General features: G+C 39.7%; 1 protein-coding gene and 2 long non-coding RNA genes across 4 annotated transcripts in view; all 3 read left to right on the plus strand.

Moving 5' to 3' along the window:
* The first annotated feature begins 3,337 nt into the window (after nt 1-3,337).
* On the plus strand, nt 3,338-6,763 carry LOC107503300. The gene is made up of 3 exons (XR_001595205.2): nt 3,338-3,468; nt 5,415-5,529; nt 6,597-6,763. It is a non-coding gene; the product is annotated as an uncharacterized LOC107503300 (long non-coding RNA).
* Nucleotides 6,764-8,566: 1,803 nt separating this feature from the next.
* On the plus strand, nt 8,567-39,760 carry HEATR6 (HEAT repeat containing 6). The gene is made up of 20 exons (XM_016131426.2): nt 8,567-8,786; nt 11,015-11,122; nt 13,276-13,416; nt 13,878-13,993; nt 14,849-14,963; nt 16,421-16,522; nt 17,681-17,818; nt 19,762-20,060; nt 20,914-21,091; nt 25,902-26,108; nt 26,501-26,600; nt 28,478-28,833; nt 29,669-29,791; nt 30,161-30,247; nt 32,805-32,939; nt 33,663-33,785; nt 34,538-34,662; nt 35,479-35,575; nt 36,590-36,794; nt 38,428-39,760. The coding sequence occupies exons 1-20, from the start codon at nt 8,568-8,570 to the stop codon at nt 38,967-38,969; spliced, it is 3,516 nt and encodes a 1,171-aa protein (XP_015986912.2). The 5' UTR covers nt 8,567; the 3' UTR covers nt 38,970-39,760.
* A 20,835-nt stretch (nt 39,761-60,595) lies between these two features.
* The window catches only part of LOC118603966, a 15,081-nt gene continuing 3,587 nt past the window's right edge, over nt 60,596-72,089 (plus strand). For both annotated transcript variants that reach the window (XR_004951534.1, XR_004951533.1), the window contains exon 1: nt 60,596-60,914. This is a non-coding gene — a long non-coding RNA (uncharacterized LOC118603966). The remainder of the gene's footprint in view (nt 60,915-72,089) is intronic.

The following is a 72,089-nucleotide window of genomic DNA, read 5'->3' on the forward strand; positions in this document are numbered from 1 at the left end:
CTCATTTATCTGTGCCCCAGAGAGAACTCAAAATTATTTTCTAAGCATTTGGACCTAGCCTGACAGTAATGTGTACTGGTTAGGAGCTTTGTTTTTGGAGTTTGATCTTGGTTCTGTCATTTAACTATTATTTAGGGTATGTTACTAAACCTGTGACTTAGTTTTTTTCTGCTGTAAAATGGCAATAATAATGACTATCTCTATTGGAAACCATATGGGTATCTTTCTAGTTGCAATGGCTTCCTGAATGCTCCCCTAACACACACACACACACACACACACACACACACACACACACACACACACACACATCCCGTAGCAGCTTTGTTTGTATTATTAGGGGATGACATGTAGGGTGACATATGACTCAAGCCAGGCCAATCGAATTCTCTCTCTTAGTATTCTAGATTTGAGACTGAGAAAATCTTGTACATTTTGGATTGATCTTGAACTAGGGGGTGTAGAGGTGGATATAGTCCTCCAACATACAGTTTGAGAAACAGGAGGATGGTCAGCAGAGAGAGAAAGATGAAGTAGACGTGAAAGTGAAGCAGAGATAATACCCTAGCCTCTTCATACTAAATTCTCTCTTTTATCCTAACAGGCTTATTAGGATAAAATGCAAAGATGTCTTTAAAAAGCTTAGCCTGGAATAAAGCAAGCATTCAATAAATGGCATTTATGAATTGTTATACCCTTTGGCTCAGACACAGGTCCTGTTGAGCTTTCTTGTCACAAGACAAAATTAAGTTTCTTTAGACTTTATAGACAGCAAGGTTTAAATGTCCATTTAACTGGCAGCACAAAAGAGCCACATACTGTTAAATCCAGGAAGACAATCATGCCAGCAACTGGGGAACCCTTTGAGGGTTGTTGATTCTTGGGCAGATTGGAAGCCCAATAAAGTTTAAATGCAAATAAGATTCCCCTTAATAGGCTCGGGGGAGCCAGATAATATTTGGTTCCTAAAGTTTATTTGTATGAACAGAACACTGTGTTTATCTCTTACCAGGATGTGTGCTGTAGAACGTTTATTTGTTTACCTCCTCCTCCACCTGCCCTGTTCTCTCCATATCCCCAGCATTTAGCACGGGGTGTGGCACATGGTAGGAGATGAATAAGTATTTTTCCAAAACCAAAATGCATTTTTTATGCATTAATATTAATACTTTCCCACTGTCATGCACCCAGGAAGTGGCCACATGGAAGGATTCAAACTGAGGTTTATCCAGCTTGAAAGCAGTATCCCTTCTGCTAGTAGTGCATTTACGGAACTTCTACTCTGGCAACTAAAATATGCCACCATGGGTCCTATGCAGGATTCTTAACCCTGTGCTTTTAAAGTCCCTCCCGCTCTCTCTCTCTACTCATTCTCATCAACCCCCATGCTTTAATCGAAACTGCCATTCGTTTATCACTCTATCCACTGTGGTCACTGAATAATTATTAAACATAATAAATGCCCATCATTGAGCACAGAAGCCAAAAGATAAATAAGACCCTTTTCCATCCTAGCCATCAAAACATTTGCAGGAGAGAATGCAAAAATAATCATAATTGTTCATTATAATATAGTGTGCTAAGTGCTATGACCAGACAAGTACAAAAAGAAAGTTACCTCTCATGCGTGAGTGTTGAGAAAAATTTTGGAAGTGTCATTTGTGCGAGCCTTTGTAGATATGGCAGAGCAAGAAAGGGGAAAAGGAATTCTAAGTTCCAGGAACAGCCTGAAGTGGGTTAAAAAGCATAGAGTACTGGTCAAGGGGCAGCAACCAGAGCAGCTCAGAGTGCATGGGAGGTTGGGGACTGGGGGTGAGGAGCAAGGGAGGAGGCAGAGAGGCAGGCTAGGGCCCCATTGCAAAGGTGCTGAAGGCCTCAGTCAGGTCTGAATAGCCCAAAGGACAAACTAAGCAGGTGCCTAGAACACCAGGAAAACAAGACACCCAAAATGAAATCAGAAAAGAAGACATCTAAAAAGAAATGAGTTTAATTCCAACATACCTTGGAGTTTTGTGCAATTTCAGAATAATACTTTTATTTCAAGTTTTAGCATTTTTTAAAAAGAAATTTGGAATTACATATGTAGACTATTGCTATAATCTTTCAGTGTTGAAGGTCTCTAAAGGTTTCTTTCTGGCCCTGACCCTGTTACAGAAATTGGACACTAACCGATTTCAGTTTTGGGATTGTCAAGGTTGAGTTAAGACGGTTTACAGAATTACTTCCTAAGTAACTTGTAACGATTCCCTAGGACACTAATAATTTATGAGATCAATTATTTGCCCAAAAAAACTTCTAATGGGTGGTATTTTAGAAACTATGACAAACGAAGCATAACAGGAAGGACCCCTTCCTGTAGCCCCAGAGTTAGGAACCAGGGTCTTCTTAAGAGGCTGCAAACTGGTCCTGCCATTCTTAATCAGTCCAGTCACACTTATCTCACATTGAGTAAGACATTTTGCGACAGTGTTCATAGTTAAAAAGCTATATGTGTCTCCCTCCATCCCCACTGCCACTGGGAAGGGAAGAGGGCATATTCTTCCAAAACAACAAGTGTGTTTCAGAAAATCACTCATCTAGATTAGGAGTGTCTACAAGAAGTGGAGAAAATAGATCTCACTCCCCATCCCATGCCCACCCCGGTGCTGCCTGATGACAGAAATCCTGGAGGAGTTTAATATGTATTTTGGGAAGGTTCTCAGAGATGAAGGTGGACAAGATGAAGTGAAACTCTATGCCAAGAAAATTACATATATCAAATAGGCAAAGATAGCACACCTGCCTAGGTGCTCAGCAGTGGAGGGAATCGGGCCAAGCCAGAAGGAGACTAAGGTTACCTTCTTACCACATGCAGGTGACCAAGGCATGCCTCTGCTGTCTTACCTACCACTTCTCCCTGCCATCAATACCAGAAGTGCTAGGGAGAAGTGAAAGGACCTCCTGTACCCTCGATAGCTAGCACTCAGTACTTAGGTTGTAATTTCCATATTCTTCATGCCTAGCACATCCTTGGCCCAGAGAAGACATATGATACTTGTGTTGAAAAATGAATGAATGAATTTAAGTACATGATAAAAGTTAGCGACCACCTCTGCCCCCCTTTCTCAGTCATGGCTTTTCTGGTTTAGAAGTCTTATTTCTTAGAGGAGGGTGTTCCCTTGGCTCAGAGACTTGTTTAGGTAACAATGTGACATGGTCCAGGATACACTTATTGTGTGCTCTCCAAAACTATTAGTTTCTGGGCAGGGCTTAAGTTCCCACAGTTCCTAGTCCCACCCCTGGCCTTGCATTTCAGCTCAGTGGGCGGAAAGGCATAAATTGCAGCTGTTTGCAGTCCTGCTTCATTTTTACCAAAGGCTTCCAGCAGCACGATGAAGTTGGCAGGCTTTCTCCTCCTGGTGTTCCTAATCACCCTCAGCCTAGAGGTACTGGAGCTTCAGGCTGCAGTGAGACCATTGCAATTTTTGGGTGAGTCCAGACAGAAAGCAGCTCCATTCTTCTTTGGATGAGGGAGCCAGCAAGTAGAACATCAGAGGCCAGTGTGTGCAGGGGGGAGGAGGGGAAGAAATAAGAGAAGGAAAGACATTCTAGTTAAGGAGTTGTTACCGGGGACCCACCTTGACTGCAGAATCTCTTTTCTTTTGCCTCCACTTTCTCCCATCCTTACCCTGGGTCACACCTCCATCTGGACTCTCCTCCATTCCTCCCTTTCTGCTCCCTCATCGGCCAACCTCCATCTCCCCGGCATCTCTCCCTCTACCAGTTTCTTCATCTCTTGCTACAAATAGATTGGATTGTCCAGAGAAAATATTTTAATTATGTTAAACACTAATTATATCAACCTTCTCCTTTTACTATTTATAGTCTCAAAGGAGTAATCAATTCTCTGCTCTTATTGCCTCGTACTTCTTTCCTTAACCCCCTAAAGACTGAGTATAGTCTCCATTGCTGCCCCTATCACTTTGCTGAACCTTCTCTCCTTAGTCCTGCTGACGAATCTCTTGACTCTCTTCAGTAGCCAAACTCTTAACCTCTGCAGCATCTGACATTTTTTGCCACTCCATCAGTCCTCAAACTTTCTTTTCTTCACTTTATCTCTTTCTTCTTTCTAAATATTATTGGATTCAACTCTTATTCCTCTCTCTTCTTTGCTCTTTCCCCACAACATTCACCTGGTTGCTAAATAACATCATTCTTTGAAATTGTCTCTTGCACATATTTCTTCCTTTTCACCCCCTAGTTGCCACACTGTATTTCCAGCCCTGGTTACCCCATGCTTGGGCCAATGCAATAGCTTCCCAGCAACTCTCCCTGGCCCTCTCTTCCTCCTGAAAGTTGCTTGCTTGTTGAAGTGTGGTTTGTTCTGTGCTCTCACACCAGAATAACCTTTGTAAGTAAATAGTATATTCCTCTCCGGGCCTACCAAATGAAACCCAAACTCCTCAGGTCCTCAAGATATGTCCTCTGAAACTTCGTCCCTACCTACTTTTCCTGCTTAATTTCCCAACTGTTCCCTAATATTTATCCAGCCTTCCATTTGCCATTCCTTCTGTATTCCTTGTATTTCAGGGTGAGGAGTGAAGCAGGTGAGGCACCGAGGGCACAAAATTTAAGGAGGTGCTTACTCTCAAGGTTGTGCAAGGGCTTCCTTAAATTTTGTGCCCAACATACCTCACGTACCTCCCCTTGTCCAAGCCCTATTGCATTTTTCCCTTGTGAACTTTTGCTAGCAATTCTTTTCTCACAAAACTCTACTATCTCTTTCAATTTTGCTGTAAAAAGATTTCTGTACTTCAAGAATCATCTTTTCTGATTAATCTAATTGGACGTAATGTCTCTCTTTTGAGTCCCTTTAGTCTTTTGAATATAGCACTCTCAGTACACTTGTTCCACACTGCTTTGTTTTTAGTGCTTTAAACATGTCTTATTTCCATTGTTAGACTCTAAGCTGCTTGAAGGTAATGATCCTATTTTACATCTTTGTATTTCCTGAATAACTTACCTCTATGCTTTATACATAGTAAGAAATCAACAGATATAATGAGTGACCAAATGCCATGAGTGAGGACAAGAAGTCTTTAACCCTCTCATTGTAAATCAACAACAGCTAATGGAAACATGGAGCGATGATATTGATTTTATCTGAAGTGTGCAAGTACATTGTAGACATCCCACTAGGCCCCCTTCTTACACATCTTTAAAGTAGGCCTTGCTTTATTGGGATTATCTGAATGCATTGTTTTTAACTGAAAAGTATAAGATGTTAATGAGCATTATTCTTCAAGTAATCATTTAAATTACATTATGCATTGCATTAAAAGAAAAAAGTGAAACTGGCTCCTTAATCAAGGGCTGTTCTCTCTAGCACCTGTGCCTAAAGCATGGCTGTAGTCAACTGGTCTGTTTTAATGCAGGCAGCTGCATTGAGCTCTGCAGAAGTGACTGGGACTGTGATACAGGGGAGCGCTGTGTCAGCAATGGATGTGGCCACATCTGTGTTTCAGACTAAAGACAAGTAAAAAAACTCAGGTACTTTCTTGCTGCTTCAAACCTTGTCCAAGCCAGACAGGCTGTACACTTGGCTCTGATGGGACTTTCCAGATATGGGTGGGACAGAAGCCTGTCTCTCTGGGGTCCCTCCCTCTTTACTGACCCACCCCCCCAAAAGAAGCATCTATTATAGGGTTTTGGTTTCCAAACCTTTCAAATAATTTAATTACGTAGTATATCCTGGTGAGAAATCAGACTACTTGATCAAAAAGCAGATAAAAATCACTCATAACCTTCCATCCCCGAATGGCATCTGCTTAACACTTCAGTGAATATTTTAAACACACACACAAATATGTAATATAAAAATGAGATAATCTTGTGACTATTTTTATTGCTTGATTATTTCACTTAGAAATAGCTAGTGAATAATTTTTAATGCCAACGTTGATGCTTTTATATTATCAACTTTAATGGCCTTATAGAAGTCCATTATATATGCTTAAATACTTAGCAATCTCCATTAACACACATTTAATGTTTCTTATTTTTATATTATTAATATGGCTGTAATGAATATTAAATTGGTGTACATGCCCTTATTAATTCTTGTTAAGATAAATTCTAAGAAGTATAATTAATGACCAAAGAGCATGCTCATTTTTAGCCTCTGATGCACAGTGCCATATTGCCCCATGAAAGTTCCTTTCCTGTAAAATTATTTCAGGGTCCTCATATGATAATTTCTTCATTTTCAGTAACCATTAAATTTGAAAATCATAATTAAAAGCTACTGTAAAAAAAACTACTGTGATTCAGTTTTGATTATAAATTAAGTTGTATTAAACACAAGAGAATCAACATATACTTTAAAAACGACCCAGTTTTGTTCCAAATGTATTATTTGTCCAATCCACCCACAATTCTTGGGATCCTTTTGGCCTTGCTGGCTCCATGTAGGGGCTTATTGATTCTTAGAACTGGGAACTTTTGCCTCTCAATTATTTTCTGTGGATTCAGGTGTCATACAATTTTTTTGTCCATTTCCCAGATGAAAACTTATCTTAAGGGTCGTCCTTCTCTAATAATTGCTCATCCCTTCCTAGAGTGTCTTATCTTCAGAGATGTGACTGGAGAGCCTTGCTCAGGAAGACAGATGAAAATGGGGACCTGCAAATGAAGATTACAAGGGACATGGTGGGGGGAAAAAGTTTTTTTGTTTTTGTTTTTTGTTTTAATAAATCAGCATTGTTAAAAGTACCCACACTACTTGAATTATTTGGGCAAGGGTGATGAAGAGGAGGAGGAAGAGTTGGGGGATAGATGACCTTTGTTGAACACTTGCTATACAACAAGGATTGTGTTATATTTTTCACAAGCATCATCTAATTTATCCCGCCAGGAACTTTGTGACTGCTTATTACCATTACCATTGCCATTTTACATGTAAGGGCACTTACTTAATTTGGAGAAATTAAGTAATTTGCTCAAAGTCATATAGCAGCTAGGTGTCAGAGTCTTAACTATAATCCCAATGCAACCTATGATGAACCACACTAAACTCAAATCCTTTCTACACTCCCTTTCACTCCACCTCTTCTGTGGTGATGACCAGACCTCATGTCCTTCTAGCCCAGTGTGTTGGACATCTCTTATGCACTGCTTTAGATACTCTTCACCTTATACTCTTATTCTAATTCTAATCATTGCTACAGCAACCAGTTTATTTCAGGCATCGACTAACTTAGCACAAGATAACTTGTCAGAGTCTTACTGAGAACTTGTAACCTAGTTCCCACACCTCTCACTTTTGCCTCAGGGCTTCTTTGATTATACAATAAGAGACTTCTGCAGGAATCACCACATACTGATGCCTGTTCAACCCAGAAGACTGGAGAATTCATGCTTGTTGGGGCAACGCTTGACAATAGAGGTCAAAGGCTGACGGATATATGCTTCCCCCTTCTATACCTCAGGAGACAGGTTCTGAGAGCATCCAGTAAGGCTTGTCAGAAAGTCCTGAGGCGTGAGCAATCACTCACCCCTTGCAATGGCCAACTCAATAGCACACATTTGTCTTGATTCTTCTTTTTTCCTTGTTCATTCTTGAATACATCACCCACATACCAAACTCATCTGCGGCTCTGCTTTAGGAGAACTCAGACTAAAACATTAGTGACTAGGTCTCAGCTCCTGATGTCTGAGCAAAATGCTTGAATATCACAAACACACACACATATATATAACATACATATACGCACATTCCAAGAATAAACAATAATATACAATCATAGTGAAGTCTACATTCAAACAAACAAAAAAACATATTTATCCCCAAAGAAGCCCAAAGTCTTCAGAGAACTAGCTCTTCTCAAGCAAACCCTCAGTTGTCATTGCTAAACAGAAATGTTTTATTCTCAGGATCTAAAATGTACATTCAGGTGGCTACAAGGTTTTCCCTAAGAGCCATGGATGAGAACTTGCCTTATATTTGCATAACTCAAAGGTTTTCCCAGTCTGCCCGAATTTAATTTCAAGGTCACCCTTCAGCAGATTATAGTTTACATGACTCGCTTTGAACTCCAAAATTATTTTGTGTGTGTGTGATGAGGTGTCTCAAGATCCACAAGATTCACAGCCAGCTACAAAGACTACTGGAAAATTTAACTTTTATTCGGTGTGGCTTTGTGCCTGGGGAAAATATCAGGGGCTGTAATACGATGTAAGAAAAGTAGAGGAACGACATAGAACTTGCAGTTTCTGCCACTGCCATCCACAACGGCTCCTCACCAACCCCAGCCAGAATCTAAAACGCAGGTAAAACAGGAATGTCGGCCCTGATCAGGAACAAACTTTCTGAAAGGATAGTCTCCTTCAGTCAGGGATCTAGGAGAGGTGGGCGGCAAAAAAGTCTTCAAGCTAATTTCTGATGAGTATTTGTAAGGCAATAGTCTGAGGAGGTGGTAACCGTGGAATACTATTACGCCGGGTTCTGGACCAAATAAGATATTTCCGGGACTGGCGCGCGGGGAAAGGGATGCCCCGGAAGTATTTCCCTGTTGTTCTACGTAGGAAAGATGGCGGTGGTGCAAGTTGCAGGATCCCTGTTGGGTGGGTCGTCCCGGGAGGTGCCGCGGGAGCCACCCCACGACCTAGGCACTGGGTTCCGCCGCTTGTCGGCCAGGCTCTGCGCCTTGCATCCGGATGACAGCAACTCCGCACGCACCGAGATCCACCTGCTCCTAGACCAGCTCATCTCCGAGAACTACAGCGAGGGCGGCGACGTGGCCCCGGAGGTAGGCGGTGTGCGGGGCGGGGAGGACTCCGGACGCGCCTGCTGGCCCCGCCCCCACTCCTCAGGGACCCTAGCTGGTGGCTCCCGCCTGCCTCTCCCGGCTTTTCTCGCCTCCACTTGGCATTACTTGGTTCCAGGCTCGTTTGCTCCCTCCAGCCGTGGCACATTCCCTTTCTCCCTCTATCTGGAAGACCCTGCAGTTCTTTGTAAATCCGTATTTTTAAAACCCAACTTAGATGACTTACACTGTGATACCAACGCAGGTGTCATCTCTGGTACCACCTTCCCGTCCCCCTTCTCCACTCCCTTTATCCAGAATACTTTGTATATAAGATTCACTACTACAATTTATTGAGTACGTGATACACGGAGCACATACTGTACTTTCCCGTGCACTGTTCCAGGAACTTAGAATATGAGTATTATTAGGTTTATTTTACTGGGAAAAAAACAAACAAGCAAACGAACACTGAGGCTCATAAAGATCCAATGTCATGTTGCTGGCAAAAGGCAGAACTAGAATTGGAACCTAAGTCTGTCACAATGCCTGCCATTTTCTGTTTCTCTGTACTAGTTCTGCCCTCTGTACCTCTTTAGAAGTATGTGGACTCTGAGTATTGTTCACATACATCAGGCCTACGATGCTGCTTACTAAATTCCCTGAATCTCCTGACCCCATCATACCACTGCCTTCTGGTGCTCACAGGCACCTCAAACCAGACAGTTCCTAAAAATGAGTACATTATCCCTACACACACGCTGTTCCCAACCTGTTCTTTTCGCCAACATAGACAGCCTGCCAACCCACAAGGGCACAAACTGGTTCTTTCCCTTTCCTTCCTTCCAGATCCTATCCAATCTGGATTTCTTCAAATCTATCTCATAAATATTTTTCAGTCCATCCCCTCCTCTCTTATTCCCATTGCCAATCCCTTAGGCCCTCAGGCAAGATGACTCTTGGCCTATTCCTCTGGCCTCCTCTAATTTATCCTGGCTCCAGGCAAGCCCTTCTCCAGATCATTCTTTGCTCTGCTGCCAGAGTGAACTTTTCTTTAGTGGAAAAAAATGTGATTAGAAAAGTAAAACTTTGATTTGGGAAGATCTTCAACACGTATTGGTAAATGGTAAAAGTAAGTTACAGAATAGTTCATGTAGTATGATATTAATATAGGTGGGGAAGTTTAAAAATTTTTGTATACTTATACATACAGAGTTCACAACATACTAATAGTATACATCACTAGGGAGTGGAGTGGAATTAAAGGAGTAGTGGAGACTTTAATTTTTATAATTTTATAATTGTGCTCCAAAAATATGTGCCATTTCAGTTTCCTGTCCTGTCACTCCTTTCGTGCTATGTGCAGTCATTTCAAACTTGTTCCTCAAGCACCTGCTGGTGTTTCATACCTACTGGCATTCCACGTTTTTGTACCCTTCATTCCCTTTGCTTGCAGTGTCTTTCAGTGCCTTGTCTGTCTGCCGATATTTACTCATCCTTCAAATTATTCCAGATTCTACTTAAAAATCACCTTCATAAGACCTTCCTAATTACCATTTCCCCAGACTTTGTACTTAATTCTTTCAGCACTTGATTCACTTTTAAGTATTTGTGAGAATTTCTGTCTTCCTTACTAGACTGTGAGTTTTTAGAGGTTCTGAAATATGTTTGTTTACATTTGGAATGCAAAGACCTAGTGTACTACTTGACACATAGTAGGTACTGAGAGTCCTTTCATTCAATAAACATCAATGGGTGAATGAATAGTCTGATTTGCAAATAGATTCCTCTTTTGTTCTTTCAAATTTCCTAATTTTACATTAAATTCATCCAAGCATCGTTTCTGATTTTCCCATTGGCATTGAAAATCTGGTTTGCTAGTTCTTGATATTTTTAACCTAAGTATGTGCTTTTATATTGTGGAAGCCTTTCTTTAGTTATTTAATTGTACTGTCTCTACATATGTATAGTCTTTTTTTAGGAGTCTTTAGCCTGACATAAGCCATATTGATTCTTTTCCTTCTTTTTTTAGCACATCTTAGTTTTGTACTTCATTTTATTTTTACCCCCCTACTTTCTGCCTCAAGTTTCATTCTTCCCCATTTTGAGTGTGAACATTCACTTTTTATTCCCATTTGGCCGTGTTTTTTGGGGGGTGGGGGTGGGGGTGGGGGTCTTCACATGACTAATAGGTATATCACCTTTCTACTGTCCTTTTTTTTTTTTGGTAGGACGTCAGTACTCTTCTTGTCCAAGCTTGCCGACTGGTGCCTCTTAATCAGAATCATCTTGTCAGCAAAGTGTCTCAGCTTATCCACCACTTACTTAACACATTACAGGTAATCATTCATGTAACTTTAGAATTCAGATCATGAACTTCGACAATAAGTACTGTTAAAATACATTTGTGGTAGGTGTGATAGGCCAGTCTTTTGAGAAGCTATAGAAAAAGCAAATGCTCACTAAGAATGATATTAAAACAAATATAACTCAGACCAAAAAAAAAAAAAAATTCTGCACAATTCAAGAAGTTTCTCCATTAGAGATATTCCTTTTTGTTTAGTTCAAGAAACGAGAATCATTCAGGCCCCTAGGTCTTAGAATTTTTCATGAAAGATGTATTTGTCCAAGATATATCTAAGAACAAATTGAAATAATTCCCTACTTTTCCTGCCAGTATTTTTCCCTCTTTTCCAAAGTTACCATTTTTGTGGGCACTTTTGGTCTTCATAAAACAGGAGAACTAACTTGGGGGCAAAAGGGACGCTAAATAAAAAGACCCCATTTATTTATATCAAGGTCTGTACTAGCTCCCTTCTCTCTAGAACCTTTTCCAATTTGTTAAATAAATGTATTATCTTTTTAGGAATAGTTAAAAATTAAAGTTGTTACTATAAGAAACACATGAATATGCAAATGCAGTTTGAACAAAACTTATTAGTTAGCATTATGTAATCTAAGGTGCTATTGCCTGCAAGAAACAGAAAAGCCAACATCAAGAAGTCAAACAATTTTTTTTTAAAACAAATTATGTTGTGTCACAAGCCTTGAGGGAGGCTTTATCGGCATCTTTTCATTCTGCCATCTGTAGTATGTGGGTTATCCTGAGCTAGCATCTCTCACAGTAATAAGATGGCTGCTTCATTTCCAGTCATCCCATGCAAAATAAATAACACCCAGAAGAAGCAAAAGAACCATTTGTTTTGTGTCTTTTTTATTTAAGAATGAGGAAATGTGTTCTATAGACTCTCTAGCAGACCGCCCAAATATCTGGCAGTGGAGACCGAGGTCATAATGAGAGCCCCTCTAAAACAGTTTGATCAGGGGAATGGTATTATGAGTGGCTTAAACCAGAGATTTCAATCTTGACTACACGTTAAAATCACCTGGAGGGTTTCAGCTCCCTAGATGATTACTGTGTGCAGCTCCACCCTTACATCTAGCTTTCTCAACCTCAGCACTGTTGATGCTTTGGATTGGATAATTCTTTGTTGGGGGGTGGGGTGGGGAATTACCCTGTGCATTATAGGATGTTTAACAGAATCCTTGGCCTCTACCCACTAGATACCAATAGCTTCCCTCCAATTGCAACAATCAAAAATGTCTATGGACATTGCCAAATGTTCCCTGAGGGACAAGATTGCCCCTGTAGAGTACCACTGTCTTAGACTAATTAGGATTCACCCTCAGGTCTCATGGGAATGGTGGGCACCCAAATAAAATCTACTCTGCCAGCAAGAAAAGAGGAGGTGAATCCTGGTAGGTACCAGTCTGCTATACATGACTTCCTAAATGGAATAAGGCTGTTTTCAAGTTTAGAATTTTTCAAACTGATGTGATAGCTTCTGAATGTTTACTATTCTCAGTTATATTATCTCTAACACTGGCAATTGGAATAGTTTCTTATCACTTATGGCATCTACAATTCTTAACCAACTCTCTAGCATCTGATGATAGTTTATGTCAGTTGTCTGCGAATTGATACTTGGATTAGCCTACTTTGTCCCAACAAGATTATAAACAGCTTGAGGTTAGGGATATGCCATCTCTTCCTGTTATATTTGCCATATCATAGTAGAGACATAGTAATATTTAACAGACATATTTATTCACGATGTATTTGTTGAGTGTTTACTAATTCAATAAGGCAGTTTAGTTGAATTAAGAAATATCAGTGGATCGAGTCTTACATATCTGTGTATTTACAGCTGCCAGTGTCTGGTTAGTTAAAGGAAAAGTTATAAGGATTTTGCCATGTTCTACTTTGAGAGGAGGGACTAAAGGGTAACAAGTGAACAAGGCTCTAGGGCAAGGAGAAGGCTCTATCATGATAGAGCTTTCAAGGCCTGCAGAGCTGATCTTTTTGGCACAAAAAAATACGGACACACAGGTGCCCTCTCTTACACAGCTTGATTCAGATGAGCATATGTTTCTGGAAAGGAGAAAGTTTTTTAGAAGTTAGCTCATGTGTATTTCTTTTTTCTATCGATAGGTGATTGTTGATGAACAGAACCTGGATTTCCTGTTGGCGTATACGATTTCTGCTCTTCAACAGTGCAGTTCCTGGACACATGTGAAAATTCTTCAAGCTCTGGCAGCTCTGGTTTACTGCAATGGCTCAAAATGTCAGAAGGTAGTTTAAACTACATTATGTGTTTCCTTTGAAAGGTTAGGAGCACAGGCTCTGAACCAACAGAGTTGCATTGAGGTTTCTGTCCTGTCATTAATTAGGTGTGTCACCTGGAACAACTGTTCCTCAACATCTCCAAGTCTCCTTTCCTCACGTATAAAATATTTTCTCTGAGGATGAAGATAATGCTTGTGAAATGCTTGGCACTCAGTAAATAGTAACCAATATCATTACGCATTATCTTTGCAGCCAAGACTAGAGAGCTTCAGCAACTCCCTAGGCTGGGAGTGATGATCCTTCCTGATGTTTTTTGGCATATCTTTGCATGCCCATCTGAAAGATTTACCTAGCAGTTAGTCTTTGGTACTTAAACTGCGCTTTAGTTAAAAAAATGAAATCTCTCTAAAGAGTGATGTTTTCCAGAAGCTGTTCTTTGACCAACATTGGCTATTATTTTGTTTCAGTACCTCCCAGACTTGTTAGGCAAGAGTGGACTCTTGATGAAGTTGAGTGACTGGGCTCAGTCCGACCCTGAAGTTCGGCGAGCTGCAGTGCATTGTATGGCAAACTTATGTCTCAGGTATGTGGATTCAATCATATTTCCCAGTCATAATAAGATAGGGCTTCTTGTGGGCCCTTTGTAGGTGGTTCAATGTGTCTGAAGCCAGAGCCAACTTAGAAACATAACCTACTTTACATTTCCTATGTTCTTTGCTAATAAGTGCATCTTATATTGTTTATTTTTAATTTTAATATTGCTTGTACACAAAGTTTGTAAAGAAATGAGGGAAAAATAGACTAGGACCTTATCCTAAAATACAGTGAAAGTGATATAGGTGAAGTCCGGCATTCATGGTTTTGTTTTCTATCACTATAAATTCTAACCTTATTCAGTCTTTTGGAAGGATATATTCATATGAATTTGAGATTTATCTGTCAAGGCCAATTTCTTCTAAGAAAATGAAACCAATCCCAATTCTAGATTCATGCAATAGAAAATGAGCAGCACAAACTTGAACCGATGTATGATATCTTGTCTCTACATTGCAGTGTTGTTCAGTGACTAGGAAGGCAGGTTCAGCTGTGTGATTCTGGCTTGACAAATAATGCAGGACCTGTATGCATTATTTTCCTCTAAGAACTGAAAAGCAGAACTGAATAAGATTTCTCTTTCTCCATACTTATTCCATTATAAACTTCTGTACCTTTTCCCTATAGAAATCATGATTCCTTCTTCCTGTTCATTCAAGTCATGTGCCTGTCCCACAGCAGTAATTAATTAACCAAAGTGTACGATCTTCCATAACACAGTTTTATTCAAGGATATATTCCAACTCCATTAGTCTGTATTACTGCTACTTTTAATTCTTATTCTTTTGCAAGCCCATTTCAAGGGAGACTTGAGTTTGAGCTGCTTTCTCTGTATGTGTTTCAGTGTGCCAGGACAGCCGTACTTGGAGGAGCCCTACCAAAATATTTGCTTTCAAGCTTTCTTGACCACTTTACAGTCTCCAAAATCATCTGATATGGATGATATCACGTTTTGCATGGTAGGTGGGACTCACTAATCTTGTAAATGTTATAGATGTGTTAGATGCAGCAGTGAAACAGAAGCTGTAACCAAAGAGTTTAATTTGGTTGCTATATTAGTTTTATCTAAAGATAAAGGTATAAGTGTAATGTTAATAGCCTAAAAAATTAAAATCATATTTTTCAAGTTTAAATTACAAGACACTGTTTTTGTTTGTTTTGTTTTGCTGTTGTTTTTGTTTTGTAATTCTAGGTTTTTAAGGAAAACTATTTTTTCCCTCCTGACTATAAAAGCAATACAATTTCAGATTAGTGACTGTCTTTTAGGTGGAAGGGAAAGGAGTGGATTCAATAATATCTGCAATATTTTATTTCTTTTTAAAAAAATCTGTTGCAAATACGACAATTTCTTAACATGTTTTAAATTCTGAGTAGCACATTTCAAAAATTATAGATTTTAGATGGTGAAAGTTCCTTATAGCTCTTCTGCTCAGATATAACCACTGGAAACAATTTGTCCTATGAGCTCCCAGATATTTTTTTCTATATATAAATGATCATATTTATAATTTTTAAATAGATTCATGTTAAATGCTGTTTTGCCACTTTCTTTTTTAAGCTTACTATCTCTTGGACCTCTTTTCGGTACCTATTCAGGACCTCTTTTCATGTACCTCATGCTTTCTAACTCTGTAGCTGGGAGACCTAGGGCAAGTTACTTAACTTCTTGAGCCTCTATGTTCCTTATCTCAGAAATGGACAGATGATATAACTACCTTGTTAAAGGTCTTATGAGTAGTATATGAAATAAAGCATTTAAAGTGCTTGGCAAGATGTGTGCCATTATTATTGTTGAGTTTCACATTTTAGCAGAGGGTTAGCTTCTTATATATTCATTGTCATGATTGATGGAAATTGAAGTTTTTTCAGTGTTTCCACTATTTCAAACAAGGCTACAGTTCACATTCTCTTCAAGTGGGGAGTATTTTTAAAGGACAGAATCCTAGAAATGAGATTTGAGTCAAAAATCAGTCTTGATCAGAAGCGCCCTCCAGGAACCTGTCCCCACATATATTTCTTTGCTTTTAAGAGCTGCTGAAGTTGCTGCATTATAGATATTCCCTGCTTCTGATCTCTGCTGCCATTTTTTCATTCCAGTCACATTCTTCCCACCAAATATCTCTTCCCTCCCTCCTTCTCTTTTACTCATCATTTGTACATGCTGGTTTATATACTCTTATAAGGTCACTCTTATTCAATAAGAACACCCTGTTCTTCTGGAAAATAATTAGTAGAAGCTGGAAGAGATCTCTTCTTTGGATCTTCATCTCTACTTTCCCCACCACCCCACCCTTCCCATCTAAATATTTTTTCATCATCTAAAGACATTTTCTCCATTTTAAGTGGTGCTAGAAATTTGATGCCTAGACAACCAAATTTCATTTATCTTTTAACTCAGTCTCCTTTTCCCCCCTAGTTGTTACAAAATGCATTGAAAGGTATACAGTCTCTTTTAAATGGTGGGAAGATGAAATTGACACAGACCGATGACCTTGGAGCTCTTCTAGCAGTGCTAAAGGTAAGACATTATCTGTTTAAACTCCACATCTTTATTATGGTTAGTATCTTTCCTATTAAACCCCAGGAATAAAAACCACTTTACATTATCACTCCAAGGCTAGCTTTAGGGTATTTTTTTTTTTTTTAAGAGAAAAGAATAAAATGTTTATATTCAAGCATACTTAAAATTAATGGGGACTTGGTTCCATAGTGTAGCGGTTAACACATCTGCATTACACTCAGAAGGTCCTGGGTTTCACACCCCAGGGGAGCCACGGTCCATGGCTTACAGCCACACCACCCTGAACAAGCCCTAGGTCTGCTCTCGGAAGTTAAGCTTAGTACTTGGATGGGTGACCACCTAGGAAGACAAGGTGCTGTAGACATGAATAATAATAAATTAAAAACAAAAAACAAAAAACAGAAAACAATAAACCTTGCTTTAGTAAATATATTTTGACTTAGGGAATAGGTTATGAGGTATGATCTGTTGATTATTTTAGATTATTTTGAATCTCTTTGTACTCGAAAGAAGAACCAGAGTTTCTTCTTGGCCCTTGCCCCCAAGTAGTGGGCAGGCCAATCAAGAAATGAGTCAGTTGGCTGCTGTCTTTTGGCTTCTGAGCCTGTGAGTCAGCGGGCAAGCAGGTCAGCCTCTCTGGAGCTCAGCTGTCTTCTTTTGAGCCAGGAAATGGTAAGAAGCTTTGTCCCGGCTTCCGATCAAAGCCATGTGTGATAACTTAGTTTTATAATGACAAAAATTTTTATTCTTTCCCTGTGCCATCACAACTACTTCTAAATAGATAGATATCTGGATGTAGACATGGATAAGCTAAATATAAATGATAGATTGGTAAAAAAAAAAAAAATTATAGATAGATAAAATAATTGGATAAAACTGGTTGGGTAAATTTTAAAAATTAATAAATAAAAATAAGTAAATAAGTAAACTAAAATCAAACCTAACTTGATCTGAACAAACCAGACCCACCTGGAGCCTGGATGAAATTAAATTCTTCTTTAAGTCCTAAACCTTCAAGCTATCTGTTTTCTCTCATGTTTGTTTCTTGAATTAAGCTTCTAAACAATAATCTGTTTGTATGATCCAGAACACAATGAATAAGTCTGGTTTCTGATTTATGTTTTTTGTGTATGTTTCCTTCATCATCATCATTAGAAATCCATGTTTCATGGACTCCCTGGAGTAAACATAGAGATGCCCACGGTATTGTACCCCACTCCGCTACCTCAGTATGATGGGCGACCACCCGTCAAACCGCAGCAATCAGAATCCAGCACTTCTCGACCAACTGTGGTACATTTATGCCAATTTACATTTAAGTTCCAGATTGTTTTTAATTGCTTGCTCTGTGTTTTCTGTGATTTACATTACTACTGTGCCAAAGGCTCACACTGAATTTGATTCACATTAGGGGTTTTAGCGTAGTAAATTTAAATTCATCACACTGCTAAAAAATACCAGTTAAAGTATCCTATATTTTAAGCTGTCTAAGTAGTATAACAGCTATAAAAAAATAGGCATTCAGTTTACACCCAAAGCCAAGCATCTTCATCTCTCAAATGCTCAAGACCACAGGTCAACAAACTTTTTCTGTGAAAGGCTAGCAGGTACATATTTTAGGTCTCTGTTGCGACTGCCAACTCTGATGTTCTAGGGCAAAAGCAGCCATAGGCACTATGTTAATGAGAATGTGTGTGCTGTGTTCCAGTAAAACTTTATTTACTGAAACAGGCTGTGCACTGGGCTGGATTTGGTCTTTGGACTATAATTTGCCAACCCCTCTCTGGACCATTAGAGTACACTTACCAATCAGCTAACTATCTCTATGCTACTTATATTTACCAATTTCCCAGCCTTTCCAGATAGCTGGCCTCTCCCTCACGTTTCTGTTGGAGAAGCTAGAATCTACAGATACATGGCCAAGGTATTACATCTAGAAATGTAATACCTGATGAAAATGCTTATAATTAGGAATTCTTTCACTCATTCACTTAGTTTACATTTACTATACATCTGCTATATCCCAGGTATTGTGCTAAGCGTTAACGATATAGTCTGTTTTTAGGAGTTTGGAGAAAAAGTGAAGATGGATAAATAAACAATTATAATGTAATATTATGGTTTCCTTCACCAGAATATTCACAGGGTACTTTGGGAATATATTCAGTGTACCCAATCATATTAAGGAATAAGAAGGATTTTTAAAAGATGTGGTGGCTACACTGAGACTCAAGAATTAGTAGTGGTACAGAGAAGGAAGGAAAGTGTTTTCTTACCAGGGAACAAAAGATGTGTAAACATAGGGAATGAGAGTGTGTGTAGCCCATAGTTAACTAGTTGGGCAAGAGTGTCAGGTACAAGGAGGGGAGGGTTGGGGCAAGTATGAAGCAGAGGCCAAATAATAAGGGTCTTATATAGTATGCTAAAGAGTTTGGGCTTTTATCATATAGGTGGAGAGATTCACTGAAGAATATTATATAGCAGAGTGATGTGATAAGATTTGCATTTTAGAAAAATCATTGTAGTTTGAGTCTGGAGCCACATTAATAATCTAAGGTGGAAGTGATGAGGATCATTTTTCCCCAAGTTCAGAAAATTTGCACAGATTCTGGAGATATTTGAATGTTAGAAAGAAGGAAAAGAAAGAAACTAGCTTTTACTTTATATCAATACCTACAAAACCCCAGTGCCCTGAAACATGCATATATGTAATGGATTAATGTCTCTCTTATGCATCCAGAGTGGTACTAATTATGGATCTTATTTGGGAGAACTGAGAAAATAGTCACTCAGGTCATTTTCTGTAGACTTTAATTCTCTTGCAGAACACCAGTTGAGAAGGCAGAATGCTTTCACGCTATGCGATGTGTAAGGTCGGTATCATTAGCTTTATACTCACAGATGAGAAGGTCAAGCTCAGAGAGGCTCAACAATTTGCCCAGGGTTACAGGGGTGGAATGTAAACCCAGGCCACAAGTTTTGCTCTGTCCCACACTTTTCATACCTTGCTTTGTATAGTCCCATAGGGTATTCGTAAGCACTTAAGATAGTGCCTGACACTGACACTTAAGAGTGTTAAGAAAGTACTGCATTTTTTATTTTTCCTCTTTTCTCTCTTCCAATGACATATTGGGGACATATTTGGTAATTCTCAAATGAGAAAGTACTAATGATTCAGTTAAAAGCTGTTTTGAAATAGCTATCATATAAATGTTTTCATTTGCTCCTAACATCAGAATAAAAAGAAAAAATCAAAAGTAAAACCAAAGAAAATCCAGCAAGGTGAGGAGGACGAAGAAGAATCTAGTGGTGAAAAAGAAGCAGCCCCGGTCACTGGCTTGGACAGAGTAAACCTGCATGAAGGGAACACTCAGCGGCTCTCCTCCCTGGGTGTCCAGAGTTTGTCATTAGATGGAAGTGGAGCTGCAGGAAAAGATCGAGTGTCTTCACCCTTCAGCTCTCCCAGTTGGAAAAAGCTCAGCAGCAGTGAGTCAGATTATTCTGATGCTGAAGGAGGCCTGCAGAGTAAAATGAGGTAGTAGTATTTTGTTATACTTTTATGCCTTATATTTTAAGTTGTATAAAAGTTTTTATAACTTTGCTAAGTTATATGACTGGCGCATGTGATTTAACTTGATTCGCAATTACGTGGGACTTTGCATTACTCTGCATTTTGCCTTGTTCTCTTGATCAGCCTTTGTACATGTTGTACATGTAGTTCCTCTACCTGGAATATTCTTTCTTTCGTTCTTTCTTTCTTTTCTTTTCTTTTTTCTTTTTCTTTTCTTTTTTTTTTTTTTTTTTTTTTTTTTTTTTTTGCCTTTTTGTCTTGTTAACCACTACTCATCTTAAATATGAGCTTGGCAGTCAGATACTCTGAGAAGCATTTTCTGACCACCCAATTCTGGCTTAGGTAACCTTTTTACCTATCTCTGCCTTAATATTGATCATGATGTGTTGTAGTTATCTCTTCAGCTGTCTGTCTCTGGCATTAATAAGCTCATCTAGGGCAGGGACTTGGTGTATGTCAGCACAATGCCTGACACACACATGAGGATACATGTTTGTTGGATGAATGGCTCCTCCACAGTGTCTCATGTAATGCTGGTTACCTATCATCAAAATGCTGCCCTCTCATTCTCTATGTGGTTGTGTTTTATCAATTGTCAACTTTATTAACTTGTTATATAAACAAATTGCTTTAACACGTTTTAATTACATTTTGAAAATACGATTTTTTAAAATGTCATGTTGCCATCTTTAGGACTTAGTCAAGATGTTGAATTTCTCCATGTCATTTGAGTTGGCTCAAATAAATAGTATTTCATGCTTATATTTTTTTAAAAAACTATTAAAAGACTTTTTCTTTCTTCTCTTGGTTATTAAAGGTCTTACCAAGCCAAAGTTCGCCAAGGAGCATTAGCTTGTTTTCTTTCTACTATAAAATCAATAGAAAAAAAAGTTCTTTATGGCTACTGGTCAGCCTTTGTTCCTGATACACCTGAGCTGGGAAGCCCACAGTCTGTCTCCTTGATGACTCTTACATTGAAAGATCCTTCACCAAAGGTAAGGGCATTCAAATTCCAAGCATTATGCCAGGAGGAAAACTTTACAAGTCTTTATAGTTTTCTCTGCCCTATTCAATCTTAGCCGAATGCCGTACACTACCAATGGAAGTCCTGACTTGAGAACCACTGGGTAGGCGGCAAATGGGCTTATGTGGAAAACAGGTTGAGGGAGATCACACTGAGGTCACCTCCTGCCCCAGGGCCTACTTGAAGCCTGAGCACACTTAGTTATTGTCCCCTTTGAGCTGCACTGAAGCAGCTGTGCTTCCCTCTCTTTTATGGAAATATTGATTGCCATGGTACTCATAATAGGAAAAAATTAAAAATGGCTTAAATAATCAATGAACATCATGGTACAAAATGGTTATGAAGAATGTGTAAGGCTTATAAAAATGCTTGTGACGTTTCGTGAAAGTATACAATATAGAATTCCTTTCAAAGTGAATAGTTTTATTTAAGACAGTAGTATTTTTTGTAGGTTATACAAAATAACCTTGTAGGTTATTTCAAATACCCAATATCCTAAGTAGTCAAACCACTAGAAAATTTTCAGATGGATTAAATTAATAGCGAATGAGAACCTGGAAGATAAAAGGAAAATGAATGGTAGCAAGTAAATCAATAATGAAGCCATTCTAATAATCGAAAGGAAAACTGTTATAAAGGCTAAATATATATATTTAAAGACTCTCCAGCTGAGGGGAGCTGCAATGGATAGCCAAGGAGATGGTGCCGCAGAGCAGTTAGCAGGCCAAGTAAACCAGCTGCACTGCAGCTGAGGGGATGTGGGCCGTGCGAGTTTGGGATATGAGAGGTTATGAGGACATGTCCGATGAAAGTGGATTGAAATAATTTTCATGATGTTTATGTCTTTATATTCTTTAAATGTTTTACATTTGACTTAAGAGTACTATGAGAAATTGTATGTACTGCAACTTAGTTGTCCATGATTTGGGTTCCATTTAGATATGTTCTTGCTGTTTGAATTCAGTGAATACAAGAAAAGTGATGAGTAAAAAAAGTATAAAACTTCCTTCTGGGAGATGTCCTAGGTCCAGTAGTACAAAAGCCACTTGAAGGTCCTGGAGAAATGGAAAACTAGTCATCATTCTTAAAGAGGATTTTAAAAAGGTCAAAATAATGATTAAAATTTATCAGTTCAATGTAATGGGAAGTGAAATGATTATATCAGTAGATTCTTAGCAGCTATTAAGTTTAGAAGGGTGTAAATAAGTGTGATAATTATTGTGCACAAAAGGCTTGGAAGTATACCTCGGGCACAATGTCCATAGTGTAATTAATTGTGCACCAAAACACATGGTAAAAGAAAGTTTTTTTGGTAATGATGGCAGTCTGAGAGGCTTTTTATAGACTTCTAGAAAGTTATATGCAAAAACTTAGAAGTACTGGTTCATGTAATTGGAATGGAACAGCATTTTGAATTGATCAGAGCTAGATTAAGAGGTGCAGCCATGTAGAAAGGCTGAGTGGTCATCTTCTTAGGTGCTCATTGAGTATAGAGATGGCTGAATGAAGTTTCTCTTAGCCGGGATGAAACGTGACAAGACAACAGTAATAGTTCTTGTCATTGAAGTGTACAGTGATGATAGTATGAGTTCATGGCAGCTCCGATATGACCAATGGCAAATTCAACTGAAAGCACAATTTTCACTGGATACACTGAGAAATTTTCCAAAGAGAAATGGAAGGAAGGAAAGTTGATTGGACTCTTCCATTCAGAACACCAACAATGACAGATTACTATCAGGAAATTGGAATATGAAATTCTAGAATGGTTCAGTGGGAAGGAAAAAACTTAGAAATTTCATTTAGGATTTGGCAATTTGGGAAATTGTCACACGTTTACATCTTGGAAATGTGCTTCAGAAGGCACATCCTCTGCTTCCAAGTAGCATGGAGTAATCAGTAAAATAACCCAACTAATTTAAGAATTTCTTCTATACGATTTCCTCAGGTGTTACAAAGGTAGATTATATAGATATAAGTCCCACTAGGGACTTGATATAAAGAACAAACTATAAGGAACACTTTCTTCTTGGTACCTTGAGAATTATCCTGATTTTCAAATTCCATGGTGATTTATTTCTCTTTTAGAGAGTTGTGAAATATGGAAGCAAATCAAAATCCAGATAATAGATAGTATAACTAGGAAAGAGAATAAAAGGTTGGAGTTTTTAACTGTCATGGAATGGTACAGGTTTTCTCTTATGTGGCCAACCAAGGGCAAAAGACCTTTGTTTGGATTCTCCGAATCTAGAGACGCTGACACAACGTTTAAATGCCTCTATCTAAAAGGCAACCAACTTTGGAAGTGTGAATCAATGAACTTAACCCTGAACATGTGTGAAGAATAATCAGTACTTGGACAAAGCCAAAGAAGAGAATAGCCAGGTTCCCTGCTTTGAAACTTCCATGGTACTCACTCCCAGCAGTGATTTCTTCATCACCCTCAGAAATACCCTGGGACGCAACATACATAAAAGAAATAAATAACAATAGACTGAGCTATCTCAGCAGATATTTTTGCTACATTCTTAAGTAGTGAAAAAGGAAAAGTGCTTTTCTGTTTCTTTACCTTTGAACAAGCCTTCATGCCCAAGGCAGTGTAACTACCTTCTTGTGAAACTGAGCACTGGTGTTTATAAGGTTGAAGTCTTTCTTCCATCATTGTAAATATTCTGACAGTAAAAACTTATGAACAAAATAAGCTCTCTGGAGAGCTGTACCACTGATGGTTTGCTTGCACATCAGTAATTTCTGCTGAAAGTGCTGATTAGAGCTGGTAAACAGTATATTAAATATTGATATAAGAATAAATGAAGCAGAACTTGAACTGGATTCAATGACATAAATAGTTATTTTATAACAAGAAAGATATTTTAAACAGCTTAAAAGAAATTAAATCAGAACTATGAGAAGTACAATTTGATATAATATCACATTTCTATAAAGATGTTATACCTCAGTGGTGAAAAATAACTAATTTCAGTGACATTTCTTTTGTTTTTCATCTATGATAGTCATGGATGCTTTTTCTGTCTTAGGGTACCAAAGTTAATTTAACTGAATATTTTTTATTCTTGAGCGTAATTTATTTCCACAACTTGGTTTTTAATTTTACTTAGTTCGTGAGCTGTCAGAATTGTGATTTTTAAAATTTCCTTCTATAGAAATGGAAGCTTAGCTAACATCTACCTTTTCAGTTCAGACCAGCCACCTATCTAATCAGGGGTTGGCAAGCTGGCCTGTGGGCCAAATTTGGCTCGCTACCTATTTTTGTATGACCAATGAACTAAGAATGATTTTTATGCTTTAAATAGTTTTTTAAAAATCAAAAGAAGAATAATATTTCATGATGTGAAAGTTATATGAAATTCCATTTTCATCGTTCATAAGTAAAAATTTATTGGAGTATTGTCACATTTATTCCTTTATATAGTATCTGCTACCCTGGCAGAGTTGAGTGGTTGCTTGCTCTAGAGACTCTGGTCTACAAATTCTGAAATATAAAATATGCACTACTGGCCCTTTACTGTAGAAATTTTCCAGGCCCTGAGGTAAGTTCTTGGATCAGCCGACTTGAGCACTAGCCTGCTAGCACACTCTCGTGTGCACTTGCTCATGCACTCAGGTGCTCTTGTTTTCCCTCACATACAATTTCCTAATACATTGTCAACTTTCTAGCTTAAGTGATATACTTAATTCCAAAGAATCATACTGCTGTGCTATAAATTTCTTCTCAAAGCAGTAACTCTTTAGTTTTTTGTTAATGATTCCACTCTATAAAAGACATGCAGAAATGACTTATTCCTTACTTGTAGATCACATAATTGAGGATTTTCTGAAAAACCTTTTTTATACTAAATTCAGATATGCTTCATGTTGAGTAAATGTTCAAATTAGATTCTAGGATTATGTTGATTCCTGCTTTTCAAAAGTCTGGCAGTAAGTGTTTAATTGGCATTTTTGGGTGAGCTGCCCAGAGAAGGTACAGCATTTTTTCATATTATTATCACTTACACTTTATTTTAGTTAAATTGGCTTTCTTTTATTTATTTTCTTGTTTTCAATGCTGCAAAAGTATCACAGTGTCGATCGAAAGCAATCTTTTAACCGCATTGATGTGGTGACACTTTTCCTGACAAATACAACAGTCCTATGACAAAGGTGCACCTGTTTCCTTTTCATCCGTCAGGATATATTAAGGGTATTCTTTGATTATCAGAGACTCTCGCTGCAGGCAGTGCTGTTTCCTGCACCTAAGAATAAAAAATTTGGATCACTAATAGTGCCTGCCAAATCAAATTTATACAGTTCCTAATACCCTATTTAATTAACATTGAGGACTCAAAGATGCTTCAGGGTAGAATATAAAGCAGACTGTCCTCAGAAATTTTGATATGAAACAGAATCTAGACACACGTATTTTTTTCTGTCCCATTAGCTATTCTCTCTTTTCAGTTGATCTTATGCTTGAATAAACTAGGACTCTAATCTTTAAATTATTCTCATGCTCATAATTTTAGGTTTTTGTACTATGGTGTAGCTTGGACTTATTCCTTACTGTAATAAAACCTAACAGCAATGTGATTCAAGATTTTTTTCAAGTGTGAGGTACAAGTGGTCTAGTTCATGGCTACCCTTAGGGCCTGATAGGTAATCCCAGTGCCTTTATTCTCCTAATTAAAATAAGCCTAAGTTCTTTGAAAATTAAAAATGTATATAGGAAGAAGGGGATCTGGCTCCTGCTTTTTAACTAACTGATATAAATCGTCCTGACATTTCAGACGCGTGCCTGTGCTCTGCAAGTGTTATCTGCCATCTTGGAAGGCTCAAAGCAGTTTCTTTCTGTTGCCGAAGATACCAGTGACCACCGAAGGGCTTTTACTCCCTTTTCTGTAATGATTGCTTCCAGCATCAGAGAGTTGCACAGATGTCTTTTGTTGGCTTTGGTGGCCGAGTCATCCTCACAGACCCTTACTCAGATAATTAAGGTAAATATGCCAGGTTATGTATCAGTAGGTTCTAGAGGGGGTTTCTCTGTTTCCGTTTTGTATAATGTTTTACATTGCCCCAGAGTAACTTGGCTTAAGAATATAACTGTCATAATTTTTAAAAAGATATTCTATTTGGACCTACTTGTTTGATCTTAGCTATCATCTGTATGTCCAAATGAATGATTTACTAAAAATACTCCTTTATTTTTAGTTTTAAGTTGTGCCATTGAGAATACAAGTGCTATTCCTCCTAAAAAAAAAAAAAAAAAAAAAAGATTGATTTTCAAATAAATGGGAAGACTTTTCTTTTGAAATTAAATGCTATAAAATTTTGTCTTTGTGCTGTGGCTCAATCAGCCCTTTTGACAAGCTATTTTTGTATTTTGCAGTGCCTTGCAAATTTAGTATCAAATTCACCTTATAACCGTCTGAAACTCAGCCTACTGACCAAAGTCTGGAACCAAATAAAGCCTTACATCTGCCACAAAGGTTGGTGGTAGTTTAAAACTATTTGCTTCTTTATATCTATCAAATCTAGATTGTTAGTTAAAAAAAAATTCATAGTCATTGTGTAGCTCTGTGATAATCTCTACTTACCCTTCTCAAGTTTTCAAGAGAATCAACTATTGCTAGAATTTTACTTTTGACTCCTGAAAGAAATGAATTGGAGAATTAATTGTAAAGTTTAACACCTCTTCGATGCTTCAGTGCAGTAACTAGAGTATCCCTTTAGAATTAGTATTGAGTCAGGTGCAAGGGGTCCCCCTCTACTAAATAATACTCATATTATTAGGCATAAGTAGAGACTGGATGGACAGTTAGATAGACAGACATCATCTTTTTGGAAAGAAAAACCGGAATATAAAGGCTAACTTCTTTAATATTGTCTCCTCTGAATTTTAGATAAAATTCCAGAACCTGAAATCTCCTCTAACAACAGGGTCTTATATCTTGATATTTTCTGACTTTTTCTCACACATAATATATTTGTGTTATATATTCGTACTTGCTTTTAGAACATTCACTTGCAAGCTTTAGGATCAGATCATATTCTGATAAGTTGAGTTTTTCCGTCACAATTACAGGACTTGAAGGAAGTACGGATGTTTTTTGTGACGTCGTGGGTAGGGTGCTAAACCCAGAATCAGTCTGAGGACCTGCAGCTCACTCTCATTTCTGCCATCTCATACTCATGGCCCTCTCCGAACCCTAATTTCCTCCTAACAAGAAGAATTATATCTACCTTATAAGATTTTTATGAGGCTTAAATGAGATAATGATGTGTAGACTAGGTTCAGTTCACTCCTTTTACCAACACGTAAATGGGTCTCAGAGAGGTAAATTTTGCCTTAAGGCCTCTCCTCACATTAGTGGCAGAAGTAAGATTAAAACAACCTGAGTCTCCTGCTCAGTCCCCTGCTTATTCCACTGCACCAGCTTTTCTTCATCTGTAAACCGAGGGGAGTAGACCACGTCTCATGGGTCCCTTTCAAGTGTCTTTCTTTATGTTCCAGTATTTATTATTAAAATGTTCAAACCCACAGAAAATTTGAAAGGATAATACATTGAACACCTCTCTACCTCTACCTAGACTTAATAGTTAATATTTGCCATACTTGCTTTCTGTGTCTCTTTCTACATAAATGCATCCGTGTATATATGTATACATATGTGTGTGTATGTATGTATACGTATGTGTATATATGTGTATTTTTTGTATGTGTGTGTATGTATATATATACATATACATATATATTTATACATATATATACCCATATATATATATATTTAATAGGCCTTTTTTCCCTTTAACTGTTTGAAAGTAAATTACAGATATGATATTCCACCTCAGCATGCATTGCATAAGAATGAAGACAACCTCCCAAAAAACAGGAAACCATTCTTGCACCTAAGAAATTTACATTGATTTCATAATATCATCTAATATCTAGTCTACATTCAAATTTCCCCACATGTACCAAAATGTCTTTTATAGCTTAAAAAAAAAACAAACCTTAGGTTCATTCAAGGTTATTGCATTACATTTAATTTTTATGTCACTTTAGCCTTTTTAAATCCAGAGTAATATCCCGCCTTTTTTTCTTTCATGATACTGAGTTTTGGAAAAGTCCAACCCAGTTGTTTTATAGAATGTCTTACATTCTCGATTTGTCTGATTCTTTCTTTATAGTGTTGTTTAACTTATATTTCTGTCCCATATATATCCTATAAACTGGAAGTTAGGTCTAGAGGTTTAATTAGATACAGATTAAACAAGGATGCCATAATTTTTGCTGCACACAGTGATAACTATGGTCATGACAGCTGTTCCCACGGTGATAGGTTCTTACTATTTCCTTTGACAGATGTTAATGTTCGTGTGTCAAGCCTCACACTCTTAGGAGCCATAGTGTCCACTCATGCCCCTTTACCTGAAGTCCAGCTGCTTTTACAACAGCCCTGTTCTTCCGGACTCAGCAATAGCAATTCAGCAACTCCTCACCTCAGTCCTCCTGATTGGTGGAAGAAAGCCCCCTCAGGACCCTTTCTGGACGAAGCAGCAATTAGTTCACCAAAGGGGTCTTCAGAACCCTGCTGGCTCATTCGACTTTGCATTTCCACTGTTGTACTTCCCAGGGAGGATTCTTGTTTGGGTATTGATGCTGGCTCTGCAGCAGGAAGCACCTACGTACCATCCCCTATGCGATTAGAGGCCTTACAGGTAGGAAGTTTCCTTTCCTCATCTCTGAAACAGAAGCAATTATTCTTTCTTCATAGGGTGTTGGCAAACCTGAAAATAACGTAAAACCGAGCCACATGACAGTGGTGTTAGTGGGAGTTGTATTTTAGGTGTGAGTTCTTTGTTGTTGCTGTTTTGTTTTGGTGGGAGAGGGGAGCTTTGATTGTAAAATGTCAGTTTCATTCCTCTTTGTAAGCCGTATTAGTCACCTCAAGTATTACATGACAGGTGGATGTAATAATTCCGTAGTAATTCTGAAGGAAATTATATAGTTAATCTTTGATTTCTATACCTTAAGTAGATGTTTTATTCTCTATAAACTTTTCTTTGGTTTTATATTTGCTTAGAGACAACTAATTATAATTATTCTTTCAAAGGAAGAAAACCACTCTGGATTGAAGTATTTGTTTTTTTCTGTACTCAAATATAATGTAAGACATGGATCTGGTCCTGGAATCTGCTGCTAATTATGGTTAATATTAAACATGTCCTTTAACCTCCTTCATTTAACTTTTTCAGCTTAGTTTCTTCAGCAGAAATATTCAATTAACACCTACCTCAAAAAATTGTTCTCAGGCTTAAATGAGATAATATTGATAATCTTAGTGAAACACATTTTATAAATTACAAAGTGCCATAGATGTATATGATGTAATTGATTTTAGTCATAAAATAAAGATTATAGTTTTTCATTTTATTCAACATCATATTTTACCCCTTTGTTAAAGTATGAGTGATTTCTGAAATATTGAAATACTTTTTCAGATGTTGCAGCCCTGCATTCAGGTCTTGGGGTTAATGCTTGTTCTCTTTGCAGGTATTGGCTCATCTGGCAAGGGGCTACTTTTCAGTGACTCAGGTCTACTTGATGGAGCTTGGAGAGGTGATTTGCAAGTGCATGGGGGAAGCAGATCCATCCATCCAGCTTCATGGAGCAAAGGTAATTTTCATTAAAAGCCATATGCTTTTTTCTCTCTTTTCCCTTTCTCTTCTTCCCTCTGGTACATGTTCATTGCTTCTGAGGTTCCTTCAAGAGGTTTCAGGTAGAGAAGTCATCATACAATCCTCTATTTTTAGCTCTACAATAATCCCAAAAAATTGGTTTGGTAAGAAATTAACAATACTGTATATAGCTGGTGATTTTGTTCCTTGAAGAATGCCTCTGACATAGAAGTTACAGAGAAAAGAAAGAAAATCAATTGGAAATTATTTTACTCCTTGATTTGATGTAATCTCCAAACTGAAGTAGTCTTTTACCTTCATAGTTCTAACACTCTGCTTTGATAATCTATTTCTTTTATCTTGACAGCTTCTGGAAGAACTGGGTACAGGCTTAATTCAACAGTATAAACCAGATTGTACCATAGCACCTGATCAGAGAGTGCCAGTCACCTTGGTAAATAAATGTCAATTCATAGTTGTTTCTTTTCTTAGTGCTTCAGTCAGTTTTATTTCGAGGCTCAATGATTAAGTAGAGTAGACAGTATGGTTTCTTCCAATGTCAAAAATTATAGTTTCTAATCTAGGATGATATACTAGCATGAATAGGATTTATTTGCATTTGTTTATTTGCAGTTCAATATGTGTTAGGACTATATGTAACATACAGTCAGCAGTGCAAAAAACAGTATTCCTTTTGCATAAAAACCTAGTTTGGTTACTCAGCCTGCCCAACAGTCAGGCTAGAATGGTGAGAACAGCCAACGATTTAGAATCAGAAGACATGAGATCAAATCTAGCAAGCACTACTTAATGGACATGTAATTATAAGCATCGTAAAGAGGAGTAAATTCCTTAACTCATAGGGCTGTTGGAAGATTGAATGAAACATAAAGATGCTGACAAATTGTAGCTGCTGAATGAATGTCGATCCCCTTAACTCCTTCACTGTCGCAGCCTCGCCACAATTCCTGTTAGATTCATGTGATCTTAGGTTGTTTGTGGCCCCCACACTGTCCCAATTCTTCATGGGAGGAGGAACACAAGGCCTCAACAAAAAAGTCGTCTACTTTGTGCCGAAAGAAAAATCATCTCCACATTAGTGATATTTTCTCCCTGTGCCCCCCTTATCCTGCTTTTCTTTTTCTCTTCACAATTTCCATCATTATTATAGTGAATTAACAAAGTCTAGCCCTAGTTCCTCCCTTAGTGTGCTACTAAAGCTGAAATGTCATCATTTGCAGGGAAATAGGTTGAGCTTTGCCTAGCTTTGAATCCAAACTACTCCCCTTGCTTGTCAAGTGACTTTGGGCAAGACTCTTAACTGTTCACACAGGTATCCTTTCATTTGTATAAAAGGGATATACTTCCCATATTACTTTTCGTTGAGGAATAAATTATCCTAAACACTTAGCAGCTTAAAACAATATATATTTATTCTCTCACAGAGTTTCTCTGGGTCAGGAATTGAGAGCAGTTTAGCTGGGTGGTTCTGGCTCAGGTGTCTCACAACATCGTTAGTCACGATGCTGGCGGGGGCTGCAGTCAGCCAAACTTGATGGGCGTTGAAGGATCCTTTTTCAAGGTGGCTCACTCACATACCCAGCAAGTTAGTGCTGGCTGTTGGAAGAAGGCCTCACTCGCTTCCTCCCCATGAAGACCTCTCCAGAGGGCTGCTTGAGTGTTCTCTCAATATGGCAACTAGCTTCCCCCACCGCAAGTGAATCAAAGAGAGAGAGGCAAGGGGGGAAAGAGAGAGAGAGAGGGAGAGACAGAAAAATGCAGGGTTTTTATGACCAAGCTTCAGAAGTTGTTACAATGTCATTACCACACTGTGGTACACAGATCAGCTCAAGTTAGTGTGGGAGGGGACCACTTCCTAAAACATTAAGAGTCAAGAATCATTTTGGGTCATCTTGGAGGTCGGCAACCACAGCTATCCACATTCTTCTGGTTTGGGATGGGGAGGGCCCAGACTGCATTTCCAGAAGCTAGGCTTGAGGGGAAGACAGAATGGGTGCACAGAATACACGGCAAAACTCAGGACTAAATCCATGGGGCAGAGGAGACACCAAAACCCCAGAAAGATTTGCAAATGAATCTGAAATCCCAGAGATTTAATAAAGCATGGAAAGGAAACTGATAAAAGTACTCTTTGGATGCCTACCTCAGGGGCTTTGAAGTGAGGTAATTCTTCAAAGCGCTTAAAACAGAACCTACTGCTCAATTTGAGTCTCTGCTATGCACTAAGCACTCTACTAGGAACTTTACACATGGCATTACGTTTTATTATCATACAAACTCTGCCAAATGCATGTCTTTGCCTTGTTTTACTGAAGAGGAACCAAAGCTTAGACAGGTTCCATGACACCCAGGACTGCAGAGACAGGAAGCATCAGCTGAAGGACTTAACCCCAGCTCTGCCTCTGGATACCATGCTCTTTGGACATTGGTATATGGCCTTTGAACCACTCTGGGTCCCTGATCTCTATGCCCATGAGGGATCGGGTTGAAAGCGCTCCAAATGGGTGTCAGTGATCTGGATTTTAGTCCAGCTCTATTACCTACTAGCAAGTTACATTATTTCTTTGTGCCTCCATTTCCTCGTGTGAATATGGAGAAAGTGATATATACTGCAGTTAGTTGTGTGGAGGATGACGTGAGTTGATATGTGTAAAGCACTTAGAACAATATCTGGCATATTATAAGTTCCCTAAAAAATATTAGCTGCTACCGCTATTGTTGTTACTATCATCATCTTCATCCTCCTCATTATTATACCTATCACTTTTTCATGGTAGACTGTAGTTTCCCAATCAATAAAATGGAAGGATTCAGTTTGTTGTTTTTTAAAGTTCTTTTCATTACTGTAGAAGAACTAGTAAAAGCATTTACAAAAAGTTTCCACCGTGAGGAAAACCATTTCATTACTTTGGTCAACTGGGATAGTCTTAGTGTCACTTTAGGTCCACTGTTGCTTCTGGGCTGCAGTTTTAACTGTGCCCCTATTCCAGGTGGTGGTGTTCTGGACTATGATGCTGAACGGTCCTCTACCCAGAGCCCTGCAGAATTCAGAGCACCCAACTCTGCAGGCGAGTGCCTGTGATGCCCTGTCTTCCATCTTGCCAGAAGCCTTCAGCAGTCTGCCGGTAACTTTAGAAGTATTTTCTCATCTTTAAATCATGCCTGTGAGCATCAGAGCTTGAGTTTGATTCTGATTCTTTTTTGTTTGGACCAGTATTCAGCATTATTTCAGAGGAAAAGTGCTTATTCTGCTGAAGTGTGGGGTGAGGGCAATGGGAAAACTTAAAATCTTAATGTCTCAGGAGAGCTTTTCCTTCCTGTGCTTAGAAGGCAGGTGGTAGAGGCGTAGGGAGCAGAGGCTTTGAAGTCACGGAGATTTCAGAAATATTTCAAATCTAAACATTAGAAAGACCTGAGTTTTAATCCTAGCTCTTTCACTTCCTGGATCTTTGATTATCTTAACTTCCCTAAAACTGCATTTTATAATCTATAAAATGGGAATGACATGAGTAATAACATGAAGTACGTGAAAATATTTAACTAGTACCCAACACCATAATGGTATCCAACCTGTCCTTTCCTTTAGTCCTCAATGGTATTTGCATTTTTCTTATTTATATAAATGAGCTTTTATAAATAAGGCAGCTTGAATGAAGTAGAATAAAATGACCTAATTCATATAGTTGTAAAGGTTAAGTGATCACAGATGCTGTGTGTGCCCTGCACTAAATGGGTACTCATATAATAAAGAGTTGTTTCAACTTCTGAATATGGACTCAAACACAGACATGTCACAGTGCCTTGTTATTTCATTCTCACTTTTCCTTTGCCAACCTTTCTCATTGCAGAGTGACTGGCAGATCCTGTGCATCACAATGCTGCTTGGGCTGAATGACAGCAAGAACCGTTTAGTGAAAGCTGCGGCCTCACGGGCCCTTGGAGTCTATGTGCTTTTCCCCTGTCTCAGACAGGTCAGAGTGGGCCTGTATCGCTCTTCTGTGTCTCTCTTGTAGTCTCTACCAATCCTCTTTTTTTTTTTTTTTTTTTTTTTGGAAGTGTGGGATGTAGAGCTTCCGAGTTAGACAGTAAAGGAAATTAAGTTGCTTTGTAATCTAGTTTCCTTAATTGCTACTAAAATATGGTAGTACCGATAGTTAATTTATTTTTAATTAGCCCAGGACCCTAGATGCCCAGTAAATGTTTAATGAACAATTGGGAAAAAATAAGATGAGACCTTACCATGTGATAGTAATAATTTAGAAGGCTGATTGTTTTTACTTAAAAGGAAATAAATTTCTCCTTCACTCTTACTTGTGACATTTATCTCACTGAGAAGTATGTAAGTAAGTAAGATATGTTTTGGAAATGCATTTCATTGTCAACATCATTTCTCTATGAAATCGTATTGTGGAAATCGATACAGGCTGAGAATTCATAAATAACTGTCACAGGCTAGGGTATAAGATGTTTATAAAAGCAAATCCATAGGCTCCTCAGGTGTGCATGGCACATGTCAAAATCATGGGAGAACTTCCCCTCGAATTTTAATGAGTGTTCAGATTGTAATATATAAGAACAATAAATTGAGTAAATGAGTTTTGATTTCCAAATAGAAATTTGTGGTAAAGACTTATTGCTTTATCTGAAAATGAATTTGAGAATTTCCATGGTAACAGCGTAAACTCCTAAAGTAACTATAGCATTTGTTTTGTTTATCTTATAGGATGTTATATTTGTTGCAGACACAGCAAATGCAGTATTGATGTCACTTCAAGACAAGTCTCTGAATGTTCGGGCCAAAGCAGCCTGGTCTCTGGGCAACCTGACAGACACTCTGATTGTTAACATGTAGGTGATTCAGCTTATTTCCCTTGGGTGACTTCTGAGGCTGAGATCCCAAGAGAAAATCTTTGATCTCTACTATAAAAGAATTAGCAGTAATTCCCCTCATATTACGTAGTTAGTCTTCTGGCTTTGTTTTGTTTTATATTCTTTCAAGTAGTAAGATTAGTAAGCAGTTCTTAATATGTATATGTATAAAAAACTGTATGCTGATATAAGAAATACATCCACATTATAGAAAATGTGGAAAATATGAAAGTACATATCTAAAACTTTTGAAATGGTTTTCCCAACTTCTCAAATATCACATTTTAATTTTTTTAAGTAATATGTTTACAGGTTACGGAAAAAGTTCAAACAGTACAAAAGCCTTTCTCTTACCTTAATTGCCTCATTCCCCTCCCCAGAGGCAACTGTTGTTATTTATACGCAAGTAAGTGTTCAGCTTTCTCTTGCTTAACTCTAACATACAACATGAATATGCATTCTCCTGACTTTTTAAAAATCATTATTTATTTTACACAGTCATCACTTTGCGGTGATTATTTAACCATTTTTCTCTTATTGAACATTTACGTTGTTTTAGGTTTTGATATGCAGTAAATATTTTTGTGCATGAAATCTCCATTTGAGATATTTCTTTTGGTTATATTCCTAAATGTGGTCAAAGGGTATAAAATATAAGTTCTTGGTATAAACTGAACAGATTTGTTAAGCTGTTTTCCTAAAGTTTTTATAGTTATACTAAGTGAATATATTTGTGTATATATACATTTAAATGGGTTTTACCTTTTAACATTTTGCCTGCTTTGGGTGGAACAGGGAAACACCAGACCCAAGTTTCCAGGAAGAGTTCTCTGGGCTCCTGCTCTTGAAGATGTTGCGATCGGCTATAGAGGCGTCCAAGGATAAAGACAAGGTAAACCCACAACAAAATCTAGTATTTGTCAGGTAGATACTTAGTGTATTATAGTTTTATTCCATCAGATCTATCCCTGTTTAAAGGAGATCGAGAGTGTACTCAGGGTAGAAAGTGGCCCACTCTGCACTTGTACAGTTTCTTTGCTATCTATTATCTTATGAAAAATATCAGTGCCATTTGTAATACTACTCCATGATAAGTCCATATTGTTTTAATATTAATCTGATTTTTTCAAAAAAATCTTTAAGTAGAATTGACAAGTCAGAAAGATGAACAGTCCTTTATTTTGACTATCCCGTCAGGCAGACATAGTTCAAATCTTGGCATACCCTATAGTAGCCGGTGCATTATTTAACTTCTCTGAAGATCAGTATCTGTAGTTATAACATGGAAGTTGTTACATATACCTCTTTGGACTCTGAGATATCTTATGTTAAGGCACCTAGCACAGTACCTGGCATAGCACCTGACCCATACGAAATGCTTAATTTAGCACAGTGGTTCTAAAAACCTGGGAAGCTCTACCTCAGACTAATTCAATCAGAATTTCTGGAGTTAGGGCCTGGGCATTGTTTTTTTTTTCAATAAAAGAAAGCTCCTCAGATGATTCTAGTATACTACAAAGAAAAAGATGCTTTTCTCTAGTACAGAAGTATTGGACTGGAATTACGAAACCTAGCTTCTCCTCCTAGCCTTGCTGCAAACCAGCAGTGTCTCCCTGGGCTTTACATGCTATCTCGAAATCAAGGAAGATGGGTCTCTCTGAAGTCCAGTCTAACACAAAACATATCAGGGTGAGGAGCTCTATAGAACCTCATCTTTCCAATGACTCAGAGTGTTAACCACACAAGACCTTGTAGAGGTCTGAGAACTGGCACCTTTACAGGCTGCAGTTTTCATTAACTCTTGCTTCAAGGCATCTAGGACCTTCTGGGTTTTTTTAAGCTGAAATAATTTCTGAAACATCCTTTTGACAAAACAGATTTCTAATGCTTTTACGTTTTATTCTAGGTGAAAAGTAATGCAGTCCGGGCCCTTGGAAATTTGCTTCATTTTCTGCAACCGTCTCATATAGAAAAACCCAGATTTGCTGAAATTATTGAAGAGTCTATCCAGGCCTTAATTTCTACTGTTCTAATTGACGCTGCCATGAAAGTCCGATGGAATGCTTGTTATGCAATGGGAAATGTATTTAAAAATCCTTCTCTTCCATTAGGTAAGAAATTTTCCTCTTCCCTCTAGTGGAAGGCTTCTTTGGACAAGACACCCCAGTCTACACTGTTATTAAAGATGTTTATCACAATATTATTTATCACAGTAATAATAAAAAGAAAAGGAAAGATACTGACCATGGTACATATATTCAATGAGATACTGAGGCATTTTGTTGCCTTTAAAATTATGTTTACAAGAAGTTTTTGATAATCTGGGAAAATACTTAAATGAACTAGAACAAGATATGAAATTGTTTCTATAGCATGATCTCTATAAATGGCTTAGATAAAAGACTGAAAGGAAATTTGCCTAATTATTAACAGTGGTTGCCTCTGGGCGAGATGATGAGTAGGATTATTTTCTTACTTCATTTTTTAAATTTTCTACAGTGAGCATATATTGTTTTAAAAATCAGGAAAAAAAATAAAGGATGAGAGAAATAGGGTACAAATTGGAAATCCCATGGTACTAAAGTAGAATGCTGCATGTAAGGAGGACATCTGTCTCTAAGCTATGATGTGCCATGCATCTCGATATATCATCAATAGCTAATAGCTGCTTAGGCATATGGATCATAGCCTCCAAATCCCATTCACTTTAATTGTCAGCATTTGCCTTATACATTTGTCTTTGTGACAAGATTTGAAACATAGTATATGTTCCTAGAGAGGAAAAACCATTCTGGTCCAGCAGAGCAAGCATCAAGTTAGGGGAATCTGGCTTTGCTTTCCTTTATCGCCAAGAGCATTCAGGCAGACCAGTCAGCTGGGAGCTAGTGGATAAATGGCCTCATGTCTTTTTCCATTAAGGAAAGTGCCAAAAGTGGCTTTTAGAGTTGGCATTCATTGAGGGTGGGTGTTGGCTTGGCTGTCTGCAGAGGCAACAAAGAAGTTGGAAGGGCCAGGGAAGTTAGGAAAGCTCAATTCTACTCTGCTGCTGATCTTGAGGAATAAGAACCCCCCACCAAAATGGAATGGGTAGTGGGAGTGGTATCTCTGACAAGGAGGAAAGCAAGCCGATTTTCTGGGACCACTAAGAAGGGAAAGAAGACAAAAATCTGGGCATCATCTTCTCTAAATTAGAGACTTGAGTCTTTCCTTAACCTGAGTACTGATTCCTAGTTACTGCCTAGACAGTATTTTTTTCTCTGCAATAAAATGCATGACTTATTATAGCCAGATCAGTGTCTGGATGCTAATCAGAGTAAAAAAAATATTCTTTTGCCAGCACTAACAGGGCTGGGCAAACAAACAGTTGTGGTGTGCACACTGCTCAGATGTACCCAGCTTAGGGAACAGTTTAGTCCATGCTCCTCCCTCTAAGCCATACCCTCTCAGGACAGCATCTTCCCAGAGAAGTCTCCTTCAAAGTCACCAAAGTCCCTATTTCGGGTTGCAAAGGCCCTCAGCGTGTGGCAGACTTATGTAGGAGAAGAAAGAAGTTTGAGAGTCAGTACTTGGCCACTTACCTAGGATCCCACAGTTAATCACTCACCACTCTGATTCTATAGAATTATTGTGAGAATTAAAACATAAGCTAACTTGAGCACTAGTGTCTGTGTGTTTTCTTCTGCCCTTCTCCCTCTCACTGTACTCACATCTAATCCTTCATAAATGACTGTGGATTCTTTCTAGGAACAGCCCCATGGACCTCCCAGGCCTACAACGCCCTGACATCAGTTGTGACATCGTGCAAGAACTTCAAAGTGCGCATCAGATCTGCCACTGCCCTTTCCGTCCCGTGCAAGAGAGAGCACTACGGGTCCGTTGACCAGTACGCTCAGATCTGGAATGCACTAGTCACTGCCTTACAGAAAAGCGAAGACACCACAGACTTTTTGGAATTCAAGTACTGTGCTAGCCTACGGACCCAAATCTGCCAGGCGCTGATTCACCTCTTGAGCTTGGCCAGTGCCTTAGACCTGCCCTGCATCCAGAAAACCCTTGAAGTGAATGGAGACATGGTCCAGTCCTATATCCTACAGTTTTTAAAATCAGGAGCAGAGGGAGATGACACTGGAGCACCCCACAGCCCACAGGAAAGAGACCAGATGGTTAAAACGGCCCTGGAACACATAAGCAGCGTCCAGGCACTGGCCGGTGACACAGCCAAAAGGGCCATCATGGACTTTTTAGAAGATATCCTGACCGTTTATTTTGATTCATCTGGATCATAAATAGCACTCCTAGGATTAAGAAATCGGTGGATATTCCACCACACTTTCCAGGGGTCAAGTGATAACAGGAAGATGGGAGCTTTTGAGCATCTGAGGTGTGGGATTTAATCTTTGGGACAGAAGTAATCCATCCATTATTTATTTAGAATGGGCTACCAGCTTTGTAAGTTTTTCAAAAAGTACTCAACCACTTCAGAGGTGGTTCTGCTGCATTGGCCATGATCAGATTGTTGGACCCTTTGACCCATGCAATCAAGAGCTAAGGAGTTGGGTTGTGGTGTGGGCTGAGCAGACTGGGGGGTTGTGAAGAGTGTTTAGTCTCAGAAGATTTTTTAAAAAGCAGCAAAAGGATTTAGGAATTAGAATGTTGTATATTGTGTCTGTGAGAATTGTTTTTCTTTTATAATAAACAAATGAAAAATCGTCTGCCCAAAATCTTCTTTTATAAAGAGATGTGAGCCATGCTGATGTTCAGCCAGTATGCACTGGTAACAGCTGCACTGGTTGCTAAAATACTGAAACTTTTCCTTGTAGGTTGGTAAATAGCTGCTGTGCTGAACTCCCCAAATACCCATTCTGATGCCCCTCCACATCTCTTGAAGGAAGCGGCTTATTTATTTGTCATTTTCATAAAAGAAAAAATGTGGCATATATAGTTTATTTCTGGTACTTTGGGCTTTCACCAGTGGGTTTCCTGATAAAATATTCATGAAATGACTTCGAATGGTTTCCTTTGATAAATCACTCTTACCCTTTGCTCATCTTGAATAAAGTCCTATTTTTTTCTTTTTGAACCTTTTGTTTCTGTGAAGCTTTCCAGGTCTCTGAAACAGATGTTAATGTTCATACGCAGGGGAAGGCCAAGGGTAAGCAATTACAGAAATTCTAGTAGAATTCCATGAGTCTGGGCTACGGCTTCTGTCCCGATGGAATGTTGGCGATCTCCTTACTGTGGCATTGTGGGTATACACCATGAGAAGGTCCCTCAGTAAAGCTGTCATCATGAAAGGCAACCATGCAGAGAATAGAGTTTGAACTTATTTGATGTAGAAATGGGAATGTCTGACTGTGACTCAGAATTCTAATTAAGAATGCCAAATTCTGAACCGTCTTTTGATATTTAAAAAAGAAAAAAATTGACGGGTCATCCTGGCACAGATGGCTAGCGCTTTTTATTTATTAAACTGACAATATTATGAATTATCACTTATCTTTCTTTTTGAATCTTTCCCATGACCATTAAAGGAAATACACTAATTCCTAACTAATCACTTTAAACTCATGGAAGGCATACATCATAACCTTTTTGTGATAATAGTGAAGCGGATGTCTTAAGGTGATTACAGGGCAGACAGAACCCTCCTATAGAACATGGTCAATGACTTCCTGGATTTTGATCTTTGTACATGAATCCAAACCAGGAGCAGAACCTCACCATCTTTCCACCATAAAAGAAATAAGTGAGCAGTAGTTACAGTATAGTGATTAAGAGCCTAGGCTTAAATCCTGGCTCTGCTGCTGTATGTGAACATTACTAACCCTCTTGTGCCTTAGTTTTCTCATCTAAATGGGGATAATAGTACCTACCTCATAAGATGTTATAACAGTTAAATTTGTTAATACATAGAAAGTTCTTAGGATAGCTTCCAGTACTCAATAAATGTTAGATATTTATTTTCCTTGAATTTTTAGAACACTAGGCAGAAATACTGTCAACACTCCATGAGCTTTCATGATGACAAACAGCTAGATTCCCTGACTGCGCTTATGAGATGTTAGCTCAGATGCCTCAGGAACCTGGATCCAGCAGTGTGGAGAGGCACTACCCCAAGACCTCCGTAGCCAGAAACGGCCCTCCATCTTGGCCCCACAGATCCCTCATGGGCAAGGGAAAGGACTACAAGTAAGAGAGGCCACACGCTTAACAGGGGTGTAGTATCTGCTGTCCTAGTTCTGCCTCGTCCCTGAATGCTAGTCTTTAGAAATTATAGACCAAGTTTCCACAAGCTTTGGAATTACACCTGGTTTTTAAAGGATGATTCTGCTACTTAGTAACAAAGTCCTTGGGCAAGTTACCTGACCTTCTACCTGTAAAATTGGATAACAATACCTCATAGAGTTTCTGGAGTAGGTCACATGTGGAAAGCATCTGGCCAGGAGCTGGCACAGAGCAGGTGTTCAATAATAAGGGGTGCCCTTGTTACACTTTTCTTTGGCGTCCTCCTTGGGCTTGAATGTCTGTCTCATTAGATCATTGGAGTGGGATCTTGGGGAAGGAGCATCTGCTTTCTAGTATAGATTTTGAGTCCTCAGGTCTAAACTAAAGGGATCCTTGACACTCCAGTGGACAAGGACCTTATATTAGAGTTGGGGCCAAGATATCAAATACTGAGCTTTCTGTCCAACACATCTGAGGACTATAATACTGTTATCGGTAACAGTAGCTCACTGGACTAAAGGGGACCAGGAGGGAGGTGGTGATGGTACAACTTCTCTGGGGACATAATTCAAACCAGGAGCAGCTTGTATCATTTTCAAAGGCCCTTTCTTGGGAATTACTGCTCTACAATCTATCCCACGACTAATGTGGATTTACTGTAGGTATGCAGGCATTTTCTTGAATGAGAAGTTCTGTGAACAAAATGTTACCCCATTAATAGGTCAAATAAGAAAACCCAAATGGTCATTTTTGTGGATGCTGAAAGAGAATTCGATAAAACTCATTCTCCTCGTTTGATCAAAATTGTTTTTAAAAGGAATTTAAAAAGCTACTTCATTAACATCGTAAGACATATCTATCTTAATAGTGATTTTTCTAAAAAAGTCAGAACCAAGACGAGCAAGCCTGTCATCACCACCGTTACCTAACATTGTTTAGGTTCTAATAGCCAAAGTGATTAAATAAAACAGAAGTAAAATTTTTCAAAAAATTTTTTGAAAGAGAGGTTCTAAATTATCATGGAGCACCAGTCTGTGAGACTGAATTCTCAAGTCATTATTTGCAGAAAATCAAGAAAATCAACTCAGAAAGTAATAGAACTAATGAGAGTTCTGTAAGGTAGCTGGTTACAAAATAAATATACCAAAATTAGTAGCTTTTCTTTGTATCGACAAAAGCCAACTCAAATTTTTTGATGTTAAAAATCCCATTCACGAGAGTAACAAAAATAATAAAATACCGAGGAACAAATTTGACCTAAGCTCCTGTGAGAATTTTGTGAAAAATAAGAATTTTTGAAGGTCATAAAAGAAGACCCGGGAGGAGGGGGAAGGAGGGAGGCTCAACCATGTTCCTAGATAGGACTAAAGGTTATAAAAAGACCACTTTTATATATATATATATATTTGTAAATTCTTGCCAAAATCAAAATAAGATTTTTTTAAATGACAATAATTCTAAGGTTCACCTGAAATATGAATGCAAAAATTCAAACAAAGGAATCAGACTTTTAGCCACAATACATACTGTGGGAAAAGAGAATTTCTCCCTAAATTACTGTGCCCTGAGAGAGCATTTTTCAGCCTTCGTAAATCTGTGCTCCTGATTATTACATAAAAATCTATCTCATTCTCTGTTCTGTCCTAACCCCACCCTGTCTCTCCTACTGACAGAAGCTACTGGGCCAGACTAAATGCATGGAGTAGCGATCTCAGAAAGGAAACGAAACAGAAAGATCAGGGATAGAAAAGAGAACTCAGAGCACCACCAAACAGGAAGTAAGTTTACCTTTTTAACCCTCTGGTATCTTCAGGACTGGACTCTAAGACAACCAGGAAACCTAGACCTGCACACCAGATGCGAACAGAAAGAATTCCTAGAGAAGTTATCTACTTCTGGTCCTAGGGAGGAGCGAAAAGCCCTGTACAGGTCAGGAAGGGTGGGGAAAATCTCTATTTGTTGCTTCTCTCCTCCTCCATACCAGCTCCGTGGCAATCTCATTGGAGCAGTGGCTGTCATTGCCTAAAATTTCAGGGAGGGGCACTCTTGTCTCTGACCAGAGAACATGTGGTCCCAACAGCAGGGGAATAGGGAATGATGCTTATGGCTTTATCTCCCCCACCTCCCACTTCTTATTTGACCTCTTAAATGTAGTAACATTTTCTCAATAGAACTCTGAAACCAGAGGGAAATTTGAAACTCTGGGAATGAAGGAAGAGCAACAGAGATGGGAAATATCCGTGTGAATATAATAGACTGCTTCCCCCATCTTAAGCTCTTCATAACATGTATAATCAGTGAGAGCAAAACTTGCAACATTGTCTGATGGAATTTTCAGTGGATGCAGATATCGTATACGAAGATTACAAATGTTGTAATTACATATGTCAAAGTGTAAAGGGATCTATGTGGTAGTAAGATTTCTACATTTCATGCGAAGTGATAAAATATTAATCCTATGAAATATTAAGACTATGAAAAGTTAAGTATTTTGTAATTCCTAGAGTGATCACATTAAAAAATTGCACAAAAAGATTTAGTAAAAAACTCAATAGATACATTAAAATGGAATGCCAAAAAAACATCCAAAGAATCCTAAAGAAGACCAGGAAAGGGAAAACAGGAATGAAAAAAATAGGGAACAAATAGAAAACAAATAATAAAATGGTAGACCTGAATCTAAACATATCAACAAGTACATTACATTTAAAAGGTGTAAATATACTAACTAAAAGACAGATTGTCAGAATGTAAAAAAAAAAAAAAAAATCCAAGACCCAACTATATGGTATTTATAAGAAACCTGTGAAATAGTATAGGTTAAAAATAAAAGGACAAAAAAGAAAACTACACCATGCAAATACTAACCACAAGAAATCTGGAGTAGCTATATTAATACCAGACAAAATAGACTTCAGAGCAAGGAAATCGCATAATGATAACAGAGATGAGTCACAAAGAAGACATAACAATCCTAAATGGCTATATACCTAATAACAGATCTTTAAAATACATGAAGCAAAAACTGATAGAACTAAAAGGTGATGATCCCTTACAGTTGGGGACTTCAATACTCACTCTTTTCTCAGTGACTGATAGAGCAAATAGATCATATTCTGGATCATGAAACAGATATCAACAAATGTAAAGGAATTGAAATAGAAAGTGCCATCTCTGACCATAATGGAACTGAACCAGAAATCAATAACTAGAAAATCTCCAAGTACGGGGAAATTTAATAACATATTTCTAAGTAATCCCTGGATTAAAGGGGAAATCTCAAGGGATATTAGAAAATTGGAAATTAGAAAATGTTTTAAACTGAACTAAAATGAAAATACAATATATCAAAATGTATAGGTACAGCTAAAAGCAAGGCCTGGATGGAAATTTACAGCATTTGGTGATTGTTTTAGAAAAGAAGGGTCTCAAGTTAACCATCTAAACTTCAGACTCAAGAAATCAGAAAAATAAAGTACACCTAAATCAAGCAGAAGGAAGAAAGTTAGGCTGAGTGAAAGAAGAAACTCTGAAAAGGTTCCCTATTGTACGATTCCCTTTACATAGCATTATGGAAAAGGCAAAATTATAGGAACAAAACAGTAGTTGCCAGGAATTGGGGTGGGGGTAGGATTTGACTACAGGAAAGCATGAAGGAGTTTTTTGAAGATGATGGAAGTGTTTGGAATCTTGACTTTGGTGGTGGTTATATAAATCTATGCGTGTGACAAAAATAGATACTATTTCTATTTTATTGAAATAATACTGTAGTAGATAATAATTTTTAAAAATCACACACAGTCTCTCAATCTCTCTCACTGTACGAACTGTGTCTTATTGCCCAATTTGGATATTCATAGTTGACAGTATGCCAGGTATAGTCATACTATATTTTTCAAATGGATGAAAGCCATTCATTCAGAATAACTCTCTGGTACTCAAAAGATGGTGTCTATCTTTTGCCTAACTATGTGGTGATAATTAACATTTATTGGCTGCTTTTTATTTACCAAGCATAGAACAGATCATAGATACATTATTATGATACATTTATAACTCTTAGGCCAGTCTATTAAATACAAGAATATATTTTGTAGCTAATTTATTACTTAAAAATTTCAACTCTTTTCAGGTCTCTGATTCTTTCGGCAAACATTCTAATTGTGTAGGTATATTATAGCAATGTAGGGCAATGGCCAGCAGATGGAGACAGAGAACACAAAATCATTTCAGACTCAGGTCATTTACCAAAGTTGTCTATAGTATCAGGAGTTGCGACACCTGGATATGAGGTTGCATTCTTTACGACACTGGTTCTCAAACCTGACTATACATTGGAATTACCTGAGGAGTTTTAAAAATACACATTCCTAGGTTAGTAGTCTGGAGTATAGTCTTGTCATTGGGATATTTAAAATCTGCACAAGTGATTGTAATTACAGCAAAGTTGGAGACTCACTACTTTAGAGCAGGCTACAGCAATGGGTCTCAAGCTGGTATGTTGAGGATCACATGGAGAACCTGTGAAAAACAGAGACTTAGACTGTTTGTAGCTGTCATCTTTTTGAGAACCAGTGCAGACTGAAATGATAATGTATTAAACTTAAGTTAGTTAAATACATAATCAGGACTAAATCTGACATGGTCTCATACTAGATTCTAATACTCCAGGCATCATATGTTTAAGAAAATTTGATAGGAAGAAAATTTAGATGAGGGAATACTAACCACGAACTTAATTATTTACCTTGGAAATGGAAGAAAAATCAGCTGGGCCACCCCTGCTGGGTGGCCCCAACAGTGGGCCCCTGGTTTTTTCCTTTCCCCAAAGGGTAGAGCCTACACGTGGTGTCAGGTTCCAGGAGTTCATAGTCATGGTTGGTCCTTCCGTGGCAGGGTGTTAGGAAAAAGTAGAGCTGCTCAGGCAACTGGACTCCCAGCCTCAATGGGGTACGCTCCCCAAGTCTGTCTTCACTTTTGTTCATGAAAGTGTTTAAATTGTTTTAATATTGGAGCCAGCGTAGATTAATTTTCTAAATAACATTTACTGGTTTTCTATATTATAAAAGTAAAGAATCTTCATTGTGGAACTTTTGGGGAAAAATAAAACAATAAGTATGTGTAAGTAAAAATGACGAGATAATTGCTATTATTGTTCTGATATGTTTCATTTCAGACTTTTTTCATGACCCATGTATATGTAAGTGTGTGTACACGTGTGCTCACATGAGCACTCTTCCATATGTAATTATGAGAAATTTGTCTATAAAATTGTGATTATAATCTATATGCATTTCGTAGATGGCTATTTTACTTAATAATATATCATGAGCACCAAAATATTCTCCTAAAACATGACTTTAATAACGATAATAATCCGTAGTATCCATATGCCATAATTTAACCAATTCTCTGTTGTTGAACATTCTCAATTGTTTGTTTATTTACATGCAAGTCTTTAATAGTTGTTAGAATTTTATTTGGATGTGTGACATGAGTTAGAGATGTAACTTTATGTCTTTCCAAGTAGTTAGCCAGTTGTCTCTGTACCACTGATTTGATAATCGGACCATCCTTTCTCTGGGTTTGATGTGCCTCTGTGCTCTGATACTACATTCTTATATTCCTGCAGAGCTGTGTGGGCTTCCTAGTCCATTCATCCCTCTGCTCATTTATCCAATGCTAGTTCCAAACGTCGTCAGTTATTGGGCTTTATAGCAGAACGTTCAGTAGCCAGATGACTAACTAGACGAAGGGGATTCGTTGGGAGATAGGGCCAGTGTGGGGGTGAAATAGGAATGGCGAAGCATACCTAGCAGAGGTAGCTACTTGGGCAAGGCTTGGGAAGGAACTGAGCGCAGAGATTTGGAGACATGGCATTTTGTTGGAACACAGTTTTTTTTTGTTTTTTGTTTTTTTAAGTGGGAAGGTATCCCAGAACAGAGCACAGGAAAGCTAGGTCATATGGTAAAGGCCAGTTTATCTCAAATATATCTTGATCCTAATTTTTGAGAACTGCTATGTCCCCTCTTACCTGCAAGGTACAAACACACTTCTTCAAATCAGGCACAGAGACACCAAGGAGAATGACCCGGTGTCAGTCAGTACATCCCAGAGGGGATTGATGCTATAGTAAAATCTGGGGACCGAGTTTTATTTCCCTAAAAGTTTTCATCAAACTATATTCACTATGTAGTAATAATCTTTGAGATCAAACCATATCCCAGAAGGCATCTGAATGTAATCATGAGGTGCTCCCTAATACATTTATAAAAATGTAAAGAACAAGTCTACATCTTCATGGAAGCCAGAACTTTAGTTTTATCTGAACTTTTATTAAAAAATCATGAACTGCTTATTGTGCTTTTTCTGAGGTTCTGCAAAGAAGTGATTGCTGTTCTGTTTCCCCAGGCAAAGTGCAGTGTGTGTGTGTGTGTGTGTGTGTGTGTGTGTGTGTGTGTGTGTGTTTGTAGGGGGGCAGCTACCACACAGGGCATTTCCCAGCCTTTTGACAGTTCAGGAGCCAGGAAGCTCTCCTTAACCTGTCTTTCACCTTGCCTCTCAAGGCCCACGTGGCACGTGGGCCTGGGATAGCTCTACCATACCAGGTCTCTCCCCTCATCTCATCCCTACACACCTAAACATGCACATGCAAGAATGTGATCCTTCCCAAGAAGACGCTAGGGCATTTTACTCACCTTCATATCCTCAGTACCTAGCACAATGTCTGGCACACAGTAGGCAATCAATCAATAAACAATTACTAGGTTGAACTAAACCTTGCAAAAGCCTCCATATGTCAGAATTATCAAGAGTTGAAAGCTCTGTTTATTCTTGCATACTCCTTCTCAGGTACTGGTGGATCACAAAGAGCATCCATCCTGCCAGTCCTTTTCCCAGTATGGTGGGACATGAAACAGAAAAGCCACCACTCCATCCACACCTGACCCCCCTAGTCACTCTAAAATGAGCTGTCCATGTTGGGTAAAGCCAGAGCTCAGTATCTGCAGGCGGCCCTGCCTCTGCTGAGGCCCACCCCGCCCTGCAGTTCTGACTGGCACAGGCCATCCCACGCTTCCCCAGGCTGGCTGAACGCTCTGCATGCACACCCTTGCCTCGCTGCAGGGTTGTAGAAGCCATCAGTTCCACCCTGGGACATGGCTTATGGCTTAGAAAGGAGGCAGTTAGTGCAGTGCTGCTCAAACTTCCACATGGACAGGATCCCCTGGGACCCTGTTACAATGCTGATTCTGATCCAGTAGGTCTGGGGTGGGGCCAAGATTCTACTCCTCCAACAAGCTCCTGGGTGATGTCCATGTTGTGATCTCTGGCCCATCCTTTGACTAGCAAGGGGTAAGAATGTTGTCAGTCTGCCCAGTTGTCCAAGATAGCAAAGCAATTCAAATATGGTAAATAACTGAGTTACTTAGTCACAGTCCCTTCTTCTTAAGTCAGCTGCTGTAATTTCACATGTGTAGGCATCCTCAACAGGCCCCTGAGTCTTCTATTTCTTTCTGTACCCCAATGAGGTACTAAGAACGGTGTCTGCGTGCATTACCATGGACAGTACATTGAAGTGGAAAGGAAACTGGAATAGGCATTAGGTGATATTCATGCCAGTCCCAGCTCTGTAGGTTCCAGAGGCTCTCTGAGCCTCTGTTTTCTTCTCTATAAAGTAGGGTGAATGGTGCTCAGCCTGGCTGATCGTTTCAGGAAGAGAGTGTGTCAGAATCAATTTCTAACTCTGGCTCTTCCATATTCTGGCTGAGTGACCTAGGAAAAATTACTCGGAGCTTGACTTTACTCATATGTAAGCTGGAAGGGAAAAGTATATATGGGATATATATGTAATGCCTGGCATCTACTAGATACACAACAAATGCTAGATCTCTTCTCTGTTAAAAGGGCTATTGTAAGGATTTAAAAGCCCCTTCTCAGGAAGGCCTTCTTGGCCATCCCTATCCAAAACGTGAGCCCCCAACATTTTATTGTCTCCTTGTCCAGGTTCCACATTTTCCCCTTCTTGCTTATCATTATCTAACATTTTACTTATCTATCTGGTTTATTGACCCTCTTCCCCACCAGAATGACTAGGCTACAAGGCAGAGGATTTGTGTCTAGGATGGTTCACTAATGTATGCCCAATACCTAAAACAGTGCCTGGAACATGAAACTCTCAAATGAGAGAAATAATCCAAACATGGCAGTGTTTTGGATATTCTGCTACTGTGTTCGCAGAGTCCATTTCTTCCACGACTTCGAAGCCAGTATAATACACGTGTAATAAGCGTGAAGCTGTTAGAAAGCAGAGCCCCAGCAGGAAACAGTCCAAGCCGAGGCCACGGGGATGACATGAGACAAGAGAATAGCTTATAGTGGGAGGCATGGAGCGATCAACATAGTCAAGAGCTGCTGGGTAAGAACGGGGAGCCTTCTGGGCGGCCCTCACATAGAATATTGTTTCTTTCTTGCTTTCCGCCTTACCCTGAGCACAGTGATTGAATCTGCCTTCCTCATAAAACACCCGAATCGTTAAGAAAGCAATTGTGTCCTCAGCTTTCCAGTTTCCTCACTTTCTTGGTTTATTAGGGCTGCATCGGCTTCCATAGGCCAAGTCTCTATGATCAGTGCTCTCTGTATGACATTCTCTCTGCCGGCTCTGATCATGATTTAATATTCACCCAACACTTGGGTTGGAGGTGTCCTGTGCTCTGAGCCCTGTCCCAGGCCTCACAGGGGATAGCGCAGGATAGTGGAACAGAGCACAGGTCAGGTGGTTCTGAGTTCAAATTCTGAATTCACGAATTCCTAGCTATGCATTTTTAGTCAATTTATTTGAGTCTCAGATTAGCAAAAGTTTTAGAGTTATTACAACATTCTGGCGCAACAGACCTCTTAAAGGAATTGGAAAGATTGCAAGATAATTGAAAATGATTTTCTCACTAGAGATTTTGATTTATTTTTAATGATTTGCTTATGTAGCCCCCATACTTCCTACCAGACCGCATGCTGAGGGAAAGTGCCATGTATTATATCTAGCCTCTGGCTCTGGGTGTCTCCCACAGTCTGTGGTCACTTGTCCAGTTGGTTTTAAACTCAAGGACAGGTGTTTCTGGGTCAATGTCTTTTCATTCCTCTTACGATTCCAAAGTCTTGCTTTGTTTAAGACCTTGGTGTTCCCATGCCATATTCCTAATGCCTTTATCATTTATTTGCATAGCATGTCTTGAGGCTAGTAAACCATAAACATGCCAATGCTGTGCCAGTTTTGATTAGAAACAGGCCAGACAAGTTAAAAACGAAAAAAAAAAAAAAAAAAAAAGATGTCACAGTGCTAGGAAATGGTGGCAGCCAGGTAAGGGCTTAGTGTACTTAAAGTCACTCATTATACAGATGAGGAAAGCGAGGCCTGAGAGGAGGGAGGGACTGATGATCAATGACGGAATTTGGTTAGAATCCAGGTCCCCAGGTCCCAAACCATTGTCATCTCTACACCATACTTTATCTGAAGTTTGCTCAGAATCAAAGTCACCATCTGCTTTTAGTGTAAGAGGTTTGCCTGCTTTGGAATCTCTTTCTAGCTGCAGGACCGAAAAAGTAACATCGGAGACCAATGAAGAAGAGAAGGGGTCCTCCTGCGTTTCTCTTTGCATGCGACCTCACTTTCTCTCCTGATTGATTGACCCAGCTGTCAATGGGCTTGCTTGGCTCAAGGAAGAATCACAGATCCGTGAACTTCAGCAGAAGGTAGGGACCTCATATCGCTCACTCGACGAACATCTGGAGGGACTCTCCATTCTCTAGCGTTCCTGGTCCAGCTGCCTAATTTTATAGAAGAACTGAGTCCCATAGAGGAAACGCGACTCGCTTAGGGTCGCCCAGCTCGTAAGCAGCAGCGCTGGAACCTGGATATAGGTCTTCTAGGGCCAAGCCCAGTACTCGTTAAACAAAAAGTTTTTAAAATAAACTTCACGTTTAAACTTGGGCAGAACTATAGCATGTGTGGGACCCTAATTAAAATGTATTTATTCAATCCATTCATCCAGCAAATATTGATTGAGTGAGATAGGCCAACGTGTATTGACTAGGGATGCACAGTATGATTGCCTAGCAGCATGAAGGAACCACTTGAGGTTTGAGGCTGTGATTTTAAAGTGTGAGCCACCAGCATGATTGTGCATTTTTCTTGAACCTCGTTTAGCTACACAGGGTCAGGCAGTAAGTGAGTGTGGGAGAGTTAGATCTAACCAGGGTTGTGGTTTTGTCAAAGAATATGAGGAAATGAAGGGGGAGAAGAGAGAGTTGAGGGTATGCCATGATTAAGATGAATACTTATAGTATTTAAAAGTGAATTTTATTTAAAAAACATTTTTTAACTTTATAAAATGAATTTTGACACTGGGTTGTGCTGCCCGTTCAGGTCGAAATGATAGTATTGGCATCTTTGTTCAGTAGCTGTCTTAAGGATGTTTGCCTGGGCTGGTTCAACTTGTAGATGGAGGAGGTTCTACTTGATTTAAATTGTTTGAGCCAGTGCTCCACCTGAGAGCCTCAGGACTTTCCTTCCTCCGGAAGGAGCCTTTTGAGACAAATCTAGGGGTCAGTCCAAAGCTCAGGAGCTGCAACTCAACTTATAAAGCCCTTTTATTGCATTGCTTGCATAAGTAAATAGTTGGCTTCCTATTTTGGGAAAGGACATATTTGTTCTCAAGGCTACCTCGTGTCTGGGCACCCACTGGGGTGCTGAAAAAGACAATCAACCTTTCCCCTCCCAACACAGTTTTGAAGTAGCCAGGGAAGTCTGGATCCTTCAACCACACACACACAAAAACAGTTGTACACTAAGGCCAAAATACAAACCACACAGCTTCGCCTCCCAGTCTTGTGTTCAGTCTGTCCCCTGCCTCATCGTAACACTTGCTAAGAATCTGGCCTCCTTTCCACGCGTTGTAGGTGCCCATGCGGACGGTACGCATTACTTGGTTTTCCCTGATGTCAGCAGTGGTAATGATTAAGTGGAAACACCCCACCCCATTCGGATGTCTCCCTTTCCCCTCCCTTTCCAGTATTTCTTTCAGAACTTGTGGCCACAGTGCAAGTGGGTGACACAGGAAAAAGTAAATCCTTTCAACTTGAATCACGCTGCCATCCTTCTAGCACTCCAAATGTCGTCCTCCGCCCCGCTCCGACGCAACAGTTCCTGGAAAAACTGGAACAGATATCCCACTGCCAACTGGCACTACATAATAACTGAAGGAATAAGCGAAGCAGAAATATATGTGTATATAAAAATTTACCAAGATGCACACTTTCAGTGTGTACTCTTTACTGTATGTGAATTATAATCCAAAAGAAAAAATTTTAATAACGCAGAATTCTAGATCATGTTCTTGCTAGCATAGGATTTAGGAGTTGCGGGCAAGCGAGAATGCTGTTGTTACCTGCTTTTAAGATCCCAGTGTTCTGGGTTGCCTTTGTTAAGAGGACACCAAAATAGTGAAGAATAATTGCCAGTTGGTGTTTCAAAAGGAACAATAAGAGGTGAGGCACCCCACCCCCTACTCTTGCCCTCACATGCTCAATCCTAACAAGAGATTTAAAAAAGAAAAGCCCGGGAAATTCCAAGCATGTCTCCCTCCCCAGATAAGACAGAAATGGAAGAAAACTAAACTTTTTAAAGTAAGCATTTTGATCTTCATGCAAACATGGAGTTAATCTTGGGACAGCTAAGCACAATTACACAGATGAATTCGTTGTGTGAAGTGGTCATTGAGCATAGAGAATGTTAGTGCCAGTTCAGAGTCCAAGCTCTGTAGGGGTCATACCTGAATATGCTGAGTTGGGCACATGGAAACCTCAGTGTGCATTCAGGCTTGACTATTCTTTTTAATTTGTTTCAGAGTTGCTCGCTGGGGTGGCTTCAGGAAATGCAAATTGAATGTCCATAGTGGTGTTTAAATATATGCAGGGTTTTGATGCGTGTTAAACTGAAAATATAAATAAAAATCTTTGGACCTTTATTGACAACTTTAAAGTTACTCTTAAGATATGGTATAATTTTTATAATCCCTTGCCCTTCAAATCAGCTTCTATACATACAGAGAGGATGCAAGAATTAGACTGGGCATGATGGCAGCCAGGTTCTAGCTCCAGTTCTATCTCAAATTATCTGAGAGTCCTGGGTTACTTCCTTCCTTGACTCTGGGCCTCCACACCTATAAGCTCAGGAATTTAGACCAAATAGTCCAGCGCTCTAGTTCTGAGGCTGCAACTCAGTGGAGTTTGGAAATATCACTTCACTTCTAGGATTTTATTTTGAGCTAATGGGAAATACTCTTACAGTGTAAAATGCATATGACTCTGTAGCCTGTTTGACCTACCAAACCCACAAACACAGGGCCACAGTTGGAAAGAACTCAAGTCTTTTTTTAACAGCTGTCCCTGTTCCAACTAAGAGAAAAGTATAAACTCACCAAGTATCATCAGCCACAGTGAAAGTGTTAAATTCAGCACTGCAAAGGAACTATGTTACAGAGAGGAGTCTCTCCGAGTTTATAACCATAAAATATTTGCACTGAAAGAGTTCTTAGCAAACAGGTAGAATCAGAGAGATTAAGCAACTTGCTCCAGATCACACAGACAGCAGGAGGGAATCAAGACCAAAATGTAGGTCTCCTCACTCCCACTCTGGTAGAACTCCTGCATGTGTCCTTCAGAGTTAGCAAAGCTCACCTTTTGAGTTTGTCTTTCCGTATTCACTTACACCCTTCACAGGGAATGGAAATGTTGAATCTTATTTTTGTAGAGCTAGATCTTGTTGAAATTCACTAGAGAAATGAATATAGATGAAAAATTCACAGTTGCCCAATCTATAGGACCATTTCACAAAGGAAATGATGAAGGTCTTTGCTCGAAGCTGTCCCTGCCTCTTCACCAGAAGCAGGGTAATCAGGAGGCAAGAGAAGGACAGGGAGTCCCCAGACTCCTCAGGAACCCAGCAGGAGCAGCCTCAGCTGGAGCCGTCTGTGCCCACCCGCTAAGTTATAATCAGAACAGGGTCCTGCCATGCTGATGGAGTTTGGGCCTATGGAAAACAATTTAGTTTTTAAGTAAAAAAAGAAACAAACCTGGGTATGTCCCACAATGTTCCCTGACCTTGCATCTTTGGAAAAGGGACTTCCATTTCTAGCATTCTCAAATATTTGAGCCTCCACACACTTGTTTTCCAACATCAGAGCTTATGTACTAGGCACCACACTTTTACCTAAATGCACTCGAATTTGAGGATCGAGTCTGCTACACGTTTTCTCTAGGGAGGGAGGGCAGGGCCTGGAAGCAAAGCAGGGAACTGTCAGCTGAAGCTAAGTGAAGCTAGCATGTCGTGGTGGAAATGGCACAGATCCCGAAGAGCCAAGTTTCGCTGCTATCAAGCTGTATGACTTGGGCAGGAAACTTATCTTTGTTTTCTCATCTGCAAGATGGGGAGAATCCCATCTCCTAAAAGCATGTTAAGGAAATTAAAGGAGAAAACACGTGTATCTTTTCTTTTCTCTGCCCTTTGTATCTCTTCCTTTTCTCTACCCCTTTCCTTAGCGGGATCTCTATTGAGAGATGCTGCCATTTCTTGAGCACCCACTAAGTGTCAGACATCTATTAGCTTATCTTATCCTCCCAACCGAAAGTGTTTTCACTAATGTCAGACATGGAAAGATATGATACCCAAGGTAGGATGTCACTTTGACATCCAACTCTTGCCCACCTCAAACCGATTGTCACAATCCCTTGTGCAGCAGTGGTATGGCATGGGGTTCACTGTATGTTCTCCAGTGTCTTCTACTGGAGACGGAAGCGCTTCCATCTTCCTTTTCTTTCATTCCCAGTTCCCACTCGACTCCTAGGGTCATCTTCTCTAGACGACGCTGATCCCTAACTCCTCTTAAGTAGGAAATGCGGCTCCTCATATCTGAAAGAGGAGGGGCCGCACTGGTCTTGGTGAGACACCATGTCTTCCATCCCTGCATGTCCCCGTCTCCCCTTCCCCCTACACAGTCACACGGTTAGCCCATACCATCCTCATACTGGACAACGTTGGCCATTAACAAGGTTCGGGTGCAGAAGAAAGCGCTTGTCAGGTGTCGTCCTGGCTTTGCCATCACTGTGTGACCTAAGCCAACCCAGTTTCTCTCTCTGAGCCTCAGTTTCCTCACTGGTAAAAAGGAAGGTTCTCGACGAGGTGCCTCTCAAGGGCCGCTCTAGCTAGGCTAGCATGTGATGAGTGTTATCATTCATTAGAAAGCGATTCTCCCAAATGTGCAAGGACTCTTCCTTCCATTCTGGATAGTTCAGACTTTCTTCAAAAAGATCTTGTTTAACCACGTTTTTGAGGCCTATTGCTACTCGGAGGCCCGGTGTCAGCAACTAAAAGCAAATCAGATGGAAAAGCATCCCCATTCCTCATCTGAACGCAGTTTCTGCTTTGAACCTTATGCCAAGTCTAGGGCTTATCAGCCAGAGTGTGTGTGAATTACCATATGAAAGAACTCTCTTGGATCCTATTTAAAAGAATCCTCTTTTCAATTTAGATAAGGAAAACACCCAGTTCTCCAGAAAATACATATAAATTCCTTTCTAAATGTCCAAAGAGATTTATGTCCATAGAAGATGTAATTATCTTCTCCTAGGATAAAGGAATCTTCCAGCTATGAGGAAGAGCCAAGAACCCAGAATGTTCTGCTTGAGACTGCAGCAGGGCCACCACAGGCTGTTGTCCAAGTTGTTCTCTGTACAAGGGTGCTCAGCTGATGGGGAGGGTGAGGGTAAGGGATTAGAGGCGGGTGGCTTAAATCCAGCCAGCACTCCACTAGCCAAGCCATGTGCTCAATGCAAGATCATGTCAGTTCAAGGGAGGTGCACCTTTCTGTCATTTAGCAAAGGCACTGTGTATGTTAGCAGGCAGCCCCCAGCAAGGAAAAACAGCTCTTTGCTTACAGATACATCATCTCCCAAAGGCTCATGGCAAGAGTGGATGGCAGAAAAGGAGACGTGAAGGCTGGGTTGTAGGCAGATATGAGGAGAAGCTCCCCTCCGAGACCATCTGGGTGTCTAGAGGGGCTTATAACCCAATGCCTCGCAGCTGGCTTCCAAAACAGCACAGTTCTGAGAAGAGCCCAGGAACAGATGGCTCCCTGCTCCTCCCCATCCTTCACTACCCCTCATTAGAGCTCAGCTCAGCCTTCCCTGGCCTCCCAGCCTGTGCCAAAGTCCGTTATTGGTTCTCAGAGCAGCTTCGTTTTTCTTTTTCAACACCCATGTTGCACACTTGTGTGTAAGTAATTTGATTTGCCTGCATCTCCCCTACTAGATTGTAAGCTGTGTAAGGGCTGTGTGAGGGCAAACAGTGTTGGGTTTAGCTCTTGTGTCTCCAGCACAGGGTCTGGGACACAAAGCGGGAGCTATGAATAGATGAAAAGGTGAAAATTAAGGGGCATGGGCCTTGCACTTCCGTCTCTCTTCCTGCCAGGCCTAGGAGGCTATTTGGGCACAGTAACACACGGTCTTCATGACCTAAGCCCTGTGCCCAAGCCCAGGGGACATAGAATAGAAAAGACTAGCTAACCTTGGCCTGGCATCCAAAACACACTAACAAAAACACAGCTTCCCAAACCTCACCCTAGGAGATTTGGACATCTAGGATTTGTATTTTTCACAAGGTGATGCTAAACCACCTATCAGGGTTGAGAAACCACAGATACTGTTGTAATAGCTATAAGGACCTTATATACAAAACAGAAGGAACCTGTGGTCCAACCTGAAGTTTCGTGGAAGGCATTCTGGTGGAGATGATGCCTCAGCCATGTCTTGATGGTTGACAAAAGTGAATGATGTGAAGAAAGGAGAGAAGGACATTCTGAGTCAAAGAAACAGTATCAACAAAAACAGAGAGAAAGGATGCTACATGGGATGCATTTATAGGGCAGGGCAGTGGGATTAAATCAAAATGGTAAGAATCAGGCATAAGTCGCCCATCATTCACCTGGGCTCCCAGAATCCTTCTGGGTAGGAAGCCCATATTTTAGCAACTCGCAGAGGATTTCCTTTGTCATCTGTGCCCCCCACTTGTAATGAGAGCTGCACTCCTATTTTTGGTTCCATTTACATTGCTTTTTTAAATCTTTCTCTAGTGAGACTGTGGCTTAACAAATAGCCCTCCGAGCTCAGTTCCATCAAGGCAGTATATTGTCAGAGGCTTTCCTGATGAATAGACTTGACTGAAGGACTATCCTGGCTGGAAATAAGAGATTACTGAAGCTGGCAAAATGGCAGCATCCACAGCCAGCGTCTCCAGCCATGCTCAACAATGTGTCAGAAAAGAGTCATTTTACTTGATGTAAAAGCAATGTCTGAAGCATAAAAATCAGGCCCCAGAGGAGCCTGTACCTCATCTCTTTTGGGCCCAGAATTAGGGAGGAGAGCTAAGAGGGGGTGCATGTGGGATGGGAGGGCAGATCTTCAAAGACCTGCCTTCACTGGAGTGGGAACAATCCACAAACTGGTGCTTCAGGCTGTAGGAATGACTTCTTATGCCCCAGTTCCTGTCCATTCTTCTCCACCTTTCCATTGCCTCTTCTCTCCCTGCTCCCCTCCTACACAGTTGGTCAGGGGGCCCTGGGTGGGTTGGCAGGCCAATGCTCCTTCTTTTTAAATTTTTTCTGATGCTCCCTCTTAATTGGACATTTTAAACTGGGCTTTCCTAATGTGCCTGGCTATTGCCTGAATAGGTTTTTTTTTTTTTTTTTTCTTAAGACCAGCGAGTATTTTCCCTCTTGGTTTGAACCAGGTGGCCTCTAGGAAGCAACGTGGATCTGAAGTTCTCAGCCTCTCCACTCAGCTGCACATCCAGGCGCCTTCTGAGCAATGCCCCATGCCACAGTTCAGTGCCACCCCACCGAAGCCTGAACTATCTTGTCTGCTGTGCAGTTATAAATTAATCTCTTGTCATCAGTGATTAACTTATTTGAGCCACAGGAGCTGCTGAACCAAAACAGCCCCTTGGGGTTAAGAGCCTCCAGCGTTGTGTGGTGTGTGGATCTTCCTGTGACCCTCATCACTCTGGTCCTTGTGCTGTGTCAGCAGGGGAGCAGGGACAGCCAAGACAGGGGTCCTATCTGGGTGCTGCTGCTCTGGAACGCTCACCGGGCTCCTCAAGGTGGAGCTCCACACGGCAAAGGTCTAGGGTTTGTTTTCTTTTAGTGTGTTCATCTGCAAGGGAGGTATTAAAAGTGGGATTGTAAACTTACTGGATTTCATTAAAAAAAAAAAAAAAAGAAAGAAAGAAAGAAAAAAAGAAAAAGAAAGAAAGCTACTATTTTTTAAAAGATAAAATAAAAGTGGGATTGAGGTGGGCATATTTTTTGGAGACATATGTCACCTGAATACAACAGCTTGGGATTGATATAGGAAAGGGGGAGCCAAACTTTGGAATTTGCCAGATGTCGAGGGGACTTAGGATCACCTCTTAGATCATGAAGCATCTCAGGGGGAAGAGGCTTTGGAGATCATCAGCTCCAACTTTGTATAGATACCAAGAAAGATAAAAGAAAAGTGTAACTCTTCCAACGTCACACTCTAGAACCAATGGGGAGAGATAAAACAAATGTCAAGTTGTGTTTATACATCAGATAAAGGTTCATTTCTTCACCACCATGAATATAGGGTACATACAACTCTCTTTGTAAAAAAATGCCCAGGGAATCCTTCCATTTACCATTTCTTCCACTGGAAGTTCTCAAAAGTAAAATTTCTCTGATTTTTCTGAAAAATCTGGCAGATTTGGTCTCATTTCTTAGTTGCAGGGCTCTTCACAGCAATTTTAGAATGATGTCTTTATTCACTTCTGTGGCCATCCCCTGAAAACCCAAAACCCCAGTCTAATTATGAGAAAATATCAGGCCAACTCCAACGGAGGGACATTTACAAAGAACCTGACCAGTACTCCTCAAGGTCATCAAAAACAATGGCAGCCCAAGAAACAGTCACAGATCAGAGGAGCCTAAGGAGACATGACAATCAAATGTGATGTTTCCTGAATGGGATCCTGGAACAAGAAAATGCCATTAGGGAAAACGAGTGAAATCTTAATAAAATGTAGAGTCTAGTTAATAGTAATGTAACAATGCTGGTTCCTTGGAACGAATGTTCTATAGTACGTAAGATTTTAACAACAAGGGAAACTGGGTGATGAGTATACGGGAATTCTGTACTATCTTTGCAACTTTTCTGTAAATCTAAAACTTTTCAAATAAAGCACTTATTTAAAGATGTTTAAAATGTTGCCTTTCAATTTCCTCAGACTGGGACCTTTTCCAGATGTTTGACTACAGTCCCTGCAACGTGCTATGTGTGGAATAATAAATATTTGAGGGTAAAGGGAGGGAGGAAGATGCTGAGGTACAAAATACAAAAGTAAATATAACTATACAGCAACTGATGTCTGCATAAAAAATGTGGTATATTTATTTAATGGAATATTATTGACCATAAAAAGGAATGAAGCACTGACATACGCTACAGTATGGATGAACCTTGGAAATAATAGCCTAAGTGCGAGAAGTCAGACATAAAAGACCACACACTGCATGATTCTGTGTAAGTGAAATCTCTAGGAAAGGCAAACCCACAGAACAGGAAGTAGATTAGTGGTTGCCGGGGCCTGGGGCATGGGACAATGGTGAGTGATTGCTAATAGGTATAGGATTTCTTTTGGGGTGGGGGAGTGTCAAGGGAAATGCTCTGCTATTAGATAGGGTGATAGATGCAAACTTTGTGAATAGACTAAAAACCCAAATTGTCCTCTTTAAAAGGGTGCATTTGATGGTGTGTGAATTACATAATAAACTAAAAAATAAAATAAAGTGAAAATGTTAAAAAGTAAATACAACCTAATCTGCACCTTCAAGGAACTCAGGGTATATTGGAGGAGAGAATTTCAGTCCAGTGACTGTAAATCTTTCTTTTCCCCTTGTCTGTAAGCACCATGGGGGCAGGAGCCATGATAGTTTTGTTCACCATTGTATTCCTGGCACCCAGTGCCTGGCCTTTAACAGGCTCTCAAGAAGTACTTGATGAATTAAAAAATAAATGTGATGTGTTAAATCCTATGCCAGCTATGGAGTCACAGAAAAGAGGCTGAAGATGTTCAGGAAAACCTAGCATGCTCAGAAAAAAACACAGGCTGTGATGTGGACAAGATTTACTGTACAGTAACACCATAAAAGTTGTCAAAACCCTCCGGAGTGACTAATCTATGCAGTCCTGAGTCCCCAAGCAAGGCCCTGCAAGGTACCTCATTCTAGCTCACTGCCCACTCTATGTGCCTGGGACCCTTTCCTCTTGCATACCCACAAACTCATGGAGGAAGCTTGAGCCAGTCTAGAACAGCTCTGCTCTGCCCGGGAGCCCACAGTCTAGAGAAAGGGATGTGTATGCATACACACGCTGCAGCCCACGGCTTCTGATACAGTGTGAACAGAGAGGCATATGTGAAGGCAGGGGGAGCCTGGAGGGAGCAGCTCATGGGCCTGGGTGGAGGCAGGTCATAGAAGGTTTCCCAGAGGAGGTGACATCATCTCAGCATGAGGGAATTTGAGGCATGAGGAATGGATTGATTCTGAAACACTGTTTCTGGGTTGGTATATCTCCACCTGTTCCTCTCATAAATGGTTAATAGTTTTGTTCCTCCTTCCCAGGGGAGCTCCATAGAGCCTTAGATACAGGCATACCTCCTTGTATTGTTTTGCTTTATTGTGCTTCACAGATGTTGCATTTTTTACAAATTGAAGGCAAGACCCTCCACCAGCAAAAAGATAATGACTCACTGAATTGCGATACTTGCTTTATTGTGGTGGTCTGGAACTGAACCCACAATATCTCCGAGGTGTGACTGTTCAGTTTTTAAGGTCATCACTGAAGCCCCAGTAAGACTCCCAAGGTGACTCAGCTACTCAAAGGTAAGTGCCATGCAAAATGAAAACTACTCTTGACTTTCAGAGCCAGCCAAAAGGAAGTGAATTGTTTGAAATCTAGTTTCAAGGACTTCAAAATACCAGGCCATGGAGCTGGAAATTGAGTGTCATTGACATGTGAGAGACTTGGCAGAGAGCTCTCCATTGCAAGCATGAGCTTAGAGGAGAAAGAATTCTGCAGAACTATGCCTCGTAGCCTTGGCAGAATATCTACGTAGTAAAAGTAAAGGATTTGCAGTCAGACGAAGCCGGGCGTGAAAAACAGCCCTGCCACTTGTCAGCTGTGTCATCTTAGAAAATACAAAATCTGAGCCTCGGTTTCTTTGTATTTAACATGGGAACATAGTCTCTAGCCTGCTGGGTTGCTTCAGCAGTTAAAAAAGACAATGTGTGGGAAGCATCCTGATCGATGTCTGGCAATTAAGAGACCCTCAATAAATTGCAGGTATTATTTCATTCTTATCACAATTCCTGTTATAATTATGTAGAAATCCTTTGTCAGTTTGGATGGTATTTGAAAATATATTTTCATCCCCAAATTCCCTCTCATCCGCTAGCTTATTTTTAAACCTCTTCAAAAAAACGAATTGAGCTCTGGGTTTTTATCCTGGCTAAATTTTAAACGAAGTGTCTATACCATTTCATAATGAGTGTTTGTGATGAAATCACAGAACCACAGAAACTGGAGACAGGGAAGCTCCTGTGCCTTTCAGCCTTGTCCATGAAACAAAACAAAATAAAACAAAGAGCTTCCGTGTCTCAGTGGATAATGCGGAGGATGAGAGATTTTATCCCTAAAATAGCTCAAGCTTTAAAGTTAAATCTGATTTTATTGTCCATCTCTTAATAAGGCTTCAGCATTGCATAATGTACTACTTTAAGGTAACACCATGTAGATGTATAAACTCACATGATTTAAACACAAGGAAAAGATGAGCAGGAGGGGGTGGGGGAGAGGAAGGAGAAGGCACAGAGACCCACTGGAAGGTGCCAATTCCTTTTTGCACTTAACCCTACACCTCCTTGGTAAAATGATAAATAGGAGATACCTGCTTTCTTGTATCTCCCGACAGGTTCAGTTGTGTTTTACAAAATTGTACCAACTGACATTTACTGCACTTGATAGATACTTCTGGGTGCCATGTGCTTATTGTAAAACAATCACTAGAAATGCTAGGAACCACAATACGTGAAGGACAAAGCTGTTTAATTCACATTTACATGTTAACAGAGCCCAAGGCCTCAGCCAGGTGAGTGTTGCTATTTAAACACTGGGTGGCTTACAAGGGATTTCACATATTCACTGGACTCTCTAAGCCGCTGCTCTGATCACAGACACCACACCCAAAGAAGTAAGTTAAAAAATTTTAAAGAATTTTTAAAATTAAAGCAGAATTGTTTCTTTTCGGCTTTCACACAATGCCGGTTTCAAGTTGTCTTGGAGACGGTTCTTGGTGTGCTCTTTGTTCATGTAACCGCTAGATGGTGCACATTACAAAACATTAGCCCTGCAGTGGGGCTGCTTTTATCACTTTGCAAGGACTAGAAGGGAATCAGAGGTAAGGCTGCTAGATTTAGCAAATAAAAAAAGATTCCCAGTTAAACTTGAATTTCGGATAAACAAATATTGCATGAAACACACTCATACTAAAAAAATTACATGTTTTTTTTTAATCTGAAATTCAAATTTAACTGGGTATCCTGTATTTTACCTGGGTCCTAAAGTAGCACCATGTTTAGACAGCCTCATAAGAATGATCAGACAATGGCACACTTTAGAAATTTTTGTTCTGTGAGATAACTGAATTCCTTAGGTCAATACATGGATAAACATAAAAGGAAAAGAGGCTGCATTTTTCAGATTTTCTTTACAACCCCCAAGTCATAACGGTCCTAGAGAGGAAGCTGAGCACTTCTCCAAGGGAGGGGAGGGGAGAGGAGGAATCAAGATAGTGAGTCATCTTTACTCCCCTGCTGAGAGATTCCCACCCCGGGGAACTCTGCCCCTCTGCATGGATTTATTCCACACACCTTACTGAGTCCCTTCTGCATGCCAGGTGCTGCAGATAAAAACACCACATTATTTTACAAGTGAGGAACTAGACTCAGCGTTCCCAAGACAACACAGCAAGTAAGGCAGCTGAGATTTTAACCTAAGTAGTCTGACTACAGAGAAGCCATGTTATAGAAACTTCAACAATGATTAAAACGCAGTCCCTTCTCTCAGAGAGATCATAATCTAGTGAGGAGAACAGATAAATAAATAAATAATTAGAGAGAGGCAGAATGATACTGGAGGTGAGCAACAGAGAGAAATCATGCAGTAAAATCACGGAGACTTAAGCCAGTGGTGGGTGGGAAGAGAGCACAGGGTGGCCAAGAAAGGTTTCCCCAAGATAATGAGGTTTGAAAAACAAGGAAGATTCTAACAGGGTAAGGAGAGGAGGAAGGGTTTCCTTGCTGAGAGAGAACAGTGGATAAACAGGCTCCAATGTGGCAAGTAGCTTTAGAAGCCTGTTTAAAGGTCAGTGATTGGAGCAGAGGGACTGAGTGGCCATGCCGAGTGATGAGAATTGGGCAGGGGTCAGTAACGAAGGGCCTTTTAGATTGTGATGAAAGTTGAATTTTATTCTAAAACTTATGGGGAGCCATCAAAGGATTTTAAACTGAGGAGGGAAGGTAATCTAAAACGTTATCAAGTTTACGTGAGCGACATTGTGGAAAATGGATGGAAAGGGGCACAAATAGCAGCTCAAAACACTCAGAACATCTTCCAGACCCGCTCCAGTCAGACCCAGTTGTTCTCCCGGGAACCCACACTGCTCTCACCATGGCTCTTCTCCTCATCATCTTCCCGGGTCGGCTCCTCTCTTCCTCTTGCCCTCACCTTCTTCGAGTAGATCGCCACGTAAAAATCCTACGAAGCGTTGCTTTATAGGTAAAAGTTCTTGTAAGTCAGAAATGACTTTATTCTGCCCTCACTCTCGATTGAGAGAATTCTAGGTTGAAGAACGTTTTCCCTCAGAACTTCATAGCCACTGCTCCATTGTCTGGTGTGATATCAGTCTGCTTTTCTTCCCTTTGATCTTGCATTCGAAAGAATTATCTTGTGCTCCACATCTTCTTGAGCACTGTACTTCAGCTGCGCTGGCCTTCTTGTTGTACCTTGAACATGTCAAGCTTTTATCTACCTACTTATTTCCTCTTCCTGGAATTTTCTTCCCCAACTCCACTCGAGGCTGTTTCACTAATCAGGTCTGAGCTCAAATGTCAGCTCTTAGAGACTCTAGGCCTTCTCTTGGCAATCTAGCTAAACTAGCAAATACTGGATGTGCGAAAAGTGTTTATTGAATGAATTATAATTAACTAATTAGTTAATAAGTAAGATTCTATAGGAGTATTTCATAAAGGGGTTTGTATTTGGCCAAATTCACAATCTTATTCATTTTAAATTGGCTATCCACACGGAAAAAAAGTGAATCTCCAATTCCTACTTCATCTAATACATACAATTTATTCATAAATCTAAATGTAAAAGAAAAACTAATAAATATTCTAGAATAGAATATGAAATGTCTTTATGACCTTGGAGGATGGCAGATTCTTAAACAGAAAACAAGAGTATTAACCACTAAAATAAAACAATAAACTGGACTAGATTAAAATTTAAAACTTCTGTTCATCAAAAGACCCCACTGAGTGCAAAGGCAAGTGAGAAAAGATATTTGCAATCTACAGCACACAAAGGACTCTTTGGAGAATATATAAAGGACTTGCACATTTAAAAAGAAAAAAAGAAAACCTAATAGGAAAACAGGCAAAAGACTTGAACAGACCTTGCACAAAAGAAGATATCCAAGTGGCTAATAAATATATGAAAATAGTGCTCAATTTCACTATTCATCAAAGAAATAGGAAAGTTTTTTTCTACGATTCCATTTTTATAAAATTATGAACTCATTTTATAAAATGGGTTTAACGCCAAGGTGTTAGTTATCATTGCTTTTTATTGTGCGTGAGTGGGGATTGGGGGACTGGGTAGAACTGGGAGAGAGCACCAAGGGAATTTCTGGGTGCCGGTAATGTTTTAGCTTTTGATCTAAGTGCTGGTTACATAGGTGTATGTACAGTTTGTGAAAATTCATTAATCTGTACACTTACGATGTGTTCACTTTCCTGTAGGCATATCTCAGTTAAAAGGTTGCCAAAAAAATTATTGTTGTGGGGATTAAATAACATAAGTTAAAGAAATCAGTTCAGTTCCTATTACATGAAGGTACTTATTAAACATTAATTGTTAAATTCATAGTATTAATAGTGCCCAGTGAGCATGATGAGCCAAAGTGAGACACTCACTCATTTAGCAGTACAAAAAGTAAATCAAAAAAATTGGGTCACACCCATTGGAATGGCTAGTATCAAAAACAAAAACCAACCAAACAAACAAACAAAAACAGGAAATAAGTGTTGGCAAGGATGTGGAGAAATTGGAAACCTTGTGCAACGCCGATGGGAATGTAAAATGGATTATGGTTCCTCAAAAAATTAAATGTGGAATTAGCATATAATCGAGCAATTCCACCTCTGAGTATGCACTCAAAATAACTGAAAGCATGAACTCAGACATATATTTGTACACCAAAGTTCAAAGCAGCATTATTCACAGTAGCCCAAAGATGGAAACAACACAAATGTTCCCGAACGAACAAATGGATAAACAAAATGTTGAATATATACAATAGAATATTATTCAGATTTAAGAAGGTATGAAATTCCAACACATATTACAACATGGATGAATCTTGAAAACACTATGCTAAGTGAAATAAGCAAAAGAACACAAAAGGCCAAATATTGTTACCAAAAAAAATATTATCCCCTCTGCTCTGCATATCATCTTTTTTCATAAATTAATAAATTAAGTGACCTATACATGTTGGTCTATTTCTAGACTATTCTATTAGCCTATACATCTAATCTTGGGCCAAAATATCACCCTGTCTTAGTTATCCTGGCTTTACAATAAGGCAAGTTACATGGTAGTGTGAGAGCCTTCTTGCTCATTCTTCTTCAAGATTATCTTGGCTATTCTTGGCCTTTTGTATTTCTATATATGGTTTAGACTTATTCTGCTTATCAATTTCCATTTTAAATAAACATGCTGGGATTACATTGAATCTATTAATCAATTTGAGGACAGTTACAGTTCTTTGAATTAAAAACTATTATTATGCCCAGTATAAAGATGAGAAAACTGAGGTCTGGAGAGCTTAAGTAACTCGCCAAAGGTCACATGGGCAGGATTTAAACCCAGTGCTGCACTTTTCCGTCTGCCTTCGGAGCCTTTACATTGAACCATTCCTTCCAAGTAGACTGTATTTCTATTCTGTCACCACATGGGTATGAAGCCCCTGAGGACAGAAAGTATGTCATCCATGTTTGTATCTCCTTAGCTCCCAGACAGGACAGTACCCAGGATTAAGAAGCTGCTCTATAAATATTCATTAAGGGATTTGTTAAATGATGAATGAGTCAGGGAGTGAATAACTAGCTTCTGAGAACCTAATCACATGCTGACAGTCAAATGCATTTGTATTTGCTCTACAGATACAAACACTCAAAATAAACAAAACTAACATTGATTAAAGCAAAATTTTGTTTTGTTACATTTTAACCCCTAAGAGCCTAAGTCTTACCACAGTAAATCAGATCAAATGTAGAATTTTGTCCCTGAAGATGACATCAAAGGACAAATGTTGGCTAGGAACAGTCATAGTCCCTGACATTCACCTAACTGCTATTTGATTTCCTCTCGGCCTCTGTCCAACTTGTTCTCATTTTGATCCAACTGTCTTGACTAAACTGGATTAACTACATTGCCATATGCTCAACACTGCCAGGTGTAAGGAGAGTTTGCTGGATTTGGGCTGCTCTGCATCTACTTCTCCTCCCTAACAGCACCCTACTTTCCTTTACTGGAGTCATCTCTTCTGCATCAAGCATAGTCTGGTGGGTCCTACCTACTCCTAGCAACGAGGTAGGCAGGTGACCCAAGGCTGACCAATCTGATGTTCCTTCCCTGGGACTGGAATCTTGAGCAGGGAGCAAATAAGCAGGTATTGGCTGCAGCACCATCCCCCTGGCCAGCACGGACCTGGTGGCTCCTCCAAGGGAATCACTGTTGAGGTTTCCTAACCATGATCCCCAAGCTCTTGTCCATTCTCGGAGCCCCCAGTAGCCTTCTAATAAACGTATTTTCTGCTTAAATTAGTTTGAGTTGAAACCAAAAGTTCCTAACCAAAACATAATCTCATACCAGAAGTGGGATTTTGTAAGGCTAAGCAGAGACGTTTTGGTGAAGGGAAAGAATTGATATGAGAATTTGGTAATTCTTTGTTATATTATAGTGAACGGCTGGTTAATCTGTTGCCTGTTACACCTTGAGATTCAGACTTGGCTTTAACATTAAAAGGTATTGTAAGAAAATTTCACGTTTTAGAGTGTGCTGATACTTTCTTCAGCAAGGTCTTCTAATAAAGAGACAAGCTGAACCCAGTCTATGCAACAGTGAGAGAGAAGAAAGTACACATTTGCTAAGAGGTGTCTTTTTGCCAATGGCCTGCAGTTACAGTTGTCTGGGAATACAGGAAAATCTCAATTCTCTACCCTCAAGTCAAAGTCAGCAGAAGAAAGGTGGGAACATAGGAACCCAACAGGAAATAAGATTAAGGCCTAGGAGAGGCCCTTCCCTTCCCAAGCACCCCCTGTTCTGCCTTGAACAAAGAAATCAGCAGTCACCTTGAGAAGATGCAACAGGCTGCCGTCTGCGAGCAGCACAGAGCAGTAGTTAGAGCAGGACATAGAGCCAGGACGCCTGGGTTCGAATCCCTGCTCTGCACTTAAGAGCAAGTTCTTTACTGCTCCATGACTAATTTTTGCAAAAGAAGAACGATAATGGTTCCTGTCTTATAGAGTTGCTGTGAGGATTAAAGTTAATCCACACAAAACCTTTAAAACAGCGCCTGCCCCACAGTAAGTAATCAATAAATGTTACTCCTAATATTTTTGTTGTCATTGTGAGGAAGAGGTAGTTTTGTGAGTCATCCGCACCTAACTTGTCATTTTAGGTTATTCTCAGGTAGAGCACAAGATAGAAATATTAAAGTGAGGGCAAAAGGGATGACCAGAGCACCTGGGCCTATTGCTAAGAGATAACTGTTCCTAGGCAGGTTCTAGTTTCAAAGACCATGATCCAGTAAGGTCTCTGACCCTTATTACTATCCACAGTGTTAGCCAGAAGCAAATTAACCAAAAATCTCATTAACGTTTTTAAAATTTTAATTTATTTGGGTAACATTGGTTAACAACAATATATTAGTTTCAGGTGTACAACTTTATAATACGACATCTGTACCTTCCATTGTGTGCTCACTGCTCACAGCCTAGCCTCCTCCCTTCACCATATATTCGACCCCCTTTATCCTTTTCCTCTTCCACCCGCCCTTTCTTCTCTGATAATCACCATACTGTTGTCTGTGTCTATGAGTTTGTTTGGTGTGTTTGTTTTTTGCTTTTGTTTTATATCCTACGAATGAGTGAAATCACATAGTTCTTGTTCTTTTCTGTCGGACTTATTTCACTTAGTATGATACTGTCAAGATCCGTGCACGTTGCCACAACCCATTACCTTTTTTAGGGCATCATTTTGCCAAAGAAATCTCAAATCTGGCCCACAGTGGTCTGTGATCATGATTTCCAGACTCTCAAACTCATATCAGCAGGTAGAGAGCTGCCCCAGAAGGGCCATTCTCCTCGATGTACATGTCATATGAAGGACAATTCTCAGGAGAGATTTTTTTTTTCTGAAGAGACAAGCTGGGGCCACAGAGGGCAAAGGGCAAAGGGAGGCTTCCAGAGGGCAGAACTAGGGAGGACACATGCTTGCTGCCTGTGCAGGATGTCCATGTGATTCCTGGTAAAATATGGCATGGGCTATGGACTGGTGACCACTGACAGTTGTCTCCTTTTCTTTCCTTTTCCAAACGAGAGTTTTCACCACAGTTACCCTGTTTTCTCTCCATTCCTGTTTTCTGAATACATCAGAGGTGATTACATGTACCACTTAGCCTCTAGACCACACAAGATCATAAGAGCTTCATATATGATGATTGCACATCACCCAGACAACCAGAATGAATGAAATTGTGGCTCATCGCTTTTGGGAAAAGAGGCTGATTATATTTATGTAGAGAGTGGGAACTTTTGAAGGTATATTTATGGGAATACAAGTGAGTGTGGGTATTGAATAGTTAAAAGGGGTGGACTGTACTGGATAGATGTTGTTTTTGCAACTCAGCATCCACTCATTTTTCTTCTGATAAAAATAACTCATCCAAATGTGATTTGTTTGGCATTGTGAAAATTCCCCCAAATCTGGGGATGGGCCTTGATTTTTTTTTTTTTTTTTTTTTGGCCAATCGGTATTTCTCATCCCCCGGCTATGTAAAGAAAGCCAATGCAATTTGATACATATGTTAAGTCTGGAAAAAGAAGAGTTCTTCACTCCTCTCTCTTCTACAGAAGTTACTGGAAAGCAGACTGGCCCCCCTTCCTCTGGATGGCATCTGTTAAGATATGAAATTTGTAGACACTGTGGGAGATGGGGAGGAGCTGGCCCTTGGTGACATTGTTTGATTCTAGCCCTCACCTTAATCAGCATAAGAAGTTCCAACAGGTACATTAGCAGGATTGGTGCTTTTATCTTTTAATAAGAAACCCGTTATTTATTAAGAGCTTTGTGGTTTACAAAGCATTTGCCTGGACTGATCTCCTGATCTTGTCGCCTCCCCTGTAGGGCAGCCCAAACTTGCATTATTATCTTCCATTTATTAGATGAAGAGACTGGTTTGGAGAGGCTCTGCTTTTCTCAGACACCCAGCCAGTAATTAGAGGAGCTGGAGCTTGAACCCAGGTGCGACTCCAGGAAAAAATCTCATGTTGCAGCAGGAGTTGCACAGAAGCCATCACAAAACGTAGCAAGTAAAAGCAGACAGACATGCACCCAACCCACCTGCTTTCCTCTTAGCCTCAAATCCTCAACAGCAGTGCCTGGATTTCAGACCCTGAGCACCAGCACAGTTGCTTCTGCAGGAGGGGAAATGACTTCGTTTGAGATATTTCTGGTGCAGTCAAGCAGGAGGTCATTTTTTTTGTGTGTGGTTTCATTGATTTTATGATGAGGGAGTCTGTGATCTTACTTGGAAATATTTATACTTTAAAGAGAGAAACCCAGGGGACTCAGTCGTGTCTGTAGGCCAATCACTCCCAGGGACCTTCTTAATTTAGCGATTCCTCCCCTTCATCCCCCCTCCTGTCAGTCTTCCTTTACACAGGGCGGAGCTGAATGGGTGATGAATTTATGAGACTGGAGCTCCAGAGCCCACGTGGAGGAGTAAATTACAAGTGACTATACCTCCAGGATGGGCCAGCCTCCTTAGCCCTGGCGACACTTCAAAGCTTCCAGAAAATTCCCCAAGAAGAACAGCCAGTCTCTGCGGGGCTCTGTGTAGCCCTCTGATGGCTCTCTTAGACAACTGTCCAAGTAGTCTCCAACGTCTGTGGGCTTTTGTTCACTTGTTTGCACACCCCTCTCTGGCAGTTAGCCACACTCTTTGGCAGAAAGAGACACTGAAGCACAGGGAGGCCGAGGCCGTGAGTGCGGCCGGCTCGGGAGCTGAACCCCCCTCCAGCTATCAGTCTGGAATTCCATCTACCTGCTCTGCATACCTGAAGGGCCAGGATTGTGTTTATCTACCTCTGAATCCCCATTTCTAGCACAAATTATGGCAATAGCTGGAGCTCAAAACCATTTTGTGGAAAGAATGGACAATTTTGCTGTCCTGTTCTTTATGCCAAATTTGATTAAAGTCCAATTTGAATCCTATAGACCACAGAGAACAAAGAAGTTTAGATGTTCGTAGTTGCTGGATAGTGTCCAAACTGATTCCTTAGTAACTTCCAGGCACCAAAATAAAAACCCGTTACTGAAATTGCTGTACAATTTATGAAGCCCTTTTACTTATATCTTGTCATTATCCCAATAACAATTCATGAGGCTGGCATAGCTGTGCCCATCTCAGAGATGAGGAAACAAATATAGAGAGGTTAGGTAATTCACCACGGTCACACAGCTGGTAAGTGTCAAAGCCAGGACACAAGCCCCTGTCTTTCCGCTCTGAGTTCAGTGTTCTTTCCACTGGCTGTGTTTTTGTTCCTGCCTTCTGTGGGGCCCCAGAAAGGCTACTGGAGATAGAGGAAGATGAAATAAAGGTTAGGAAATCCCTGACTTCGCCTGGAGCAATGGAGAAGGAAGATGAAGGTTTTCTCTATGTTTCACCCATTTCCTGAGCACCTAGTACACGCCAGTCTCCGTGATTGACACGTACCTGCTTCCAGGGGGAGATTTACGGGGAAGCTGAAGCTTTGGGCCCCTCCTTTATGCAGACCCTGGCTCTGGGTAATGAGTGCCATTAATTAACTACGCAGAAACATTTGAAATATCCTGAGCTCATATATAAGAGAAATCTGATAGAGGTTTTCCAAATTTGACAACAACCCTAAAAAAGTACCTGATATTATAAATAATGAGTTGTGAAGCTGAATAATAAGTTCTCAATAATAATAAAAAAAAAATTTTAATCACCCATACTAAGGAAGACAGAATTATCTTTCTCTTTTGACTATGGAAACCGTTACAAAATCCTTGTCATGTTGAGGAGTGATCAAAAAGCATGCAGTCAAAATATAGCAAAGTAAGTATTTTAAAGAGATATGTTTAGGTAGTTATTTTTTTACTTGTCATTTGTTTCTTGACTTTGTGGTATTTATGTTATTTGTCAGCTTTTAAAATGTGTTGTTTTTGCCATTTCTAATTCTAAATCAATGTTCATATTGTAGTTAACTTATAATTGTAATTTTCATTCTTTTTTCTTAAAGAGGGCCCTGTCGAAAGGTATAAGTGTCAGGCTCCATACAATTTGAGTCTGTCACTGCATGGGTAATCTCATTTAAAAATTATAATAACTCTATAAGAATTACTATTGCTATCTTCATGTTACTGATGAAGAAAGTAAGGTTTGGAGATGATCCTTTTGCCCCAGA

The sequence above is a fragment of the Rousettus aegyptiacus genome, unplaced genomic scaffold, assembly GCF_014176215.1.
Source record: "Rousettus aegyptiacus isolate mRouAeg1 unplaced genomic scaffold, mRouAeg1.p scaffold_m13_p_6, whole genome shotgun sequence".
Lineage (NCBI taxonomy): Eukaryota > Metazoa > Chordata > Mammalia > Chiroptera > Pteropodidae > Rousettus > Rousettus aegyptiacus.

Bases quoted from the DNA above. Each gene is read 5' to 3' on its own strand.
- HEATR6 (XM_016131426.2), top strand. From the start codon at position 8,568: ATGGCGGTGGTGCAAGTTGCAGGATCCCTGTTGGGTGGGTCGTCCCGG. The intron at 21,092-25,901 runs GTAAGGGCATTC...CTGACATTTCAG, and splicing joins TGAAAGATCCTTCACCAAAG to ACGCGTGCCTGTGCTCTGCA. The intron at 26,109-26,500 runs GTAAATATGCCA...TGTATTTTGCAG, and splicing joins CCCTTACTCAGATAATTAAG to TGCCTTGCAAATTTAGTATC.